Below are 60,536 nucleotides of genomic sequence, written 5' to 3' on the forward strand. Positions count from 1 at the left end.
TTATCTTTTAAAGAACCAAAACCGAAAGTCGAAATTCGTTCTAATTGGGACTTAATCGTTCTAATCGTAGACTTAACGATCGATCGCAAACAAACATGAAATTTTTGTGCTACAATAATTACAATTACAATTACAATTTATAATTACAATTACAATCTTAACACACACGTATTTATACAATATAGAGAGATAGGTATTCATATCATATATGGATAGATCTTAAGCACTTTAATATCCGTGCTAATAATTGTCAATATTGTAGTTGTATTTGTATTTGTTTTTCTTGCTTGCACCAAAAAAAAAAAAAAAAAAAAAAAATTATTGTAAAGAAATTTGTTTGCAAACAAAACAAACGCAGATTTCCCCATTTTTACGTTTTCTAATCAAAAAGTTATACATAAATTTCTATATACGCTCTTCCTGTAGTTTGTGCCTCTGTGTGTGTGTGTGTGGGTGTGTGGGTGTGTGTGTGTGTGTGGTAGGTGACTGCTACTGGTTCCTTATCTGCGTAGGAGCCGCCTCCTACGCGCCTCATCTCAGCGCGGCGCATTGTGGATGTGGGTGGTGAGATGCTTCGAGAGGTAGTCGGCCCGGGCGAAGCACTTGCCGCAGGACTCGCAGTGGTAGGGCCGCTCGCCGGTGTGGATGCGCAGGTGGCGGGTCAGGTCGGACTTGCCGCCAAAGGCCCGGCCACAGAAGAGGCACACGAACGGACGCTCGCCGGTGTGCTTGCGCACGTGCAGCTTGAGGTTCTCCTTGGAGCGAACACACTTGCCGCAGAAGGGGCATGCGAAGCGCGAGGTGGCTGGCCTGTGAATGGAATACGCAGCTCCATTTATTGATCTGTGATTAATCTGGTGCTGAAAAATGATAATCTCACCGCTTGTCCCGCTGTCGCTCGGCGGCATCGACGCGCAAGAAATTCAGTATCGAAGCCTCCTGGGGATTGAGTCCCAGGAACTGTTCGTTCGGTATCCGCTCGGCGTTGATCAGTGACGTGAGCGAGCTGAGTGAACTGATGCCGCTGCCGGCGGAACCAGCACCGCCTCCGGTAACACTTCCGGTGGCGCCCACGCCCAGAGAATTTGAGCTGGAATTGGCCGCCTGAGCGGCGGCAGTGGCAGCTGCAACGGCGGCAGCGGCTGCCGACGACGATGAGGAACCGGAAGCGGCCGCGGCCGCGGCCGCGGCATTGGCCGCCATTGGCAGTGAGACATGGTGACCCAGATGAGGTGGCAGCTGCCCCTGCTGTGACTGCGACTGTGATTGCTGCTGCTGCTGATGATGGTGGTGATGGTGGTGGTGGTGATGGTGGTGTGGGTAGGAGGGATCCGTTTCCAAGTGGTGCAGGCGCGACTGAAAGAGCCAGTGGCGGTAAGGTGAGGGCAGGTCGAGACGCAAGAGACTTACCCGCTTGTTTGTACTATGTATGCCATCGGAGCTGCTGATGTTCGGCTCTGTGGCACTGGTGGAGGCCGAGGCCGAGGAGTTGTTGTCCTGGTAGAGCATCGTGATGCCCGCCGAGTCGATGGTGTTGTCCTGCTCGTGTTCGTCACTGCCGCCGCCACCGCCGCCACCGCCGGCCTCTGGATGGGTGGAGGAGCCCTCGTCTGCGCCCTCGCGCTTTACATTCACCCGCAGATCCTCGCCCTCATCGGCCAGCATCGGTTCCTGGGAGCTGGTCACCACGTCCTGGTCCATTTGAGTGGACACCACGGGCCCCACCGAAGCGGATGCGGATGCGGATGCCGATGGCGGAGTCGATACCGACACGGACAGGGAGCCACCCAGGCGTCCGACGACTCCGATGGTCTTCTTGCCGTGCAGTCGCTCGAGGGCGTGGTTGAGGCGGTGCTTCTTGAAGCTCTTCAGGTAACGGAACTGCATGCCGCAGACGTCGCAGGTGAAGAGCTTGTCGGCGGGCAGGCGGGCCCGGTGGTTCTGCTCCTTGTGCTTGGCGTATGCGCTGCGGTAGCGGTACGACTGGCCGCACTGCTCACAGATGAAGGGCTTCTCCTCGCCGGGCCCCACGTGGGGGTGCTGGAGGGCGGCGTGCTGCTCGAGCAGCCACACATTGGGGAAGTGGGCGTTGCACACCACGCAGCGGGTCTCCTCCTCGATGGGCTCCGAGCCGCTGAACAGCGACGAGCAGGTATCCGAGGGGCTCTTCAGCATCTGGCTGAGCTGCTGATGCTGCGCCAGCAGCGAGGAGCTGGGCGGCGGCGTCGATGAGGTAGACGATGAGGAGCTCTTCTCCTTGCAGCTGCTCGACGTGTCCGTGCAGCTGGCCGGGGTCCCGGCCCCCGACAGCAGCAGCTGTGTGTACTGCCTCAGGCCGGTGGCATCGACAATCACCCCTCCGCCGCCAGTGGGCGGGCATCCGCTGACCACCGACCCCACTGGGGTGCCGCTGCTGTTGCTGGTGATCCGGCGCCGCTGCAGCAGCTGCTCCAGCGACTCCTTATAGAGCTGAGCGCTCCGCTCGCTGGGCAGCTCCACGATGGTCACCTCGTCGCTGTCCGCCGAGCTGCGCTTGCAGCTGTCGTCGCCGCCGCTGCCGGACTCAATGGAGATGGACATGCCCATGGAGGTGGAGGTGGAGGTGGAGCTGGTGGCCATTTGCTGGGGCGAGGGCGATGACTTGGCCGCCTTCGATTGCTGCTGCTGGTAGAAGGCTGTCGGTGTGGGGTAACGCATGTTGAAGGCTGCCGCCACTCCAGAGCCGCTGCCTGGAGCAACTGGTGCAGATCCTGCATGAGGTGGTTGCTGTTGTTGTTTGTACTGTACATCGCTGGAACGGTTCGTTGTGGTCTGCTTGGCATACGATGGGCTCGTTGTCGTTGTCGTGGCCGTGGACGTGGCCGTCGTTGGGGACTGGCCGACAACCGGCTGATAGTCCTTGGTCAGCAGATCGCTTAATGTGGTAAAACGGTGGGTGAAATCCTTGGGTGCTGCCAGCAGGCCCCGTGTCCTGTAAACATACAAGCATACAAGCATACAAACACATTGTGAACCATCAAGTAGAAGTTCTCGAATAGTTCTCAATAGTTGATCTCTGGGCAATACTCACCTCAGTGCCTCTTCGGCCAGCCAGGTCTGGTGGTGGAGCAGGCTAAGTATTCTGGACGGATCGATGTCGAAGAGGCTCAGGCCCAGCGGCGTGAAGGGGAAGGCGAATGGCGTGGGGCAGCGACTGGCGGCCATGGCGCTCATCGGAGAGGTGAAGTTGCGCAGAAGCTGTGGGGATTCAAAGGGTTCGGTTCACAGCTCATTAGTGTTGGTCAACGCTTGGCTAAACAAAACAGTGTTGGGCAGTTCTTCTTTCTGCTGCTCTCTGTTTTGCTCTGTTTCGTGGTCAGGGCTTTCTCTTTTCTTTTTGGGACCGCAGGTTTGGGCGGGCTTTGGGGGTAGCTATTTTATTTTAAGTGATATTTGCTTCTAAACTGCTTTTGGGGTATTCCTCAAGCTTATGCTGTATTTGTGTGGGTGTGTGTGTGTCGTGTGTGTGTGTGTGTGTGTGACTGTGGGTGTGTGTGTGTTTTTGTGTGTGTGTGTTTGTAGGGAGAGGGTCTATATCCTGTGAAGGGGCTACAGACACTTGTAAAACACATGCAAGGCTCTCTACACAACTAAAAGCAAAGCAAGCACACACTTAAGCACATCTATAAGTACATATAGAAAAACTATCTGGCAGATCTGGCAAACGAAAATATGGAAAGAATCGAAATGAAAAGAGGAAGATGGAGAGGGACAGGGTCAGGGAGCGGGGAAGAAAGAAAGGGGGAAAAAGAAGCGGTAGGAGTAGTAGAAATGCATACTTACGTTTCTCAAGTCGGCTGGGGACCAACTTATGCTTGAGTACAGTTGGGCACAAAAGTTTTCTTAGAACAAAAAGAGGGGACAAAATAATCCAGAAAAATCTCTAGACTATCAGACATACATACACAACGTTTCAGAACCATAAGACAATTGAATGCTTGAAAAGCTACTACTGTGGACTCCCTAGAGGTATCTCCAGTTTTTGCTCCAGTAAAATGTCAAATAGTTCCGATACGTACTGTGCGTTCATATATTATGGTATTGTATATCTATGTTTAGGCAGTACAGGGCAGTACAGTACGTTTCGAAACAATGAGAAAGCATTACACATACTATATCAATATTCTAGCATCATTATATGTGGGTCTCATTCAGGCCTTGCCTCATAATTTCTCAACGTTTGGGTGCCTGTACTTCCTTCCATGGCTTGGGCCATGTACAGTTTCGTTTGCATTTCAATAAAAACTCAAATTTTGGGCAAATATTTTTCAATATTTCTATTTATATAGAATTTTATTTCATCTTCTTTTTCATGTTTTTGTTTTCCCCCATTTTCAGCTTCTTCAGCTACATCGTCTTTATTCTTTCATTCTTTACTCTTTGTTTGTATTTGTATTTGTTCCGTATGTGTGTACGTGTGTGTGTGTGTGTGTTAGAGGGTCTTGTGCGTGTGTGTGTGTGTGTGTGTGTGTGTGTGTGTGTGTGTGGGTACAAATTTCGCTTTCTTTCTCCATCGCTTACGGCTCGATCTCGACTACTAGAAATGTTTTTGTTAGGCATAGACTATATAGCTAGCTATATATGACTGACTGATCCTGCTCTTGATCCTGCTGATCATATAGTTTCATTTGTTGTTTTTTCTTTTGTTTTTCCTATCATTTATGTTGTGTAGTATTTGTCTTCCCTTTTTGCTCGCTGTCTTGATTCCCTCTCGTTAGCCTTACTTTTTCCTTTCTGTCTTTGTGGGGGGACTCTGTAGGGGGGATTCAGAGGGATACAGGAGGGTTGTGGGATCTGCTCGGTAGGCGGTAGGTCTCTGGGAATCAGTTCAGAATCTTTTTCGCTTGCTCTCTTTTCATTTTCACTTTCCTTGTGTGTTTTCTCTTTTTTGTTTGTTATAAACTATGATATGCCTTGCTTTGCTTAAATAATTTTCATCTTAATTCTTGTTTCTTCTTTCATTTTTTTTTTTTCGTAATAGTTTTTATATAAATTTGTTGTGTGTTGGGCATGTGTGTGTTTATTTTCGGTTTTGGTTTTGCCTAAAATGTGTGTGTGTGTGTAAGTAATTGAATTTCATTTCATTCTAAAATATTCATCTTGATTGCTTCTATTTTGTTTTGTTTTGTTTTTTTGTTTTGTTTTTTTTTTTTTATTTTGGTGCCTGATAAGCTGCTCTCCTTAGTTCTTGTATAGTTAGTTTAAATGGTTCGTTATTCAGCATTGGGACAACTCCAAAAACGAGTTGAGTTGAATCGAATCGAATCGAGTTGAGTTTTGAGTTGAGTTTGAGTTGAGTTTGAGAGCTCTTTCTTAATTAATGTATTATTTTGCTCAGTGCTTTTGGTTTTTTTTTTTAATTCTCATTCCAACTACGAAAAAAATATATATAGTTAGCGTAATATTTTTAACCTTCCGTTTTTGCTTTCTTGTTGTTTTGTAGTAATAATTTTGTTGTTATTTCCCATACATTGTATATCTGTTGAGTTCCCGTCAAGCTCTTTTGCATTATAAAGTACACAGCGTACAAAGTACAGTTGTGTCTGCTGCGAACTAGTTCCAGTTTCAGTTCCAGTGTGACTGTAAGTGTGCGAGTGTGTGTGGAATGTACATGAGACTGAATGAATGAACGAAATGATGATCGAATGTATTTATTTATATATTTTGTTTATTTGTCTTTTTTGTTGGTTTCTTTCATTTTTTTTAGGTGTTTTTTATTAGCCACAAAATATCAAAATCTTATTTCGACTGTAATCAATAATAATAATAATAATAATAAAAAAATAAATGAAAACTAAAGTGTATCGATTGGAACTTAAATTGCCGTTTATAGTATTGTATATTGTATGTATGTATATGTAATCTTGAATTAATTTATGAATTAATTTTATTTATATACTTCAATAAATTATAGGGGAAATCGCTCAACTTAGTCTACGAATAATGAAAAATGGGTAATGGGTAAATGAAGCCTGAAACTGAAACAAAATGTGGGGGGCCTCCAATTCTAGAACTGAAAGCCAACGATACCTCGTTCGAATTCTGCCTATTTTCAAGATTTCGATTTAGTTAGTTAGTTGCTCTTGCTGAAGGCTCTCTCTTTGCGGAATGCCTTAAATTAATTATTGTATAACTCCTTCTTTTCTATCATTTTTCATTTTCCATTTTCCATTTGCTTTTTTTGTGGTTTTTTGCTTTGTTTTTTGTGTGGTGTTGTGTTTACAGTTAGTTAAGTATATATCTATTCATATAAATTATTTATGTATTCTTGTATGTCTATATTGTAGGAACATATTGACGTAATCATAACGTATTGCAGCTATTTATTCTTCTTCTTGCTCTTGTTCTTGTTCTGGTTCTGGTTCTTTTTCTGTTTCCGGTTCTTGATCTTGATCTGGTTGTTCTGCTCTAGTTTTACCTCTCAACGGATTTATGGTTTTCATATGGTTCATATGTTGCTTCTTTCAACCGCCTCTCGTTAGGCAGAAAACAGCTCGCCTTCTTGTCTGGGTCTCTGGGGGCTTCCCCCAATTAATCCTCATCAAATTTCTTGGAATGCTTCTGCCTAGAGCTGTTCTCTATTGGTTTTTATATTTATTTAGGTTTCAAAACTTAAAGAAAATAGTTAAAAAAATAAGTGTCTACAAACAAACAAATAATAATTGTTATAAAAAATATGTTAAATTATGTATGTGAATGAGCCTCAATAGGGAACTTAAAAAATTTTCTCAACCGTCGTTTACTAAACCTATTATTTTGCTATTCATTTGTTCTCATTTCTCAGCTGTTTCGTGTGTTTTTTGATTATATTTCATATAATTTTCAATTCAAACTCAATTGAAACAAAAACAACTACAGCTTTCTGGTTTCTGAGAGCTCTCTTTCGCTTGTGCGGGGTCTCCGTCTGTGTAAATTGTTTCGGTTTCGAAATGATTTCGGGAAGGTTAAAAATGTCTATTCATTCTTTTTTGCGCTTAAGTCGAAACATTTGTTTGTTCTTGTTGGGGGGTTGCTTGTTTTTGGGGTTCTTCTTTTTAAATTTATTAAATATGCTTTAGCTTTTAATTGTGAAAATACTTGTATTTTTTGTTTCGTTTTTCTTTCGCTAAAAACTAATTTTATTTCATTTAATTTCTTTGATAAATTTGTCTGTGTATCTGTGTGTGTGTGAGTGGGCTTTTGTTTCATTTTAGAGGGCTTTCCCTTCTACCTTTCTACCTTTCTCGTTTTCTTTATCGTTTCCTTTTCCTTTTCCGCTTTCGCTTCTTTCTCTCTCTCTCTCTCTTGTTTTTTTTGGGATATGCAAAACTACTTTGTTGTTGTTGTTTCTACTTTGTTTGTTGTTTGATTTGATTTGGTTGTTTGTGTGTGTGTGTGTGTGTGTGTGTGTGTGTGTGTGTGTGTGTGTGTAGTATTACTAACTGCCTAAAATTGCTCTCTCTGCAGTTTTCTGCTAGTAAATTCTCCTGTCTTTAATTCGTCAGAAACTAATTATTTTACATGCCATAAGTATGCCATATGTATTAATGTGTGTGAGAGTCTGTGTGTATACCATATACTAATGTATATATATATAATAGTTGTGTATGTATATTTAGTTATATATATGTATATATAGATCTCAATGCCTCCCATTGCTCTCGCTAAAAAAATAACTATCAAAAAAACTGCAATTTCCGTTTTTGACGCCTCTTTCCATGCCTTTTCCTCTTTCTTTTTCTTTTCTTTGTTTTTTTTTTTTTTAGTTTTTCCTTTCTGCGTTTTTATAAAATATTACTTTAGTATGTATAATGTATATATGTATTGTATATATATATTTTTTTTTAGTTTTTTTGTTGTTGTTTATTTTATTTTATTTTATTTTTATTTTCTTTTTCTTTTTTTTAAGGGGAGTAGGCACTACAGTGTTGTTTTTTTTATCTTTTCTTCTTTTACTTTTCTTACGTTTCTTTTTTTTTTTGGTTTTTTATTTTTGTTTTCGCTTGCATTTTACCAAAAAATTGTTCATCTGCCGCTTGTTTCTCAGATTCGACAGATATATATAAAATAAGCCGCGAAAGCCAGCTTTTTCCTTCCCGTTTTTCCTTTGGTATTAACAATTTTTCAGCTTTCTGCTTTCGCCTTCCTTTTTTCTTTTTCTTTTTCTTTTCTTCTCCTCTGTATATGTATGAGTTTCCGTGTGTCTGTGTGTGAGTGTGTGTATTGAGCTTATACCAAAACATTGTTTATAACTTTTGAAGCTTTTTTGTTTAGGTTACCAAATGTCCTGCTATCTGTTAACTATACCTATGCATATATGTATATATACTTATACATATCGTATGTAAGTGCGTATATATCGTATTCTTTAGCTTGATTTTAGCGTATCAAAAAGGGGGGTGTGTGAGTGTCTGCCTGTGTGAATGCGATTGGAAATGTACATTACAGTGTTTACAGTGGGGCTGGGCCTTTTGGGGCTGTGGCTGTGGCTGTGGCTTGGGTTTTGTTTTCTTCGAAAATTGGTTCTATTTTTGCCTCAGATGTCTCCAGATTCCTCCCTAAATAATGCACTTTGATGCAATCCTTCCCTGGAGATCGTATCATGTAACAGCAGATTTCGTTTCGATTCGGTTAGAGTTAAAAGTGTTCTCGGGATCGCCTATTTTTTTTTTTGTTTTGCCTATGTTTTCCCTCTAGAGTCATGCCAACTATTCAATATATACAATATATGCACTCTTTTATATCAGCATATAGTTTGGTTCATTCGCATTTCCAGCATTTTCCCAGCATTTTTCAAGTCGAAACAAAAAAATATACCTACTATATGTAGATCCTATAGATTAGATAGAGTATTCAGAGTGTCAGTGAGTCGGTGCGGATGTGCGTGTGTGCTTCAAGAGGCAGGAACACTTAATACAGTTTTCCGCCTAGAATTGTGCCTAGTATTTTTGGAACTAGTTCGCTCCACTGTAGGCACGGCACACGCCCAGCCGCACATCCACTCACGCAACACAGGTACTCTTTTGTGTGTGGTGTCTGTGGTGTGGTCTGTGTGGGGTTTTTGTCTCTTATAAGATTCATTTCTCTCAGTTCGTTTATCATTTATTGTATTGTATGTACAGGTTGTCCTCGAATTGTTAGCTTGGCACTCAAACATTCAGTTTATTGGTTATGGTTGTCGTTATTATTTTTATTTCGTTATTAACTCGAGTTTGCAATAGTGTGTTTTATGGTTTGTATTATTCTTATTGCTGCTGATTCAATACGCCGATGAAACCAATTGCTAGTTTATGTTCAGTTTATTGCGTTTCACTCTGCTGTGTGGAGGATCGATTGTGGATCGTCGACTATCGACTATCGTCTGTCGACTGTCTCGCTTGTCTTCTCTTACAAGTTTCGCTTAACAAACAGAAAAAGGCATATTCAAAGTAAGGATTTGTCAAACAGAAACACATGTGGTACTCGTAAATATATCTGTATATGTATCTACGTATCAATATACACAAAACGGGAACAAACAAACAATTTGTATATACTTTGCTTCTATCATCATTGACATAGACATAGACATAGACATAGACTACAACTCAAGTTGTGTTCTGGTCTATTTCCTTTAGTTATTTTCTCTTTTTTTGGGCTTTTATTTGATTTATGTTTGATGTAACACTGTAAAAAACGGGGCAAACATCTATGAGCTGTAATGTGTGGGTGTAAATATCAATTGTTCCTTGTCATTCGTGAACTTTACTTTAATCGGTTTCTCTTTTTATAATTGTTGCTATTAATTGTTATCGGTCGTTATCCATCGATGATCGATCATCGTTTCCTGCGGTCTCAGGGGTACTGTGGGGTACGATCTATCGTGGTCTTACTTTATTTGTATTGTAGGTGATTATGTAAAAATGAATTCATTCACTTAGAAGAAGGCAATTCGTCAACAGGGTACATTTGTGGCTGTGTGTGTGTGTGTGTGTGTCTTTAATCAATCAATCAATCAATAATATTTCATTTATCTGTTTTGCTACGTTGTAAGTATATGCTGCAATTCTGCTGTTGGGGTGGCAAGTTGTTTTTTCCTTGGAACTAGTTCTTTGAACTTGGTTCTGCAATTCTGTAATCTATTTATTGTATGTACATTCTGTGTGTAACAATTCTATATTCGGTGCTTGTTGGTTCGGTTCCCGGTTCCCGGCTCCTTGTTCCTGGAACTAGGTTCAGTTCATTGTTGATTGTTTAAAACATTGATTTAGGTTTGTGGTGTGGCTTGGTTCGGTTCGGTTTTGGTTCGTGAAACTAGTTCACGAACTAGTTACCGCTTCAGTTCACTGTTTGCTTTGGTTTATTGTCATTTGAGGAGAAGTTCTATTGGTAAATGCGTCTGCTTATATGGGTCTGGAACTAGTTCCAACTAGTTCTTGCCAGTCATCACATCAGAAATTGTAGCATATTTTTCTCAGTGTAAATTTGACTTATTTCATTTATTTATTTATCATTTTGCTAGGACTGTGTTAAAAAAAAAACAAGGCATATATGGGTAGGTCTTTTGGCGTAGGAGCTGGGGAAAAGCTTGGGAGAGGTCTGGGGGCTATTTACTTTATAAACAACATGAAACAAAAAGATTGAAGTGAATGGGAATGGGAATGGGGATGATTATATTTAAATGTTTAGTTTGCTTAAGCTTTAAAATATATTCATTTATATTTCGACTATTGTTTGATTGTGTATAAATAATCCTTTGTGGTTCCGCGCTATAGCCGTTTAGCATAGCCCATTCCTTCTTCTTATTTCTCTCTTTGTAGTTGTTGTTGCTGTTGTTTTATTGTGTAGTTGATTAGAGTTGATATTAAAAAAATACGCTTCAATTTAAAAAATATAAATCGCTTATAAACATTATATATTGTATGTTTCGTACTACGTAATGCGCTTATAAAGCCTTTCCTCAGCAGCCATTTTGTTGCCTGTTGTTTGTTGTTTGTTGTTTGTTGTTTGTCCTTTGTTTCATATTTCATACTCTAATTGTAGTACGAGTATATGTATGTAAGTACGTATTTATGTATACTTTTTCAACACTTTTTTGTAAATTAGATTCGTGTTTAAATATTGGTACTATTGTTGTTGCTGTCTGCTGTAATTGTTGTACATATATACTATTTGGTTGTATGTATATATATCGAGGGATATATGCATATATAAATATTGTTTGCCGTTCTGCTGTTCTGCGGTATTCCAGTTTTTTTTTCTGTTTTTCTGTTCATTTATTTCATTAGTTATATTGTATTGGAAGAATCTGTGTGTTTACCCTGAGCACTTTGTTCTGCTAGAATTGAATAGAATTATGTGTAGAATCGAAAATGGGAAATCAAATTAAAAAAGTTGTTGGTTGTCTATGCCGAAAATTAAAACCGAAACGAAGTTGTCGAAATTCTTTTTTGTTTTTCCTTTGCCGAAACTTGCAATTTTTGTTTTTTGTATTATAGTACGTTCCTGGTAGCCGTTTTTTGAGTTGAAATTTGGGTTTTGGAATTTTGGTTTAGTTTTTTTTTTTCTTTTGGTGGTGATTCCATTTTTATGTTTTTTTCATTGGTTATAAATTGGTTTTGTTGTGCCAAAGCTTTCGTCTGAGTTTTCTCGATAAATTTGTTTTGTTTTGTTTTTTTTTTGTCTTAGAATCGTGGGAAACGAACTCAAAATTGTTTTTGTATTACAGTAGGTTGAGTATGATAAAATTGCTAGTACAATATATATATATATATATATATATATATAGAGGTGTATATATGTATATAGTATGTATTGTATGTATATAGATTTATATAAATTCGACTTGTATGCAATTCTAGCGTAAATTGTTTATTCATTTATAATTCCGAATTCCTCCTGCTTCCTGTTCTTCCTCCACATTATTGCTGTACAAGTTGAAGCTTCGATCTACGTCTATATCCTATTTAGAGGGGACTGGTGGTGGTGGTGGTGGTGGAGGTGGTGGAGGTGGTGGTGGTGAGGGGATTGTGTCTGAGTGGCTGTGTGTGTGTGTGTCTGCGATTTATATATACGTTCATATATAAATATCCTTACTTTTGACTCTCCAAAATGTACTGTATATATAATTTGTTTGTTTTTTTTTGTCCTTTTTCTTGTTTCTTGTAGTGGTGTTTTTTGTTTTTTGTTGTATATATAATTTTAAATTCCTGTTTCCTTTAAAATGCATTTTTGCAGTTACGCCTAATGATATTTTGTTTCCTCTTTAATTATGTAGTTCCTATGTGTTTCCGTTTCCTGTGCTCAACTCAAAGGAGAACATGAACCCAAAGCAGAAATCGTACAACTGAAGCTGAATATCTATATAGATAATCATATATATAATCGCATATATAGTATATGTATGTACATATATATGCCTTTCGTATCTGAGTGTTAAGTGCATTTAAATATATATGTACGTATGTTCAAAATTTGGAATTTCCTTTTCCTTAATTTTGTTTCTTCATAATTCTTTCGTAATTCGCGTCTAAAGAATAATACAATTTAGAAAACGAAGCTAAATCAATTCAATTAAATTTTGGAGTCTCTCGTTTCTATTTAGGCCTAAAAGTTTTGTTACTCGTAAAATTTCCACTAAAAATTTGTATTAGCAATGATTTGATCCAAAAGTTCTTTTCTCTCTTTTCCTACACGAAACACGAAAAAACACTGGCAACAATCCCTAAAAAACCAAAATAAAAATCGATCAAAAAGTAAAAGAATATCAAAGAAATTATACAGATAAATTCATTAATTAAAAATATAAAAAAAAACAACAAACTGTGTGACTGTCTTTGTTTTGTCTTTTAGCTTTTTTTTATGGGGTCCATTGGCAATTTTGTAGTTTGTATATTTTGCTATATGTTTTCTATGTTTTATTTTAGCATCATTATTATATTTTATTCGCTTATTTTGTTTTTGTTTTGTTTTTTTTTTTTGTTTTTTGTTTTGCTGTTTGTCAAGGAACTTGTTAGAAATTTTTATTCTTGTTGCTGCTGCTGTTTGCTGAATGGCTTGTTGAAAATTAAAAATTAAACAAAAACTGAAACAAAAACTAATGTTTATGTTTATGGGGGAACCAAACTAAGGAACTTTTGATCACAACTTAGGCGCTAGCAAAATCAATTCTTAGCGACTAAACTTAGGACTAAAACCATACAAAATTAACACCATACAATAAATGAGGGCAAATGAAAATGTCTACACAATGAATTTTCCAATGATATATGAGAACTTCAGATGGGTAAAAATCGGATGATCAAAATGAAGGTTGAATGGAGAAAAAAGGCCAAAAGTATTTGCTTTTTTTTTTATTTTTATATTTGTTTTTTTTTTCCACTTAAACTGTTTTTTTAATTTTTATTTTGTTGCTTTCTGCTGTGGTCACAATATTTGACTTGAATTTAATTTGGATTTGGATTTGGATAAAAGTGCTGCGGTTGGGTTTCTTTTTCTCATATAGCTTACAAGAAGTTCATTGTGTTCGCTCCTGTGTGTTCGAAAATCATTTAACATCGTTGTAATCTGCTGTGTGAGTGTTGGGTTTTTGCGGATAATAATACATAGTACATTACAGAACAGAAGGAGTTTCAAAAACTTATCAAATGAACAAAAGAAATATTGTAATAGAAATTTGTTGCCACGTTTTTTGTTTTTTGTTTTGTTTTTTTGTTAAATCGTTTTGTTTTGTTGCTAAAGCTAAATAAATTTCATATAAGTTGGTATAATAATAATAACATTTTCGCTTAAACATTAAAATTAAATATACATATATATTCAGATATACATATATATGCATATATGTACGTGTGTGTTTATATATAGAAAAAAATTGTTTATAAGAGACACAGAGTGTAAGACATTGTGTTTGTGGTTTTTCATTTGTTGTCGTGTGAGAGTGTGTTTGTGGGGGTATATTCAGTGCATAAATTTATGTAAAAAAAAAAAAAAAAAAAAAAACACAAATATAGACAAAAAGCATGTGTGTTTGGGCCTGAAGTTTCCTTTCCCTATCCCTTGATTCCCTGTGCAAACCCTTTCCATCCTTCTTCGATTCTTCGTCTTCTGGAATGTTTCGTTTTCATTTCTCACATTACTTTCCCCAGTTGCTCTCCTGTGCGGTGGCTGTGCGAAGACTTTTTGGTCTGGCTGTGCCTAAAATAAAAAGTAACCTCCCTTTTGTGTTCTTTTATTTTCAGTTTATCATGTCTTCTATGGAAATGCAATTAAAATTATTGAGAAAGCTTTTGGTTTTTGTTTTTATCATTATTACTTAATTTTTAAGTATTATCGTTAATCGTTAATCGTTTATCGTTATTAATTGTTTATAATTTTGTTTCTAAAAGGCCGAAAATCACAATTTTGTTTTGCTCTCATTTTTTTTTTTGTTTTAATTTGTTCCTAAATGTTAAATTTTGTTTTCTTTACTCTCGTTTATGATTATGGTTCGATTATGTTTATAGTATAGTAATTGTTAATGCAGATATTCTGTGTTGGTTTTTTGTTTTACATCACAATTATTGAATTGATGCCTGTTGCTTCTACTCCTCTACTGCTCCAAAGTTCCCCGTCCCCCGTCCACCCGTCCCCAGTCCCCTGTCACCCCGTCTCCCTGTCTCGTCTAATACTGCATGAGAAAAGTAAGCCAACAACAAAAGTGAAAAATGGCAACGCGCTAATTTCCATCATTAATTTTTTCTTCTTCTTCACGCCTCCTCGCTTTTCCAAAATGCAAAGCAAATATATTTGGTTTTTTTTTGCGGTTAAATATTTTTTTTTATCCTTTAATTATTCACTATTCTTGTAATGCTATCACAGCCAAATTGTTTAATCCAAAAGTGTTTGTGTTTGTTTCTCCTCTTTTTTTCTTTGTCAGCCAAAAAGTTTGTTGCTTCTTCCTTTTTTTGTTTTGTTTTTGTTTTTTCTTTTCCTTTTTTGGTTTAAAATTTAGAATTTTGAATTTTGTCTAGCGTGTTTTCTCTTTGTTTTCTTGTTGCTTATTTTTCTTAATATTTATTACCATTTATTTGTTTTTGTTTTTTGTATTTTGTATTTTGCTGTTCCCAATCCGTTGCCAAAAATCGAATGTAAAAATCCCCGCACAAACCGCTGCTGCAACGAGCTTTTATTTCCCATTTCTTTTCTTTTCTTTTCTCTATCTCTGTTTAGCCCAAACCACAAAAGTTTTTACAAACTTTCTTTGTAATGTTTTTTTATAGATAATATTTTTGTTTTCGTTTGTTTTTATAATTTTGAGATCGATTTGCATTTTGTTGTTGGTGCTTGGTTTGCCGGTGCTTTTGTTGTTGCCGGGCTAATCACTCGAGTGGAAAGGGTGGAAAGGGTTTGTCCGCATTATCGATGGACTCTCCTGCAGGGAGACTGAAGGAACTTCGTTTCCCATTAAGCCATAGAAGGCGATTCCTGGCAAATTCATTTAGATAATTTATAATAACACAAAATCTAGGGGTTTTCTTAAATATTTTCATCATGAAGCCAAAAAAAAAGGGTTGAGTTTTATATATATATATATTTTTTTTCAAAGCAAAGTAAACTTGGTACGGAACAGAAAATGTATTGGATGATGTCTGGGAGGGGCGGGTAGGGTGCGTGTTTTGTGTGCGTCAAGAATTTGGGTCTTTTTGGTGATTTTTATATATATGTAAATTTTCAAGAGGTTCTTTCTATACCCCAAACGTTGAGCCTAAATATTGTTGCAATCATTTTTTGCATGCTTCCTCTACAGCTACCCTTAGATGGTATTTCTAGTGTGTGTTTCTTGTCCCTCTACTACTCATATACATATATATATATACATATATATATATGTTATATAGATATACATATATATGTATATATATATTTGTTGGTTTATGTATATAGATTTATATAAATATCGTTAAGATCACAGATATTCTATGTAATTCTGCTGCTGTTGCTTTCTGTTGCTTTCCTAGCAAATTGTTTTCTTAATTTTTTGTTTTCTCAAATTTTATCTGAATTCCAAAAATGTCTCCTCATTGTTGTTGCTGTTGCTGCATCTGGTTTATATGTATATATAAATATTGTATATAGATATATGTATATGTTACTGTATAATAAGTTCTGTATGTGTATATATATACGCGTGTGTGAGGGCCTTTTAAAAGGGTTTTAACAGGGGTTTGGTTTCACTAGGGCCTAAGCGGAGCATTAGCACAGCTGAAGTTGTTCACTAATTCGCCATCGAAACGCGTCTGTCCTCTATAGAGTCAGCCGTCCTCCATATAGCTGTGTCGTCTGTCCGATCAGATCTGTCTGGCTAGCAGTGGGTCTGGTCTGCCTGGGTGTGTTGGGATATGTATGTTTTACTACGTTCACTCGTTGCTCAATGCCAAATCAAAGACGCACAAATGAAGGCTACAGGTGCTGCATTGGTGATTGCTGTTGTGTAATGGTGTATTGATGTATGTGGTGTCGGGGTCACCAGTTCACTTTGCTTTTACTCTGGGGTTATGTATGGGTGTGGGTATGTGTGTGGGAGAGGGGGAGGGCTTTGTTTTAAGCTACTTTAACTCGTTATTATCATCGTCATCGCCATCATGCACACTCATAATGATCCTCCTACTATATCCTCGGCTGCGGCGGCTTCTGCTGCTGCGCTACTTAAAAAGTTACATCACGTGTTCACTGTTCTTTTCATTATGTTTATGTTTATCGTTAATCGCTATTTCTAGCATTACTAAATCATATATTCAATTAGATCAATGTTTTATCATGTATAGTTAGCAATTTTTTACGTTTTTCCTTTTTTTGTAAATTTATTTTCAATTTTTTTTGCGCTTTTTCTTTCTTGCCTATATGTCTTACGTTCTCTTATACATACTTTTGAAAAATATATATAGTTGTATATATATCATATATATATGTATGTATATATATATATATATATATATATATATATATAATATTTGTTTTATTAGATTCCTGCTACAACTCTTTCGCGCTGCAATTTTACTCTCCTTTCATTAGCTTTAATTGTTTTCCCGTTCAAGTTAATTGTATAGAAAAAACAGTTGCTCTGTTGCTATCCAAAATTCGGGGCATTCCCTGTGGATACCCTGGATACCCTCTTGCGGTCGCACTTAATTTAAGTTCTCTAACATTCTCCTCACTCCTCATTCAATCAATCATCAATCCTACGGCTGATCATTCACTCACATACTCATTGTATGTTCTCATTGGATTCGAAAAAAAAAAACAAGTTCGCTTCTTGGTATAAACTTCAACAATTCGACAATATGCTGCTATATAATTATTGTGTATAATATATATACTATATATTATATATAGATGTATGTTTTGTGTATGATTATAGCCTGCCTGCTCTATTGTGTGTGTGTGTGTGTGTGTGTGTGTGTGTTGCTGTCTCTTTCCTATTTGCTAGAGTTTCTCTTTGCTCAGAAGAACGAACGTTCTGTTCGGTTCCTCCTGATTTCACTTCTTCTGTTTCTGTTCTTTGCCTCGTTTACATAATTAATAAAATATATACATATGTATATACATAGATTTAACGGTATATACATATATTGGTGTTTGTGTGTGTGTGTATTAGTGTATTGTTGAATTTCTTCCATCATCATCATCATCATCATCATCATTATCAAGCCTCTCGCTTGATCTTCGCTTAAGTAAGTCAAAGTCCTTGTTGTTGCCTCCATCTTTCTTATAGAAAGTTACAACTCATTTCTTCGTGTTCTTCACATCAATTGTTGTTGTAGTTGAAATTGTTGGTGTTGCTGTTGTTGTTGTTGTTGTTGTTGTTATTGTTATTATTATAATAGTAATAGTAGTAATAATAATAATTTAATAACAAACTAAAATCGTTTCACTATTGCGGCAACTCATCCTTTGTATCGACCGGGCTGGGTGACAAAAACTTTCGCACATATTTGGGAAAATGCGTTTTCTCGTGCGCCTTGAGTATCGTTGACCGCGAGAAGGTTTTCCCGCACATATTACATCTGAAGGGTCGTTCGCCTGCAAATTGATTTCCATTTTGTTGTTTGTTTCAGTGGAATGGAAATCAAGGAATCAATGTATAGTATATGTAGTATATTTATCGGTTAAATTAGGGAGCAAAATGAAGGCATGATGAAGGGTGGCGAAGATGGTTAATCGATTTGGTGTATTGGTGCTGCAGTAAGACGACGAAGGGACTTGCAAGCTACTTAAAAGAGCTAATTCTAAAAGATTTTCGATATCTTTAAGGCTCTACACAGATCGATGATGAAGCATTTTGTAGAGCTTTAGGACTTTTGAGTTTCTCTGAAACTTTAAGGAATGAAAAGAAACGAATTCCTTAAAATACAACGTGATAAAAGGCAGGAACTTCAGAAAAGTAGATACAAGTAGCTCTGTCCAAATCTTGATGGAATAGATTCAATTGAGGCTTGAAAGTGGCATCATTAAGGGCACAGTTCAGTGGTATGGATATCAGGGATATCAACAGGAGCTCGTTCATGGCTGGGACAGAAATTCAATGATGAATGAGGGACATGGGCAATGGGCAAGCAATGTTATTGTAATCATATTTCAATTCAGATCAAGACTTACCGGTGTGGACGCGACAATGATCTTTCATGTGGTGGCGCAGCTTAAACGCTTTGCCACAAAACTCACATTTAAATGGTCGATCACCTGTATGTACCGACAAATGCGTGATCAGTGATGTAACATCGGGAAAACTTTTAGCACAGAACTTACACATGACAACACTATTCGGATCACTTGACGCGCCTAGCAGCGAGGCGGCGGACGAGCCGGCTGACTGCGCCGCTGCCGACGCTGCGGCCGACGTGGAGGGCGACGAGGAGCCACCGCCGCCGCCGCCGCTGCCGGCACCACCCGCACCCGCACCACCGCCAGATCCACCGCTGTTGCCCAGCAGGAGGCCGGCCTGCCCTCCGTTTCCAGATGTCGATGCCTGGGCTAGTGATAGCCGACCGCTCGACCCGCTGACCCCCGGCGCACCCGCCTCCAGGCAGCTGGCCGTCAGGCTCTGGAAGGTGCCGCTGGCCAGCGATAGGGCCTCCATGTCGATGCCGAAGGCGGCCGTAAAGGCGGCCACCTGCTCCTGGGTGTCGCTGCTGCCGCCGGCGCTGGCGGCCATCGCCGCGTTCATCTGGAAGGCGAACGAGGGCGGCAGCCCGGACATGTTGATGTCGCCCAGAAGGTGGGAGTGCAGCAGGGCGTTCGTCGCCGGTTCCCGGTACTCGAGCGTCTTCAGCGAGTGCGACAGCAGGTGGCGCGTGAGTTTTGACTGGTTGGGGAAAGCGGCGCCGCAGTAGATACACTGGAACATGGGCATGGGCGGCGGGGGTGGGGTGTGCGACGGATGGTGGTGCTCGTGTGCGGCAGCTGCTGCTGCTGCGGCGGCGGCTGCAGCGGCGGCGGCTGCGACAGAGCTGCTACTGCTGCCGATGCCGCTGCCGCCACTGCCGCTGGCCAGGCCCGCGCCAACGCCAACAGCGTGGTGTTGTTGGGGCGATTCGGACGTTTCCTGGAACAGACACCAAACAAAAATCCAACATCAACTTCTTTACTCTTTACTACGTTTAGCGTTTTAGTTCGCTATCTTTATTTTTTTTTCGGTATATTTTTTTGGTATTTTTGGTATTTCTTTTTGGTATTTTTCAGTTTCAGTTTTTGCTTGCAATCGATCGATTCGTTTATCTCTATTGGTATCTATATCGTATTCGCTTCTCTTCTGGACAATTTTTGCTTTTCTTCGGTTTCTTTGTCTTTGGCAAAACTATTTTCTATTATTTTTAGTATTTGTTTTTTTTTTTGGTATTTTAATAAAAATTGATTAAAAATCAAAAAAAAAAAACAATGATAAAATTATTGGTTTATACGTTTACTTTGGAGTGAGAGAGAGAGAGAGATAGAAAGAGAGAGAGAGAGAGAGAGATATATAGGATGTTCCAAAAACTAAGACAACGAAAATTATACATTTTTAAAAAGAGGGATCATAATTAAAAGTACTTTTCTTGCGGTTCAAGACCAAACAAAGTGGTACATATACAATATTCAAATAAGAGTATATTCAAAGAAAGTGTCCTTCTTTTCTTCTTCTCCATCCTCTATCCTCTTCTCGCTTTCGCAAAACCTCTCTTTAAAATTAAGAAACAAATATTAATCGCTTGAACTCTAGTATTTAGTTTTACATGAGAGAAAAGAGAGAGGCAGAAGGAAAATAGTACAACAAAAAAAATAAACAAGGTACAAATTGAATAATTGTCAAGAATAAAAGGAAAGAAAAAAAAAAATGGGTAAAAACTAAAACAGAAGTCAATGAATCATGTTATCAGAGAAGAAGAATGGAAAACTAACTGGCAAAGCCGTGGAACGCTCTCTTCCAGCTGCTCTGCGCCTCTCCCTACTACTCGTCGGGGTCAGGAGGCTCTGGCCCTGGATCCGCTTGGGGATCAGGATGCAGCCAGAACCAACTCCGACTCTGAGTGTTTCAAAAATGTCTCAAACCGTTGGATGGATGCCAAAAAACAAGAGGGGGTTTCAGCATTTGACTTTCGTTGTGTATTTCATTTGTTGTTTTTCATTTTATTGCTTTACAAGAATTTCGTTAACATTGTTCTTTTCTTTGTTTCTTTGGTATTTATATGGTTTTTGGTATTTTTCTGGTATTTGCTTTTCTTTTTGGGTTTTCAAGAAGTTGAATTTCGATTTTTGTTTGGGCGTTGTTCGAAAAACGTCGCATAATCGTACGTTAGATATTGTTTAAAGCTTTTTCTTTGATTTTCTTTTTCATTTTCATTTTTGTTTTACATTTTTCTTTTTGTTTGTCTTTGTTTTAATATATTTTTTGTTTAGTGTAAACTTATCATTAAAAATGTTTTGTTTTTGTTTTAAACTTAAATTTGACGCTTTGACCAAGGTTTTGATCAATTTGGAACGCGGTTCGCTCATTCGGTTCGTTTCGTTTCGGTTCGGTTCGGTTCTAAAGTTAAAATTTGGTTGAAAGGTTTGTAAACTTTTTCGTACTTCAACTAGATTGTCAAATCAAAAACAAAAACTTGGGGTTCGGTTGTAATTTTCTCTTGGCAACAAAAAGTTTTCGAAAATCGGAGAGCAAAAAAGTTGAACAAAACTTTACAAAAATGTATGAAAAAAGAGCTTCGCCACGCACACGCCTTGCATACTTCTTTTTCCTTTTTTCTTTTCTTTTCCTTTGCCAAATTTCGAAAAATGAAAAATAAACAGAAATCATAACGAACGAACAATTTTGTTGATTTGCCAATTTAGCGCACGAAAAAAAAAACCAGACAATTAAAATAATAATAATTCTGTACATAAATGCTTAACCAAAAAGAGTAAAATTTTGAATAAAAAACAAAACGAAAAAAAAAACATACAAAATTTTAGGTTCTTTGCAGAAAACAAACTCATAAAAGGGACCAAATCATGTTTCTTGATTTAAAAAATTTGCGCAGCACAAAAAAAAAAACTTTTGCCTAAAATAACTGAAGATCAAAGGTATTCTTCGCTTAAATAAATATTTTCAAGAAGTTTTTCCACTTTTGCCCGCAGACGCCGCACTCTTTTTTCGCACAAAGGATCATAACTCAAATGGTTGGATTCGGATGTCAAAAAAAAAAAAAAAGAAAAAAGAAAAACAAATATAAAAAAGAAAACGCACTAACGAAATGGTTATACAAGTCATTCAAATTCAGCACAGCCATGTTCAAAAAACGCAGATCAACTTCTTGACAATGTCAATAATATCAACACAAAATAGTTGTTAAATAAATCAATCAACAATTGTTTTCTTAACCTTTTTTTTAGCTTTCTTTCTTGTAATTTATTCTCATTCTTTTTTTTTTAGTGTTTGGTACAACGAAAAACAAAACAGTGCAACAAAAGGCAAGTAAGGAGGAGAAAAAAATACATGAGTAAAATTAAAGAGGGGAAACGAAAACTCAACGGAATTTCGGATCGTCATTTTGGATCCAGTTTAGCTTCAGAGCTAAGAAGTCTGCACATGGGCGCGGGCAATGGCAATGCCTCTAAGCTGGGCCATGATTTGGCTTGGCTTGGCAATGTCGTCAGCAGATGGCTGATCTGATGGCAATGCGGCTCGTGGGTTTCTGTGGGTTACTGTTGGGTTCTGAGGGTTGTAATGTATGGGGTAAAGGTGCGGCAGAGAATGATCAAGTATCCTTATCTTAAACATACGTGGTACAGAGGCAGAGCAAGGGGTTGTGGGTCGACGTAGGTATTCACTAGCCTATACGTATACGTACGCATATAAATATGGATATGTATATACCTATAGAAAAAGACAGAGCTTCAGTATACAGTACAGTATCATCATCATCGTCACCAGGAGTCACAACATTTAGTTCAAAAATATATTTGCGGTGGAGGAAAACCAAACATAATCTAACAACAGAACGAACAAACACTCACGCACACACAGACATACACACACATAATATATATCATATTTCAAGGATAGTTCTCCTCTCGATTTGAATAATTTTGATAGCTTTTTTCTTAACTTGGTTAGAGCACAACAACGATAAATGATATGGAATGGAACAGAGGCATATATTATGTATGCATACGAGTATGTTTTATATAGTAAACCAAAAAGAAAACACAGATAGAGAGAGAGAGAGAGAGATAGAGAGACAGACAGAGCGAGTTAGGTTATTTAATAGAAAGAGATAGACAGACAGATAGTTAAAGATAGAGAGAGAGAGAGAGAGAGAGAGAATCGAAGAAATAAAAAACAACAACACCAAAACGAAAGTACACAACGTTCTTGAACAACATCGATAATAAAGTAGAGAAAAATATAGCGATAGACAGATAGATTGATAAAGTACAGCATGTAACAAAAGGAAAAAAAAACACAGGGATGTATTGAGAAATAATTGGAATGCGACATACACAGAACTTAAATGTGGAATGGAATATATTTTATGAACAACCAGATAGCTTTGATTGGAACACCTCTCACGAGCCATAAACGGAAATTCAAATGGATATGAAAATGAAGGAAGTACCGACTGCAAGTTCATTCTTTCTTTTAGTTAATGGAATTTTTCAAGTTGAAAATCCGAATTTATTGAATAATTATGGTTATGGCTCCTCTTGTGTTTGAGTATAGCTTACAATGGAGCTATGAATGTAAATTGTAGCTCGTTGCTGAAACCAATGACCAATCACAACACACAATCCACTAGAAGAACTAGCAGATAGTCGAATGATTGAACCAATACTGAACTTACATAAATGATTGAGTGGTAGGACTCAGTGGCTTGAAATTCAAGAAATTCCTGATCAAAGATATTGAACCAGTTCAGTGAGTGAGTGATTGATTGAATGAACGAGGGAATGAAGTGAGCCCATGAGAAGCCATAGATGAGAACCTGTGATACTATATTTTTGTCTTTAGCATTCTAGTATTCCATCGCACCTTGCTGTTCGAAATTAAATTTAGATTATAGACAATTCAAAAAGTAAGTACACATGACTAAGTAAAAATCATACCACATACACGTAGTAATAAAAAAAAAATTATATAATAATATGTATAAAAAAACACACACATTTATCAACGTTAAATAATAATTGTATATAGAGAAAAATGAAAGACATTTAGCTTATGGAAAAATAGAACACACACATTTACCATATACATAAACGAACAACGAACGAACGATTTTATGGTAAAAGCGTTCCACATTTAGATAATACATATATATCGTTTGAAAAAAAAAATTATTATTATTTTTATATAGTATAATGTTTCTTGTATTTCTTTGTGTGTGAGTGAACTGTTTAAGTGTGTGTGTGTGAATGTGTGAATGTGTGTGTGTATCAATGATGTTAATTCGATTTAGTTTACTATAGTTTTTGTTTTTTTTTTTTGATTTAGCTTTTGTTATATCTATTTTTTTTTTTTTTGGTTGCATTTCTTGATTTTAATGTTTGGTTTTTTGTTTTATATAGTATTTTTGTTGTTATATTAGCTTAAAAAACACCAAAAGCGCTTTAGTACGATTCATTTTGTTTTTGTTTTTATAAATTGATGCATTTTTTCACATATACATATATCAATATATATATATGTATTTTTTGAGGTATATATAACTTTTGGTTATCAATTGCACAACGTTCAGATCTGGACCCCTCTCTTGTTTTCATTTGATGCAGAATTTTCTTTGTTTGTTTTTCTTTTCTTTCTATTTCTTTTTTTTTTTCTTTAGTTTTTAGCTGTTTCCGTTTTCGTATCGTATTGATTAATAATATTAAAAGCACAACACACAGTTTGACACATTTAATAATATTTATATGGATAGAGACAGATAGAGATCGAGTAAGAGAGAGAGAGACAGAGACACACAATAGAGCGACACAGAGAGATAGAGAGAGAGAGAGAGAGAGACAGAGAGCGAGAGAGAGAGAGAGCGGTAGAGTAGAGGCAAAGTTTAAGACAAAGACAACATTTTAATTAGCAAAATATTACATTTACATTTCGAGCTCGAGTTCAAAAAACAACATAAGGAAAATAGAATTTTCTTTTAAGCTATTTAAATGCAATAAAAAGAAGAAGATTTCTTGTTTCTTGTTTTCTTGGGGTATTTTTTCGGTTGTTTTGGCAGTGGGATTTATGGGATTAATATAGGGCTATACATATATACGGATATTTTCCAAATTTTTGTGCAGAAAATTTTGTTCTCATTTACAATTTTAATTTTTCCGATTTTCGATTCGTCTGGGTTTTCGGTTGCAGTTTTCTTTTCTTTTTTCTTTTGTATTTGATAAGCGCAAAATAAAATAGAAAATTGTTGTATTTTCTTTAATTAGTTTGATTCGGTTTTTCTTCGGTCTTTTGCTTGGCCAAAATGTTTGTCGGGTGTCTGGGTGGGGTGTCGTTTTCGATTTCTCCATTGATTATATTGAAACATGCGTTAGATAGTACAATTTTACGTCATCTACTAGATCTACCAAATGATGAGGGTGTGTGTGTGTGTATGGAAGAGTGTGTGTGTGTGTGTGTGTCCAACATGCTTGTGGGGAGGTGATCTTAAAGATAATTTAAAGCCTTTAAATATAAAATAGGTAAAATTAAAAGAAATAAATAATAAAAGAAATCAATCAGTTGGGTAATTAAAGGACTGCGCTGACTGAACGTGTAGAAGAGTCCGGGCCCAAAGATTTCAGGTTATTCTATACAGAAAGGCAGCCATTATGCCACTCAAGGCACAACCCTAGAGAACAGAATCCCCCAAGATTGATGTTCATCAACTCTGAAATCCTGTCATTGCAACAGCCTTTAGCCTTTGGCCTTTGGCCTTTGGCCTTTAAGCTTTAAGCAGCGATAAGTAGCCTAATGCACCAGTAACTTACATCCACAACGGGACCGACTGCCGACTGGATGTTGCGTGATTTCTGCTGCTTTTGAGGCACAACTCAACTGACAGACAAACCAGCCAACAAATAAACAAACTTTCCATTAGGCAAATTGCAGTTTTGGCCTCTCGGCTGGCTGGCAAATGCGGCAGCAGATTATTGAATAACCCCAAACAAGGTCCAGGCAACAGCCCAACAGCCCAACAGCCATCAGAAGAACAGATCTGGGTCAACAGCAAACAAAAATCCGCCAAAAAGAAAAAAGAATACCACAAAAATGTGAACAATGTGGAAGGGGTTCGGTGGCAGGGGAGCAGAACAGCAGTGGAGCAGAGGCTGCCATTGGCTTTCGGCAGGAGTATATTTCAAGACGCATCCTCGTGTGGGGCAGGCCACCGACTCGACTCGAGTCGACTCAACTCGACTCGACTCTCGACTCATGTCGATGAACCGATTCTGGCGACGGGTTCAACGAGCCTACGCCTAATGGAATGATTATCTGGCTTTCCCTCAGTCCACGCCAGACGCACTCCAGCTCTCTGGCTCCTGCCACATTGCATTTAATGTCCTGGCCGATGTCTGCGTCATAGCCATCGCCACATCGCAGTCTCGTGTCTCCGTCTCCGTCTCCGTCTGAGTCTCCATCTCCGACGTCGTCTTGTGCCCTGACTTCGTCGTCACCATCCTCCCATCGTCGCTGTTGCTGTCGTCGTCGCAATAATAATCAAATATCGATCGATGTGCGTCTGGTTTTGGTTTGGTTTTCGTTTTGCTTGGGAGTGGGAATGGGGTTGGGTTTGGGTTTGGGGCATTTTCTACGAAAAATTTTCGACGGTCGTCGGCCTTTTCTTGTACACTTTTTTGTAATGCCGTTTTGCCAGCTTAAAGCTTCGCTTTCCCTTTCCCTTGCCCGGCACTTAGCCCCATACTAGCCCTGGGCTGCATCCACGTCGACCCCTACACTCCTACACTTCCAGGACCAAGCTCCTCCCTCCACCCTCCACCTCCACCTCCACCTCTACTTCTACTCGTAGTGCGGCTGCTCTGCATCATTTTAATAAAAGCAAATTTTTAATGAAAACCCTCTTGGGTTTGCCTTGCCTTTTTACGTTGCACGAGTTTCTATATATATTTTATATATATTTTCGTTTGTTTGTTGGGGGTTCGTTTTTCCTTACTTTTTTTTTTTTTTTTTTTTTTTTGAAGTTCCCTTTCATTGCAATCAAAAAATAGACGCAATAGATGACGCATATAACGCATCTGGCAAATATTGCGGAAGCTCATAGAAGTCGTCCACAGAGCGGGGAAGGACTACGCCAGGAAGGGGCCGGTAGTGGGAGGTGGGAGGTGGGAGGTGGGAGGCGGTAGGTAGGAGAAGGCCTCTCTGTTGCAGCGGAAGCGACTATTTCAAATATTTCTCTTTTTCGCCTCGTTTTTTCGTAATATTTTTGCACAAATTATTATGTATTGTTATAATTCTTTTTTTTTGTTGCTATTTTTGTTCCTATTTTGTACGAGCTCTTTGCGACCTAAGAGCAGAAGAAAGGAGTGTTGGGGTGCATGGGCCATGGGGCATGGGGCATGGGGCATGGGGCAGGCATAGAGGGTAGAGTCCTGCACGTATGCATGGTATTTGTGGAACTTTTTGTGGACTCCGTGTGGTATCCTGCAGCATTCTGATACCCTACCCTTGCCAGTGGGGGCATTTTTGTTTTAATAAGAAATTTATTCATGAACTGGATATGGCCTATAGGGTATTTATAGCTTCGGCCCCCCATTATCCTTCGCTCTGTAAATACTCGCATATTTATTTGTACGCCCAGCATTTGATGTCTTTTTTGTTTTTCGAGTCAGACGGTGAGGCGAGGTGACGGCAATCTCTGCTCTTTTCGCTGATTTTTTTAATAAAAAATATATGTTTATTCGAGAGGGAGGGGCCACACAAAACAAACAGTCGAAGTAGTCGTCGAACAATCAGGATGGGCAGAAAAGTCAGTGCCAGTGCCAGTGCCAGGACCTTAAAACATTGAAGTTGGATGGAGCCAATGAGGATCCCTCATTTTTAAAGTGGGTAAAGGCAAGCAGATGAACTGCAAGATGAGCCATCGACAGTGACAGGGCAGTGACGGGGGAGATATCGAATTGGATTTCCAATAAACATCTGAAATTGAATACGTTCGACTGCATTTACAGATTTATCAAAAGGCTTGAAGGGACTTGGTAAATATTTTTATTTTTGGCGGCTTTTTGTCATCCATCATCCATCATCCTTCCATTCAAGGTTTCCCAAAGTTTATTCTTTAAACATTGAAAGGCTTTTACCTTTCGAAGGACCCCAATTGATTGAAATCATTTCAGGCTCTTGCATTTCCACAAAGGAAATACTCAATGGCCAGGGCTAGGGCTCTGTTGTGGATTATCTTTAAGAACTCTTTTGAATTTTTGCCAATGCTATTTTTAAGCCTGTTCTTTTAAAGCCAACCACCAAGGCAGCTCCACTACATTTTTCAGTGCGGGCTATTAGCAGTTTTGTAGCTTCATTCTCTCCGGTTTTTGTTTTTGGCCAAAAAACAAACATAAAAACCGAACGAAGGTCGGGGCAGGCGGATTTAGCGGAACATGGGGAGAGGGGGGGGGGGGGGGGGGGGGGGAAGGCAGGGTGGACTGAATAGTCCCACCGAAAAGCACTTGAAAAACTTTGCAATCAACGCAACGCGCGGCATCGAGTCCTGATTACAATGCCCAGGCAGAGGCAGAGGCAGAGGACGCCGAAGCCGAAGCCGACGCTGATGCCTGATGCTTGATGCTGGCGCTGACGTTGACGCAGCTGTAGCATAAAATGTGCAATGTGCGTGAGGGAAAGGGACAGGCAGACGGCGGGCGAGAGGAAAACCTCACTCATACAATGCAATATATTTTCGCTTTGGCATTTGTTGCGTTTTGGCAAACCCCAACCCAAAACCCTCCCCTCCTTCGTTCCTTGTTTTTTTTTTTTTGAGTTTATTTGTTTGTATTTCCGCTTGGTGCTGGCTAAAAAACAAAAATCTTTTTTGCGGTTTTTGTTGTTGTTGTTGTTGTGCGCACTGCATGATTGACAGTTGCCAGGGCATTGATGTGGAGGGGAGGGCTTAGAGAGGTGGGGGGACAGCTGGGTTTCAACCTAAATGCATTCAGTGAAAAGTTGTGCGAGTGAGCCTCCAAATAAAAATATTAAAAAATATGCATATGAACGAACGCTTTCTATATGCCTCCTCCTTCCAAGTGGGTTTTTTATACGAATACGAGTATATATATATATATATATACATATCTATATATATTACGCATACGCAATGTAGACAGCAAACAAATGCTGACAAGGGAAAGGGGAGGAGGACTGAGGAGATGCTAGGACTGAGATGGAGCCCTCGGATGGGACTGGGGGCCCTGGCAAGATGGGGTACTGATGGAGGGGCGAATGCTGCTGTGGGGAGACTCGACTCGTAAAATGCAAGCACAGCAGCAGCACGACATTTGAGGGCCAGCCTAAAGGTATGCTATGAAAAAATTGCACAAGAGCAGAATCAGACGAGAGAGAGAGAGAGCGAGATGGGAAAGCAGCAGCAGCCAGCAGAAGAAGCCCCCAAAGCAGGGGGGGGGGGGGGGGGAAGGCTCACACAAAAAAATGAAGGAAAAAAACGCATTTGTTTCAAAATTAAATACTCATGTGTATGTGTGCGCCGACTGTGTGTGTGTGTGAGGGAGAGCGAGAGGGAAAAGAAAGCAACAAGAAAAAGAAAGCAAAAGTTGTTGGTTTTGTGCGTTGATTTTTGTTTTCATTTTTTCTCGACTCTGCTGCCAGTGCCACTCTGCCACTGCCTGTGCCTCGTTATAATCATTTCCACACTGCAGACTGCTGGCCAGAAAGGAAGTTAGAGACAGGGGTAGAAAGAGAGCGCCAGAGAGAGAAAGGGATAGAAAGAAGGGGGAAAAAAAAAGAAAGTGTAAAAGCAAAAGTATTTATTATGCGGCAATGGCTTGGAGAGGCCTAGAAGAGGCTCCCCGGGAATACATCAGAGTCAGAGTCAACGAATTGCATTCCCCCCCACAAACACACACACACACACACACACACACGCACACACACACACCACTGCAGAGGTATGTGTGTGCTTACTGATGAGCAGCACAGCGCGTCAACGCCCGACCCCATACTCGAGGCGGCTGCCACTTTTTTTTTGTGTGTGTTGCCTGCTTTTGGGCTCTTCTCTTTTTTTAGATAAATTTTTATTTGAATTTATGCATGTGCGTCGCGGGTCGGTCTCGTTGGGTGCTAAGGGCTAAGGGCGGGACTGGGGAGAGAAAGAGAGAAAGCAACAGCTTCAGGATAGTGTCAGAGGAGCAGGCCGTTGCACCACACACAACACAGCAAACAATCGCTTTCGTTGCGATAAATATTCAAGCTGGAACATTAATAGTTATCCTTAAACAACATTTTCCTTCGATTCCGGAATTCCCAATCCAAAAACCGCTCTCAGAGCTCAATCAACAAGGTTTTTGCTTGTCTTCCATAAACAAAAGTCCGGCGAATACTCGCATTTCGAAATAGCTATGGAAATCAGAAGCCAATGCAAAAACAACCTCATGTTCGGATGGTAGATATTTGACTAGCTGCCAAAAATAAAAGTGATTGATGCCATGTAAATGGAGTATCCAGTATCCACAATCCAAAATGGAATAGTCTTTTGAAATTATATTCTTTTTCATATACGTTTTGCAGATACCTGTCTGCACACACTGCCACTCGCAGCCGATGGCAATTAACAAAATGAATTGGGAACTATTGAAATGGGAGAGAGCCTCTGTAAATAGAAGCTCGCTCTAACGATGTTTGTGTTTCTTTAATAGAATTAGTTATTTGCCATCGAAGTATTACAATATCCATTACAGATTATCCACGAATAATTTTAGGGGAAGTTTGTGAAGCTCATGGAACACCTGGCTTTCGGACACTATCAATGCTAGAGGAGCTATAGCTCGTCACTTCAGTTCGTTGTGCAACACTGACTTGCATCTCATGACTTGCATTATCTTTCTTGTTCGTTTTGTCTTTTTGGCTTTTCCCTCCGCGTTTTTTTGACAACATTTCCGTAGGCTTGGCCCATCTGGGGCCTGTCATACAGCCTCCTTCCTCTCTGGATCCATCCTCGTCATCGGGCGGGCCCCCACTTGTTGTTCAACTTCGTCAACCGTTGCACCATAGTGCGTTACATATACATACAAACGAATACATATATAAATGTGCTTTTATTTTGCTACTTTTTTCGCTGCGCAGGGCAGCTACTCGTATTCCCTTTTTGCTTTCTTTTTATTCTATTATTTTTTTCTTCATTCCTTTCTTTCTTTCTTTCTTTCTGTGTGTTTATCCCTGTTGACGAAAATTTTTCGTTTTAAAAAGAATGAGTAAAAGGACCTCTCTCGGTCTGAGGTGAGGGCTCTCTGAAGGGGGGAGGGGGGGGGGGTTGGCGGTGGAGCGTCAGCGACAAAAAATGTTATGTGAACATATATATTTGCCGGAAGCTAAATGTTTTCGCCAGTTTTTTTTTGTGTCGCTATGTCAGCGTTTACGTCCCACGTACGTCCCTCAAGCGAAAAGTACTGTTGCGCTCGCCGAAAAGTATGCATTACATTCTGAATTCGAGCCAAAATTAGTGCCACACATGGAGCGGGGTGGTGCAACCAACTCTGAGGAGAGTGTGTGTGTGGGAAGGGAGCATCAGTCGCAGTAGAAGTAGCAGTGAATAAATTGAATATCATATATCCCCCACATACGAGCCATTGACCAACACAATTCTTGTCTTCTTCTGTTGTCGGTAGGGACTTTTTCATTTTCTTTGGTTTTGTTGCGATTTGTTGCATTTCTCTCATCGTTTGATTTGAATATTTGATTTGGTTTGTATTTTATTTTTATTACAGTATCAAATAATAAAATGTACGCGACATGGACAGGGCGGCCGCGGACTATGGGAGGAAACAATTCGAGTGCTGGCGAAGCAAAAATACTCTCCATTTTGGGTAGCAAACACGCCTTTGAGGCGCTTTTCATTCAATTGAATTGAGAAATTCCTATTCCCTGTCCACCAGGGGGTAACACTGCTTGAGGCTAGACCGAGAGGGTCACACTGTTTGGCCATAGATCCATGGGGAAAACACATTTTACGGTTGGAAATATTTTACAATGGGCTCATTTTTTTAAAACTACGACTTTTTCATATATCAAGGCGGTAACATTGGAGGTCTTGGACTGTCATGGGGCAACACTGTTCAACCACATGTAACCACACCTTAGGAAACAACTCTGATCTAAATGTAGAGCATCCACTTATCGAACACGATGTACATTCCATTGACCAGGGAGAGGCGGGCGAGGGGCCTCTCCACCAGCCATATTGAAAATTATAGTGTCGTTAACATGCAACTGCAACAACAGCAACAGCAATGGCAGCAAATAAAAAATTAAATTAAAATAGAAAGGAAAGAAAAAGAGCAGAGAAGAGAAAGGACCTCAAAGAGAGAACATGGCCAGTAAATAAATAATACGAGCAGAAAAAATACATATAACAAGTTTGTGGAGTGGTTCGGGGGAACGGGTTGGGAATTGCGAACGGAAATTGACAGCAATGTGTGTGGCAAGTGGCAAGTGGCAAGTGGCTAGAGGCTAGTGGCAAGCGGCAAGCGGCAAGGTGTTTAGATGTGTCTGTGTGCCGCTGCTGCCCCACAAAACTGGGTGATAAAAAGAGAGTCAACTACAAACTACAATTGAAAAAAAAAAAAACAACAAAAAAGTACAAATAACAAAAATAATAATGAAAATAAACACAAAAGTTCTATCAACTGTGCGAAAACTTATTGCATAGAGTGTTTAGGTGTGTGTTTTGGGTGCGTAAGTGTTGGTGTTTTGTGTTGACTGTACTTGGCTATTGGATAGTATATAGACACATAGATTGAGATACATATATACACATATATACGACAGCAAAATATATATTACATACATATAGATTTGATACAAATAACAAAAATTACATAGAATAGACATTGATCGATAGACATTGAGAGATTGTGTGTGAAAGAGAGAGAGACAGACAGAGATATATATTGAAATATATTGAGAGAGAGAGAGAGAGAGAGCGCTACACATTTAACAAAATAGATATTTACTATATGTATATAGAGCTATGAAACTGAACAACTAACATTTGATATTTGATACTTTTTTGTTTTTTTTTTTAACTGAACAAAAAAAAAAGGTTTGACAAAAAAAATTGAATTATTTAATATATATATATATATATGGGGTATATAGATATAGATAGATATATATATATATATTTATAGGGGGGATATAGTATATGGTATGTATAAAAAATTCATAGACAAAGAACACGACGAAGAGCAAAAATATATGGTTGAGTTTTTTGATTTTGTTTTCTTTTTTTTTAAGATTTTGTATTTTGTTTTTTTTTTTAGTTTTTATATATATAAATATGGTATATAGTTATATATATATATATATATATAGAGAGAGAGAGAGAGTGGTATATATATATATATATATATAAGAACAGACAGAGAGAGAGATAGAGAGAGAGAGCAATACTTAGGTTGGTGGCAATAGAGATGTATAGAGACATGGGTTACATATAGGTACTATATAGAAATGGAGTTCAGATGTCGGCCAGATCGGATTCGAATATTCAGATATATATTGGGCACATATCTGGAGGTTTTTGAATTTGGAATTTCTTTACGGGTGTATTCGGTACTCGACTTGTACGTCCCGACCTATCGAAGCAGCAAAAGCATTCACTGTAGGGGTTCTTGGGTTCTTGGGTTCTTGGGTGGGGGACTGGGCCTCTTTTTGGTATTCTTGGGGTGTTCTCGAATTTGTGGGGGTGGGGAGGGATTGGTATTGTTCTCTTAGTAGTTCTGTGTGCAACACTTACCGATTCGTGGGAGGCGCGGTAGTCGAGGTCGCCGCCCAGGCCGCCGCCCAGGCCGCCGCCAGCTGATGCCGAACGCGGTTGCATGTGTCTACTGTGACTACTGTTATCGTCCTCGCTGCAATCGATTTCTTTCTTCAGGCTCTGCGAAGAAAACACACACAAAACGAGATTGGGATGAAGATCTCTATGAAGATCTTTGATCTGTCCACTCACCAATGGCACCGATTGCACTGGCAAGAGATTGGCCACAGTGCCGGGACTCAGGAGGCTGGAGGTGGCTCTGCCGTCGGGTCCGCCCCCATCGCGTGAACTCCGCGATGCCGGACGCCCGCCAGCCCCCAGACTCAGATCCGAGGCACAGGTCGCACTGCCTCCTCCTCCGCCACCGGCGGGCGTTGAGCGTTGCGATTCCACTGCTGCCACAGCGGCTGCTGCTGCCGCCGCCGCTGCTGCGGCCGAGGATGAGGGCAAGGATATTAGTGGCGAGGGAATCACAGTGGAGCCCGTGGAGAGATCTACACCACCGCCGCCGCCGCCGCCGCCGCCGGCGCCCATCTTCATGTTGAGGCCCATGTCATTGCTGCTGTTGTCCGCCTCATCGTCATCGTCGAGGTCCATCTCATCGTCGTAGTCGTCGTCGATGATCTCGGTCTTGGGTATGGTTGGCAGGGCCGTCTCGTCCTCGTCGTCATCATCCTCGTTGTGGTGGTGGTGCCGCTGGTGGTGGTGCGAATGCTGCTGCTGCTGTTGCTGCTGTTGCTGTTGTTGGTGGTGGTGGTGCGAGTGGTGCTGCGAATGTTGCTGCTGCTGGTGGTGATGGTGGTGGCTCAGCCGTATGCTCTGGTGGGCAATCCTTTGGGCAATATCTCGGGCCACTGCTGCCGCGGCCGATGCTGTGGTTGTGGCTGCTGCTGCTGCTGCTGCTGCTGCTGCCGATGTTGCTGAGGCGCTGCCTCCCACCACCACGACATCGTCGTCATCGAGATCATCGTCTTCGTGGTGACGGTGATGGGCAGATTTATGCCGGGTATTGTCGGTGTCCTCGGCATGGTGCAGGACATCATCGTCCTCATCGTCGTCGTCATCGTCGACGGCAACCACAGCCAGATCGATGCCTTCGCCATTGCTGGCAGCCGAGGCAGCCATTGAGGTAGCTTTGATACCGCTTGCGCTTCCGCTTCCACTTCCACTTCCGCTTCCACTCCCGCTGTTGTTGTTGTTGCTGCTGCTAAAGTTGTTGTTGTTGTTGTTGCTGAGGTTGTTGTTGTTGCTGGTGCTGGTGCCACTCTGCTGCTCTGGTGTCGCCGCACTAGCAACACTCTTTTGCTCCACGGCTCCAGAGGCTGAGGCAGAGCCGGGGCCGGAGGCGGAGGCGGAGGCGTCACGTCTTTGATAGAGATCTAGCGGCATGGGTGTGTCCTCCTCATCGTCCTCGTCATCATCCCCAACATCCTCAATGTCATCGACATCGTCGTCAACATCCTCGCCCACATGCAGGCCCCTCACCATCTGGTCCTCCAGCTCCTCCTCCTCGTCCTCCTCATCGTCCTCGTCATTGATCCTCACGGATCCAGAGACTGTGGAGCGCTTCGCTGGCGTTGGACTGCACCGATCGCTCGCCTCCCGCTTGTGGCTGGCTGTGGACGAGGATGTGGCTTCTTCGGCAGGCGTTGTGGCAGATGTTGTGGCAGATACCGCTGACGCTGCTGTTGATGATGCTGCTGCTGCTGTGGCAGATGTTGCTGTTGTACTACTACTGCCACTGCCACTGCCACTGCCACCGCCACCGCCTGTCGCTGTACTCTCCGCTGAAGCCGCTGCTGTTGCCGCTGTGGCAGATGCCGCTGCCGCTGCTGCTGCTGCTGCTGTCGCTGTTGCTGAGGTTGAGGTGGAGGAGCTGCCACTGCCACTGCCGCTGGTGCTGCTGCTGCTGCTGGTGGCCGCTGATGCCGCTGCTGCTGAGGTCGCCGCCGAAGCCGCATCGAGGGCTGCCGCCGGACTGTCGGCCGCTTTGTGGGCGCCACCGCCACTGCCGCCGCCGCTAGCCTGCGAGTGGGGACGCAGTCGGTCGGGTTCCCGTTCCGGTTCCCGCAGCGTTGTATTCTGGTTTGTCATCTCGGCAAGACCCTTGACCTGCGGAAGGAGTACGATTAGAGGGACATTCCAACGAGTGCCCTGCGTGGCATGTACTCACCTTGAGTGATTCGGCTGTCTTGAGCAGTGCGGACAACTGACAGTATTGCACGTTCACCTCGCCCTTGTACATGAATTCAACTAAGGTTTGCAGCTCGGCAAAACGGACGTCCTTCAATATCACAATTGGATGTCTTTCGGGGTGCTCCAGGAACAGGCTCTGGAAGTACGAGGAACAAGCCGAGAGGACCACCTGCACGGACAAAGAAGGCAATACAGAAATTAGAAATTGTTCCAAAAACTAGGAAAACTAAGAGCTACAACTATAGACAGAAGCGGCAGATAAATGGGGGGGGGGCTTTTGTGGGACAAAGCCACGCACTGGAGTGCTTTTTGCTGCCACAAAGAGCCCCATCCTTGGACAGATACACAGATTAACCAGATGAATAGATTGATTATGAAACGAATAACATTTCATGGGATATCTCCTGTGAAATTTGGATTTTTCTCCTACCCCCACTCCCAGAACAGAAAGAAATGTACATTTCCTCCATTCGCTCAGCGTTGTGGGGCACGATGCACGTTGCCCACTCCTGGGCTGTGGACCAGGCATTTATTAGATTTACGATCTGGCTCTCAAAATGCAGCCAAACGGCCGCCGCTTTGAAGATGCCCCAAACGAACGATGCCCCATGGGCAGCCAGCCAGTCAGCGAGGAAGAGGTGGCAGCGGCAGCGGCAGTGGCATCGGCGGCGGCGGCGGCGGCGACAGCGGCAGCGGCAGAGATGCAGTTCGATTCAGTTTGAGTTCAATTTGGAGTCCAGTTTTGCCAGTTGGCTGCGGGCGTCAAGGCGTGAACATGCCACGAATGACAATGCCGCCTGCCACAGCAGCAGCACCACCAACACCAAACAGGAGAAGACGAAGGAGAGGCATCCACATCCACATCCCGGTTACTGGTAAGGTAACTGGCAACCAGTTCGTTCGTTCGTTCGGTTCGGCATTTGCTGTCGATTTTTATGTGCGCATGCACGCCTTGGGGTATGCAATGATCGCGAGATATCCACGGACCACGGACCACGGACCACGGACTAGGTGCAGCCCCAGCCCCAGCCCCAGCCTCTCTCTCTCTCTCTCCAGCACTCTCGTACAAGCATCTGTGGGATGGGATGAGTTGAATGGTTGGGGCACAAGGGGCATGGCCACTGCATCGATGTTGTAAATTTTCATTGCTGGCAAATTGAAAAGGCGTCGGCCTCCATTTCGCATATAGATTTCGCTATAGCCTAATGAGGTTTTGGCCTCGAACGGGCCCTGGAGATGGCCACGTGAGAGGAGAGGCAAGACATCATCTCGGGAATCCTCTGAATGATCATTTTGGAAACGGGAATCCATCATAGAACCACTGGCAACAGTCCCCTGGTATCGCTAGCAAGTGACTAAACCATTTATGATCCCATCTCATATATGATCTCATTGATCTCAGGCTGCACAAAATGATTGCTCGAAGTGTGAATCAGTGAAGCTCGTGGCGGTTTAACGATACTCACGATCGCCAAAGCCAAAGCCCACATACATAAAAATCTCAAAATCATGATCTCTCTGTTGAATGGCTCTTCAAAACTACGATTTTCGTGATGTGGGGAGGCTCTTTTTCAATTTGTAAAGCAGTTCAAACGAGATTCAAGCATCGACATGACATGTATGTTGTTTTCGCAGCTTTCGTGAATTCTCTGCGTCCTGAGGCGAACATCAATTGGTGTCAAAGCCATCAAAACAGGAAAATGTTCTCTTGAATGTATCCTGTCGCTTATGGGCACATTTGTACCTCAAATCAACGTTCAGGGCAATTCCAGCGATGGTTTCTCTTCAGATAAATAAAGAAAGGGTCTGTGGAAAGGGGTTAGGTCTGGACAACACGAAATGACGCATGCCGCAGTGTACACACGCTGCCATCCCTAGGTAAATGTGCCACCAACTGCTCCTTGGACCGCTCCTTCCATCCCGACTCACTCATGCCGCAGCTGCCGCCGCCGCCGCCGCCGCCGCCTCCTTCCTCGCGGAGCAACTGCAACTGCATCTCGGCGTCTCCTGTCACGCGCCGTTTGCGCTAGAATTTATTTAAAAAAATGCAATCGGCCTGCACACGCCCCCGAATTGCAACAACAGCGTAAAATGAGCGTTAATAAATTCACGCGCATATTAGAAGTCAGAGACGTTGGTGCGGCCGGGTGGCGGGGAGTTGCTGCTGGAGCAGCTCCAGAGTCCAGTATTTGTTGCACTCCCTCTACCACTCCACTCTACTCTACTCCACTTCACTTCACTTCACTGCAGTCCACTTCGCTGCGTACCCCCCTCGCTTCCCCCCCCCTTCTCTCGTATGGTGGCATTAAGAAAATCGAATTTCCTGATTACAAGAAAAAGAGAGAAGGCCTCCTCCAAGCAGGCGGAGGAGCGGCGCAGGGAGAGCACTGGCGCAGGGTGGAGGAGGCGTCGCAAATTGGCAACACTTTTAATTGAACGCCGCTGTCGCGCCACTGCTGCTTCCACTGATGCTGCTGCCACTGCTGCTGCTCCTTCTGTTGGCAGCACGCCCCCAAAGCTAATGAACGCCAAAGGCTTTGATTCCCAACGCTTTCTCCCTGCTCCTGCTCCTGCTCCTGCTACTCCCAGCTGCTGCTCTCCTTGCAAAATGTTGCATGTAATTTGCGGCAAAATAGTCAACAACATAAATTTGCTGACATTCGGACAGGGATTGGGGGCGCGAGAGTCGCGTTAACCGATCGCATGTCCCGAGTGGGCGTCAACATTCCACCCAAAATTTAAGCAGCACCAAAACGACGATGAAGTGAAAAATTAAACTAAATGAACCGCTAGTACGTATACTAGCGACAGCCGCCCATCCCCCTCCCTCTCTCTCTCTCCCTCTCTCTCTCTATACAATCTTATGGGATATCTCCTTAGGCACTTGAAAATGGTATAATCCTACAGGTATATGTAGATCCTTCCATGGATCTATTTCCACATCAGTTGTAATGGAGAGAAATTTTCATTAAAAATCCTTCAACTTCCATTGAGATGATAGATTTTCTCTTTTAAACTCGATAAACTATAACGAAAACACTGTTTGGAAGTCCCGGCAGCCACTCCTCCTTGGCTCCTCGGCCTTTGCCTCTACTGTTGCCTCTTCCACGGCTGTTGCTAACATTTCTATTATGAGGGGGGAGGGTGCACCGGGCACTCCCTTTTATAGATATTTTGTGGCTTGACCACCATCAGAGAGGCACAACAATAACAACAAACCAAACACTGCGGCGAAATATGCAAATTATTATGTTTGCATATCGCCGCCTTTCGCCATAGGTTCTTCTTCTTTGGATACCCTACTTTACCCGAGGATGGCATTCGAAATTTGTTGAGATATTTGCCAGGCACGAAATTGGGAAAGTCTGGGAACTACAGAGCTCGTATCCATTGCGATTCCATATCGGAATAGTCCGTGATTTCTGCAGTAGTGCCTCTGAAGACCTCTCTCCCTTTCTCTCTCTCTCTCTCTCTCTCTCTCTCTCTCTGTGTCTCTCTGGAGAATCGCATCATATAATCTTTAGCAGACAGGGTACTTAGACTTCGGTGCATTTCAATATGAGATTTCTGCTGCATTCTTCTTCTGTTGTTCTTCTTGCTGCAAGCAACCATTCTGTTTGTGGCGCTTGCGGCTCTTTTTTTGTTGCAGTTCTTGTTGTTGCTTATTCTTCTTTCATTCTTCTTCGACTCACATTTATGTCTTAATACAATTTTAAGTCTTTGGCTAGAAATCATCATCATCCATGGACGATCGATCATTCGACGGGAGGATCTGCATCTGATCGATCTGCCTCCCACTCCACCACCACCGCAGCTCTCCAGCCCCCACTATTCTGGACAATTTGCAACAACTGTGCAAACATTGTGATTAGGTTCTATTTTTTGCTCAATTTGTTCGCCCGCATCTCGCATAATGTGAGTAAATTTATATAATTTTCCTTGATCGACTATCCGTCGGTCGATTGTTATGTAATTTAATTTTATTGATTTTTCCCCCAATGAAAGGATGGGTAGGGATCCACCATGTCTCTGATTTTTCATCCATTTGGATTGGGTGGGGGAGGGGGGGTCGATTAATTGTAGGGATATTAATTGGGAATTTAAGATGATCGATCGATATTGATTATGGGGCTAGAACATAGACAATATCCATACTCGTTTGTGGACATTATGTCTTTGGAAAGATGAAATGCACTTCAAAATTATTCTTGAATATTTCCTTAAACTTTCAAATATCTGAAATGAACATTCAAATATATGTACATCATGTTCCATTTTCGGATCCTTACATTAATAATAATATAATGCCGCATCATCTGCTTCCCATAACATTCTCTGAAGCTGATTAATGGCCAAGAAACTCGAAACTTGGTAGACAAATAATAATGTAGCGAAAAAAGGGGGGTTGGGGAATGGGTTAAAAAAAATGGGGAAAAATACAAATTTATTTCAAAATATGGCATTTCTAATTTAACAACTGCGCTTCAAAAGTTGCGTTTTTTTTCTATTTTCTGCTGCCTCTGTCTTTCATTCGCATGCGACGATGCGGACGCGAACGCAGACGTAATTTATATACCCTTGGCAGAGGGTACTATTAGTTTCTGATGACTTTTATACACTCTTCTGTATATGTCCAAAAATACCTCAAAAATGGGTACAACTTTATCGTATAGGTTTCTAAGATATAATCGATCTGTAGGGTATCAGCATCATCGACCCCCGAAAGCTTCCCATCCGCTCTTGTCTTCTCATGATTTCTTGGAGCTTATTTCTGTGTTTGAAGAAGGGCAGGTAGGGGGGCGAGAGAGAGAGAGAAGATACGATGAAGTGTAGAGCAGCGTAGACGTTGACGTTGGCGGGGGCAGCAGCAGCGGCAGCACACGTTGACCTTGATATTCGCATTCGCAGCGGAACCGAAACACACTCTCGATGTGCATGTGTGCATGTTTCTGCGTGTGTGTGAGGCGTGCAAAGCATTAAGCAGAAAAGCAGCGACGCACGCAACGCAGCGACAGCTTTGCTTTGAAAGCTTCTCTGCCGCCGCCGCCGCCGCCGCCGCCGCGACAGGCAGAGCAGACCTGGCGATTGCGGGTGTTTTAATGCCAGAAAACGAAAAAGAGCGAGAGAGAGGGGAGGGCTGGCTGGCTGGCAGACGATAAGCAGTGCAAAAAAACGCAAGGGAAAAAAAGTGCGGTTTGGACGGCGGGACGGGGGGACGGCGCGGTGCAAAATACTTATGAAAGTAAAAAAAATTTTGAAAAATTATCTCATCAAAAAGGTGGAATACTGCCGCCTGCTGTTGCTGCTGCTGTCTCCGGCTTCTTTCTGCTTAATTACCGCCCGCCGCCACGCTGTAGTTTTTTTCCGCTTTGTTTTGTTCGGTTTTTTGCAACAGGGTGCGTTTATCTCTTCTCGTTTTCACACTGGATTACCAGGGCCAATTAAATTTGTCTTAACATAAAATAAATTTAAATTATTATTTCAGCTTCTGTTTCTTCGTCTTCGTTGGCTTCGTTGACTGATTTCCGAGTTGAGTGTAGTGGACTGGAGTGAGAAGAAGAGAGGGAGACAAACAGGCAGACCGAAGTCGGCAGCAATGTTGCTAATGCGCCGGCGGATGACCTTGGAATTAAAGTCCAAACCACATTTTGCGAGAGCGAGACAGCAACACCAAAAAAACCGAATTTGAAACCAAAACGCAGCAAAGTGGAATACGGAGAACAAATCAAATTAAAATTTACTTGTACATAAATATGCCCACATGTACATACATATGTATGTATATATGCAATAGTATGTGTGTTCAAGTTCAACTTCATTCAAGGAGAATTCACTGTAATAAATTCCATATGTCCATTAGAGTCCGTTTAACAAGCTGTTCTACCTTCCAGTAGTGCCTTATCTACAATCCATACCGCTATTTCTGTACTTCATTGCATTGCCATCCAATACTCTCAATACCAACTTACACGCATTAAACGTGATGGCATATTTTTATTCAATTTATTTGGAAATTTTATTTTATCCTAAATCCATGTTTCACTCCCTACTATTTCGCTCATCGAAAACACATTTCACATTCTACATTTCCTACATACCCCGCCCCCTCTCAAATTCCTGCTCTCATAAGAAATCCATTCCATCCCACACCACCCCACACTTTCGAGAGCTTTCGTCATCAGCTGTTCGGCCACAACATGCCTGCAGAAACGTGACGTGCGTCGTCACGCACCGCACGCACTCATTTTTCAAGTTCGCCGAGACGCGCCCCCAAACAAGCAGCAAACAAAAAATGCGTAAAACGTGCGTAAGGCATACGCACCTCAAAAATGACGTCACACTATCAAAACCAGTTGAGCGTTCGTTCGGTTCATTTCGTTTCGTTTCGTTTCGCTCGTTCTCTACCTCTCTCTTTCAATCACCCACTTGTTGCGTCGTGCAGCGCGAAGTTCGAACGATAAAAACGAAACGAAATAAATACGAACGAACGCACAAAACGCATATGGTAAATGCTTTGCATGTGTGTATGTTGTTGCTATTTTTGTCTCTGCGCTGCCTGCTTGCTGCTCTACGCTCTCTTCACTCAGCATACTATATGGGTGCGTATGTGTGTGTGTGTGTTTGTGCTTTGATTGAACGAGTTTTGGCATACACACGCACGCACGCCTGACATTGAACTTGAACTTGAAGTGGAAGCGTTTTTGTTGCTGCGTTTTCAACCGCTTTGCTTTTACGCACTGCCTTCTCGCCCTCCCAGCCACCCTTCCCATTCCACCGTTCACTGTGTGAGCTTTTCATAAGCTTGTGGTGGTGTGGTGCCGTTATCTGTTGATAAACGAGTTCGTGTGTGTGTGCATATAGTGGGGTGGGGTGGGGTGCGGTGGGGTGGTGGGGGTATGGTGTTACGTAGCGGCATTCAGTCCAGTCGCCCAAGGTCGCCAATGCAAATTTATGCGCATTCTGAAAGATTTATGCGGTGTTTTTTTTCTTCTCTTTTTTTTATTTTGTTCTCTTACATTTTTGCATTGCATTGTTAACACAATTCGTAATTAATTTATGGCTGCATTGTGTGTGGAGACACACAAACACACATACCCATAGGTAGTAGATCCGATCAGATCGTTGGTTGCGGATCGCATTGGATCAGGTTGGAGCCAGCTGTGGCAAGCTAATTGCAGGTAGAGAAACGGCAGAGACGGCGCCACACAATAGCGGCTAAATAATATCCGCCCAATGGTCAGCGTACAGCAAAAGTGTGGTGTTCTCCCTCTCCCTGTGCCCTGTGATACCCTTGGGGGAAAGGGCATTTTGATTGTCACATCATCCAGAACTCTTGGTAGAACAAAATGTGGTTTTTGTTGAAGATATTTCAAGCAAAACTTTGTACGAATTTTTATAAGAATATTCATTAGAAACAGTGGTGTCTGTAGGGCATCTCAATATTCGGTCAGTGGTTTCTTGGAACATTTTCAAAGATGTTTGATTGCTCAGCACATTCCAATCCACAATCCTCAATCCTCAATCCGCAATCCGCAATCCCTGAGGATAGGGACAGCTTAAGTTGCCTGCGCACGCACAAAAGATGACGCCGTCTTCGAGAGAACGAACGCCCGGAAGGTCCGTCTGGCAGGTCCCTTTCTCACTCTCTCTTTGGAGTGGCGTGGCGTGGCGTGGCGTAGCGTGGTGTTGTGTGGTGTGGAGTAGCCAGGGTCCTGTCCTGTGGTCCGCTGGTCCTTTGCCATTGTCTAACAATTGCGTGAGAGACGAAAAGTTGGTCTGCGTTGGTCAGCCTTTGTGGTCACCTGAGTTTCTGTCTCTGGGGCCGGAAGCATTCAAGACCCACCGACCACAAGAAGGGCCAGGGACAAAGCAAGGAAGGACCACAAAGAAATCAAGAAGGAAAAGGAAGAGGACAAGACACAGAAGCCCAATCACTTGACCTGACAAAACACACACACACACACACACACACACACATATGCACGTCCTCAATGGAGATCATTTGTAGAGAGAGAGAGAGAGAGATCTTTGCTTAGAGATCAGATCGTTTTTCGAAGGCCATTTCTCCTTGATATTTTATCCCACGCTAAGCAACAATAGGATGGAATACAGGAACTCGAAACGCATTGTGCCACAACCCCCACTTCCTACCACCGCACCACCGCACCACCGCACCACCGCACCACCGCACCACTCCCTCTCGGTCAGCGTCCCGTCCAGCAATCAAAATCCAAAATCAAAGCCAGAGAGCCGACAGACAGTTTGTATTGATTTGTGTTTGTTGTTGCTGTTAACAATTTGCTGCAAATTGTAAAATGTTGCCAGCAACATAATTTAATTGACACCGTTATGGGCACGGCAGCAGCAGCAGCAGCAGCATACTGAATGATCGTGCAACAACAACGAGGAAGGGGCAGGGGCAGGGGCAGGGGCAGGTTGGCAGCATTAAATACGATATGATTCGATCAGTTAGCAACGAGTTCCTATGCAAAAAGCAGACCAGACACACAACAAACAACGAAAAGCGCAAAAGAGAAGGTTTCGCCAAAGCTTTTTGTGGGAGAAGAGTGGCAGAGCAGGAAGTGGGGGGCCGCTGGTGGACGGAGACAGAGAAAGAGAGATTCAACCAGAGAGTGGGTGCGGGCGATTCCTGAAGATAATGCTCTCAAAATTACCTTATTCTTATTCAGAATAGTCGATGAACTATGTACAAAGGAAAGCTTTCGACATGCAGCAGTGCCCCTCGGTTTACGTTTGCCACCTAGCTCTGGGACTTCCGTCCATCTTTCCGATTTCATTTTAGTTTTAATTCTTTGATTAATTCGATTCATTTGCCAAACATTTCATAAGAACAACCTTTCATTTGCGGTGGGGCTATTAATCTTATTCGGGGGCTAAACCAACACCCAGCCCAAAATAAAAGCATTACCCATATAAGCCGCAGAATGAATCTGAGTCCAGCAAGTGAGCGAGAGAGAGATAGAGAGAAGCAAGCCAGCTGAAATTCGCGCGAGTCAGTCAGCGCCAACGCATGCGCAACGCGCGATTATTTTTCAGTTCCTGTTTGCTGACGTCATTTGTGCATAGCTTAACGGCCGCTGCTGTTTGGAGACTGCCGTTTGCTGCTGCTGCTGCTGCTGGCCTGCTGTTTCTGTTGTGGCGGTAGCTGTGTGTCCGTGTGTCTGTGCGGCTGTGCGGCTGTCTATGTATTTTGTTGCCGGGCCACGCAGCTCGTGTCGCTGTTGACCTTCAAACTGCGTTTTAATTTAGCTTTTTGCCTGCGTTTCTCTCTTTTTGTATAAATGTTGCTAGAACAACGATGGCTGCTGGACTGGGGAGGAGATGGAGGAGCATGAAGGTGATGGAGAAGGTGGTTGGAGGTGGTATGGTTGGTAGAGGAGGGGTTTGTTGCTGCTTGCTGCTTGCTGCTTGTGCAACAATTACTAATTATATACTATACAGAGTTGGGTTTCTATATGTATCTACGAGTATCTATCTATAATAAAGCCCATACACACAGTACAACACAGCTGGCAATTCTAATGAGATACGCTATCTGTGTCTCTCTCTATCCCTCTCTGTCACTCCTCCTCCCTTTTTCGCAGTGAGAAAGAGAGAAAGAGAGATATAAATCTGTTGAAAATGCGCATAATTATAGCAGGCAACAAGTCCCGCATGGAGAGGGGCTTCAATCGGCGTCGGCGTCGTCGTTGCGGTAGTCGTGACATGAAAAGTTGTTAATTTTAATTATAAAAAAAATATATATATATATATATTTTTTTTTTTTTCTTTTTATAGATTTTGTTGCATGTTGGAGAGACACTGGTAGACGGCAGAGATGTGTACAATTAAAGCAAGTTTTATTCCAATGAATAAAACCAAAAACTAAAAAAAAAAAACTAGATCGAAAGGCGGTGGGAATACAGCCACAGAGTGCTCTTGCTTTCATCCAGATCCATGAAATGATGCAAATCCAATCAAAGTTCTCTTTGGTCACACTTTTTCGTAGTCCGAGCTGCAAGTAATTTTCTACAGCATTTTCAATCATCTCCTGCATTGAAATTGGCCATTTCGGTCCTGTCTCTGTCTTGTGGTTCCCCTGCTGCTATCAACATTTTTCAAATATTTTTGACCAACAATCGCAGCGCAAAAAAATAAATGTGGCAAAAAATGCTAATGGACATGCAGAAAATGCCGAAACAAGGCAAAAGTCAAATAACTCAAAACGAAACCAAAGATGCAGACAAAAACATGACTGTACGACGGGTCAGTGATACACTCACACAAGCAGCTGGTCACACTTTTTCGTGTACTCCAACCGGCAATGGGAACATGATAATGGAACATTATGCACAGGAGCAACGCACGGATGGCCTGAAATGGAGGGAAGCGAGGCAGAAATGGGTTTGGGAATGATGGAATGGACTGAAGAGAGATCACAACAAGAAGAAATGAAGAAAACACCCCGAAAGTGTAATACAAATTCGATGTTTGTTTCTGATTTTGCATTTTTTTTTGTTTTTCTTGCTGTTGTGGTATCAACCTTCCAACTGAGTGTGTGTGTGCGACTCCATGTGTGAGTTGTAAATTAACAATTATTGGTTATTAACATGACAATTTTATACGATTTTAATGCATGCCTCAGCAACAACGGGCAACAACTGCAATGCGAGCAACAGCACAGACAGACAGACAGACAGACCGACAGACATATACAGAGAAATGTCGGCAAGTCACATTTGAAGGCATTTAATTGAATGCGTGAATTGCTTTTGTTGATTGCAGCCTGCTGCCATTGGTCTGCTGCAACTGCAACAGCTTGTGGCAGCAGCAGCAGCAGCGTTGGCCGCGTGAAAACGTGACGTTTGAGAGTCGCTCAGATTAACAGCCAGAGATTTCGAATGTAAAAATCTTGTAGCAACAACAACAACAACAACAGTGAAACGCTTTGAATATTTTTGTATAATTTTCCAATTTAAATTAACAGTTTTTGTTGCTGCTACCGCTATTGAGATTTTTCCCAGGCCTGCTTCTGCTGCTGCTGCTGCTGCTGCAAAAACAAAAAAACACAGAAGGAAAATACTAGAGAAATAATAAATGTTGCCGGCAGCAGCAGTAAAAATACGAGTTATTGTTGCTGCTGCCGCTGTTGCTGTTGCTGTTGCTGTGGCTGTGGCTGTTGTTGCTGTGGCTGTTGATGTTGCTCATGTCGTTGTCGTTGTCGTTGTCGTTGTTGTCGGTTCTATGAAATTGATATGCAATTTCTGCTGCAGTTGCAGTGGCAGTGGCAGTTGCTATTTTCCGTTTGCCGTTTGCTTCTGGCCATTGTCTTGCCTCTCGATCCTATACGTTACGTTCCGATTCGTTCTATTATATCTTCTATCGCTTGTCGTAATATAATCAATTGATTGCTAATTGATAATTATGGCATACGTAATGGCGACGTCGTGCTTTAAGGCAATCATCGATGGGTAGGTATGACAATGATATATCACAGGAAATTTGGAACAAATCTAAGGCTTTCTCTGGTTTTCACTAGATCAGCGCTTCGAAAATCATCAAAAAGTATATATCTTTGCCTTTCTGCAATCCCACTCCCACCCGCCATTATATTTGACATTTTCCGAATGTGAATGTATCAGTTTTTTGTTGTTTTTTTTTTTGGGGCCATTCACCTGATTGCTGCATTCGCGGCATTCCCATTCGCATTCACAATTCCCAATCGCAGTTATTACATATTTTATGTGGTTAATTATCAAATTATATTGTAGTTTGGCCTGTCCAGATGCATTAGCGGTGTACGAATCGAGTACGTGACCAAGCAGCAGGCAACAGGCAACAGGCAACAGGCGTATGCGCAATATACAAGACATTACGCATACGCAGAGGACAGGAGAGGCACAGCCACAGCCACAGAGCGGGGTGAGGTACGGGCAAAAAAAAATATGAAATGATAATTGCTAAGCCCAGCCCACACCCACAATACGAACCACGAACCACGAACCACGAACCACCACATTATGTATGGAGCGATGAAAGATAAATTTGTGGCTCAGTTTTCCCGCAGAGTTTCCTCTGGGTTTTTCCTCTTGGCCTGCAATTTGTTCAATTCAAGTTGTTAACATAAAATCGCAATTAGTTGGCATTTTGTGTGTGGGGCAACCGTGCCACATTTTGCTGCCTTGTTTCCTTTTTTTTTATATATGTATATGTTTTTTTATTTTTTTTTATTAATAATCTCTTGTTACAAAATTATGCAAATCAATTTATCAAGAATTTTGTTGTTTTTTTTTTTTGTTCTTTGTTTTGGGGGGCGTGTTTCTGCATTTACATATTTTTGTTCTAGGAATTTATGGATAGCCATTAATTAATAAATGTTAAAGGCCTTAATCAGCGTTTAATCGGATTTTTTTTTGTTTAGCCAGAGAGAGAGAGAGGTTTTTTTTGAGGGCCACATTTTTCATTCGAAAATTTTGTATTTGAAAGAAACCGCGAAAATTGCAATTTATTGAACAATTGATTTGAATGTTTATTGGGCGAGCAATTTGTTGGCCCCTGCCCTGCCCTGTGCTGTCCTGGCCTGGCCTGCCCTGCCTGAGACATACATATGTTGCAAGTTGTTGCAGCTGTCAATAGAGGCGGTCACGTCATGTTGCAGTTGCAGTTGCAGTTGTGGCTCTGGCTCTGGCGCTGGCGCTGGCGCTGCATGTCAAAAATGTGTTGTGTTAAGTGTTTGGCTTTTGCATATTTTTGAGACAGCAGCAGCAGCAGCGGCAGCAACAACAACAATCATCGTTGTTGTGGTCGTGTGGCATGTCTGGCATGTTGTTCAACACCCTGTTATACCCGAATCGAAACCCTCTTACAAACCGACAACCGATAGCCCCTCCCCCCCCCCTAGTCACTCTTCAGTGAATGTCCGTGTTAATTTACACATTCATTCATTCGGCTGTGGAGGGGCGGTGGGGGTTCGGGGGGTTCACAGGATGGGAGGACCAGTTAGTGCGACTCAATCAGGCTCTTAGCCAGCCAACAAATCAGCTTAAGACAACAAAATTCTAGTCCCCCTTCCCCAACGCCCAAAGAACAGAGGCATTCGCTTTCGTTTCGTTTCGTTTCGTTTCGTTTTGTTTCCATTCTTTTCCTTTTTGGCGATGCAAATATTTGAACAGAAATTTGCCTTCTAGGGGAAAAAAGTCATTGAAAGTCATTTGCCAACAGTGGCAGCAGCAGCAGCAGCAGCCCAGGACACTGGTCATAAGCTCCCACTCCGCATATGCCACATCCTACATGCTACATGCTACATGCTACTACATCCTGTACATACGACTAGTGTTCCTCCTCTCTTGACCTGTCCGCAACGACATTTGTTACACTTTATTTGCCTTTCGGCTGCTTCGTTCGATGGCGAAAAAAAAACACACACACAGAAGAGATATCCTGAAGGCACGGGCACGGGCACGGGCATAGGCGGAGGTGGAGGTGGAGGCTGTGTAGAACGATTCTCAAATCGCATCAAATATCAACCGAGCATACGTTAAATGCCTCAAATTGAGTTAAAGTGCCGACGCCGTTTGCACGCCAGACCCCCAGGCCCCCCAGATCCCCAGACCTTCTCCTTTTCGATGGATAGAAGGACGACAACGGGGCAACAAAAGCCTGTGGCCTGCTGCAAGTATCGTAGCGAGTGGCAGCATCCACATCCACATCCACAGTGGCAGAGAAACTACTCTTAAAAAAACTGCTAAAATGGCTGGGGCAACAAAAAAATCACTTCCACACGAGGAGCGGCTGCCATACAGAAAAAAACGTGGGCTGCTGGAAGAGTTTTGAATGATGGAAATGAATATAATCGAAAATACTAGAATGTAATCGAAATACGCCGATACTTGTGTGTGTTCGACAAGTGCCATCGCTAAGAACAGCTGATGGCACGGCATTTAACGATATGACGCCTGAATAACAGAACCACTCACGTTATAGGCTGTTACGCGTCGACCGAGTGGCGCTGCCGCATGTCACGCGATAAACTCTTATAACAAGCCTCGCTACCCCCCCCACACCCCCTCGTAATAACACTCTTTTATCGCACGGACAGACACGAACATGAGAGCATATTTAGCTTGGGCTCCATTTCAGGAGGACGCATCCAGCCAGGATGCAGGACCATCACTTGGTTATCCTCTCATCCTGCCCTGGTCTCTGGTCTTCTGGTTTTCTTTTTTTTTTTTCTTCTGTTTTTGTTTTTGTGTGTGTGTGTGTGTGTGTGTGTGTGCTGTTGGATTGTGTTTTTCTTTTTTCATTGAATTGACTTTGGCCTGGTTGCATGTCCTGGGTCCTTTGTCCTGGCCACTGAGCCTGACTCCTGGCTGACTGGCTGACTGGATGACTGGCTGCCTGCCTGCTGTCATCATTGCCTCGTTCATCGACACTTTGCTTTTTAATCAATTTAACAATTTTTTGTTCTACTGCTGGCTGGATGCTCTGCAGCTCTACAGCTCCTTCTACTACGAGCACTCCTCTGCTGTCACACAGCCCATGGTAGTGCTACTGTTGCTGCCTACTCCTTTTTGGTGTCGCATGTTGCGGGCTACGTTTTCCAAGGCGCCTGCGGGTGCGGGTAGGGACGGGGAAGGCCTTGCTCCTGCTGAAGGATATATGCAAAAGTAATTGACAGTTCTGTTCCGGTCGGTTCTTTTCAGTTCGTTTGCGATTCGATTCGTTTCGTTTCGTTTCGATTCGATTCGGTTTTCGTTGGCAGGAGTCGAGGAGTGGAGCTGGGGCGTGTGTGTGTGTGTGTGTGTGTGTGTGTGTGTGTGTGATGACAGATCCTTAGTTTCCTTTCTTGACTTTCGCTGGTATGCTGGCCATTTCTTTGCTTTTGCTAACGCTTTCTAAACGTTGACAGACCTTGTCCTGCCTGCCGTCTGCCGTCTGGTAGCATTTGCTAATTAGTTTGCCCAAGCATCAGTACATCGGGACATCTGGGACATCTGGACATCAGGACATGTGTCCGTTCTTCTCTCCTTCTCTCAATAGCAAGGGGGGGTTTTTTTTTTTTTTTTGCAATGTCTAAAAAGGAAATGAACTCATCAGTTTGTTGTTTGTTTGCATTTTGTCTCCGTTTTTTGCATTTGGTTCACCCTCCCATTTAGATTGTAGTTGAATTCCTAATGAAGTTGATTTTCCCAGTAAACAGAAACGGCAGATGAGGTACACATGTAGGTAAGTACCAAGGGGTGAGCGGGATGTAGCTTTTTATTGAGCTGGAAATGGATGGACCTTGCTATTTTTCTAAGCTAATGAGAATAGCAAAAAAAAACATGTCGTGTGCATGATATATTTTTTTTTTTTTGTTTGATTGCTGGTGTTATTTTTTGCAATTTATTTGTATATAGAATGAAATACGAATCAAAGGGGCATACGAATATTCAGATCCTGCGCTTATGGGGTACTTCATTTGACTTTCTATCCAAACGAATGCACTTTTCTAATCGAATTGTTCAATATTCCTTTAAATTCCATTTGGTGCTCACTCAATGATTTCCAAATTATAAATACTTAACCCAAGTGTCAATTAGTGTGTGTGTTGAACATATCTCTCTACTTCAGTCTCTAACTGAATCTGTGGAAGGCAGGCAGGCAGGCCGGCAGGAGGAATGGGCCGTGGCCGCACGGCACTCCCTCTGCAGATATTTCAGAGAGCGTGTGGAGAGAGATGCACATTTATAATTGAACAATTTACCAGTTTTCCTGCAGATTTAAATAACTTTATCAAGTCGGGAGATGGAGCAAGATGCAAGCTGGTAGATGGAGGACGGAGGGGCTTGGAGAGCTTTAACCAAAGTCTTGTTTTCAGGCAACAGCAGCAGCAAGCGAGAGGCAGCAGCACCAGCACCGGCAGCAAACAGCAAACAGTAAACGCAGTTAAATATTTTCCTCTTAATTTAACAGGAATTTCAATTGACAGACGTGAGCACAATGTTGGCTGTTATACCCGCCATATACCCTGTTTTTGCAGTGTGCCGCAAGGGTAATATGATTTTGCAGCAGCAACAGAAAAATTCGAAAGCTGGGAGTCTGTTGTTGTATCTTTTTCGTTGGTTTACATAAATGTATCTGAATGAAATAGAATGTATCTTTGAAGGGTATCCACATCTTTGATCATTTGCAAAGCAAGACTTTTGCTTTCTTGCGGCTGTTGTTGTTGTTGCTGTTCTCTGGGCGAAACGCATGATTTATGCAGCTACAGCGAGCGACGAGTGCGAGGAAGTGGCAGCAGCAGCGGCAGGGAGCAGGCAGTGGGCAGGCGGCAGACAGCCAGGCAGGTCCATTGCAGTCAATTTCTATTAGAGGCTGACCTTGTCAACATGTTGCCAAGCAGCAGCAGCAGTGTTGCAGTAGCAACAAGGCAGAGGCTGAGGCTGAGGCTCGTTTAGAGTGTGTTGCGGCGTTAAGTTGACAATTTACTGACAAATGTGTAAATTGCATTTGATCTTGTTGGTGTTGTTGCTGCTGCTGCTGCGTTAATTTATGCGACTGGCATTTCACAGGCAAAGGAGGAGAGACAGAGGCAGAGCCAGTGGCAGCACCGCGTGACAGAGTGGAGGCGAAGACAGGGCCCCCAGCCATAACGACGGGGCAGCATTCGACCTTGATCGCCAGCTTCCGCAATATACAGTTGGAGTTTTCCGTTTTTCAGTTCCCCTTGGCGCGGAATAGTCGAATGGGTTGCATGAGATACACAAATATCTCGAGTTTGCATGCAAAAGATACATATTTGGTAGATATTCCATCTAACCCATACAAGACTTTGTATGTCAAGGATACAACAGTATCTTAAAGCTACTCTGGCGCAATAGATAGACATTTACCAGCAAAGATACAAATGGGGTATGAAAGGAAATGGAGGAATAAAAGTATCTATATCGAACCAGAGTATCTAAAATTTGCAATTGTTTTTTATCTGCTTGGAAAAAGTGTAACTGATGGTAGAAAAACGTTTACAAATCGTTTGGTAGGCTTTAATCAGCCTAAAAGTATTTGAAAGATGCAAGATCCTGTATCCGTTCGCTTATGGGAATTATTGTGCTATGAATCAATGACTTTTTCATTTGTATCTTTAAACATATGTATATATAACTAATGATAGACAGATAGATAAATAGATTGATAGATACATGTGTGTTTGATGTATGGACTCACCTTATGGGCTCTGATGGATGTGCCCTCTGAACAAACTAGTGTGACGTCCACCAGGCTCTCGTCGTGTAGTAATTGACTAAACACCCCTAACAGGTTGGATTGGTAATTGTTCCACCTCAAGCAGTAGTGCTCACTGCCCATGTCGGTGACAGCTTACGCTGCTGCAGAAATCCACATGGAAAGAACAAAGATAGACATTGGTGTTAGTTAGTGTGTTTGGTTTAGTGTGTTAGTTAGTAACACTCGTAGTAGTAGTAGTAGTGGTCGCAGCTTGAGAATGACTCTGAGCGAGTCGCGTTTAATTTCTTAATTTGGTGTTCTATTCGTACGCCTTTTTTGCTAATACAGAAATTGCGTAATCAATCGCATGCGGTTCGAAGTATCTTTGTATCTACATATGCATATATTGGTATGTATGTATCTTTATATGCAATTAATGCCGAAGCGATTGCACAAATGCCAAACAAATTGCGAAATCTTTTGCTTCAGGGTTCACAAATGTCACTGCCACCAAGGCGCTGGGAGGGGGCATGCGAGACACCGACCCCTCTGCTCTCTCTATCTGGGTGAGAGGTGTACAGGGGTAATTGGCGAGGTGGAAGAAGGCGCTGAAGTAGGAGGAGGAGGAGGAGGAGGAGGAGGAGGAGCAGTAGGAGGCAGGTGGACACAACGTGCAATTGAGGGCGTGACTAGGCGTGTCACTGGGTTTCTCCACACACTACAAAACGCTGACTTGGCAGAAATTCATCCAAAACTTTTGTACACCTACTTTTCTGTTTACTTAGCTTTTGTGCATGTGATGAAAAGTTACACGGGGCTGGGGCTGGGGCTGTGGACGGGGGGGGCGGAGATACACCTTGTAAATATTACATTACTTCGCAGCAAATCAATGGAGGGAGAGAGTATATTGAAAAAGTACTACACCGTCGACTGTAAACATATTAAAAATTTACTCAAACTTCAATTAATTTGTTAAAAGGAACGCTAAAAGCCCCAACAGACATTAAAAAACTGGAAAAAAAATAATTAAAAATACTTTATAAACATTTTTAACATATAATGAATATATAAGAGAATTATAAAATATAACAGACAAATGTGAACAAATTTATTTAGAATAAAATATTAGAAAAATACCCTAAAAATACTATTAATTACTTAGTTTAGCTGGGCTACAAAATACTGACATACATAAAGATACATAAAGATATAAATTGAAGATACACATTAGAAAATAAATCTATAATTATATTAAAATAAATCAGCTCGTAAACATTTTGAAATCGTAATTTCATTAGCAACCGGATTTAAATCGCAAGAATCTTACGATTTGCGATAACTGGAGCACGCACTTTTGCGATTTGATAGTCAAAGAATTCTACAAAGAATTCTACGAAGAATTCTACAAAGAATACTGAAAAGATATCGAAAATACCACATGCTCTAATTCTCAACTTTTCGAGAGACTTAAATACTGAAACTGGATGTAAGGGAGATCCCCGAAGAGTTTTCTCTGCAAAATAGCAAGTGATGATATGTTATATTCTTTGATTGATTTTGGTGCAAATATCGATATATAGAAGGAAGGCTTTAGTGATTCGTGATACTCGGCTTCACAACCGAGTATCTCCAATCAAAAGAATTTTATGCCCAAAGAAAGACTCTTTCCCATAAAATGGTGTAAAAATCAATCTTTCTTCGTTCGTCGTTCGTCGTTCTTCGTTCAACATGAAAACATTTTCATCCTCCGATTCTCTGTGGGACATTCAAGTTTTATTTTTTTGTATTTTTATAGGTTTGCCAGTAAAATGTCTCTTTCTCTCTCTCTGCATGTCTCTATGTGTGCTGTGTGCTGTGTGCCATCTATCTGTCTTTTTCTAGCCATCAGTTTTGCATTAAATTGATGGTTAAATAATTAATCGACGAGGCCAACATTCAGGCAATCAACGAAACGATCTGAAATTAGGTTAAGGCCCCGCGCGACCAGAAGAAATTGCAAACTGCGCTGCACAAACATCAACAGCCCCACAACAACATTTCCGGCCTTCGGGTGATTCGTTTCTCTCTCTCTCTGTCTCACTCTCTGTCTCTATGTCTCCTTCTCTTTTCTGGGGTGTTGGAAATCTCAGGCATCGAGGCACCGAAAAAAATAATAACGAAGCAATAAACTCTGAATTTATTTCAACAAATAAAACTTTGATTTATTGCACTACGCACCGGGCACACAGCATGCAACGGATCTCAGCCTCAGCCTCAGTCTCAGTCTCTGTCCCCAGCCACTCTGCCCCAGCGACTGACTGTGCCTCTGTGGCAGCCTCACACACCCCCTCTCTGTGCTCCTCTCTGGCATATTGCCTCCACCTTTGCGAGCCTTGATCTGAGACCTCGATAACGATATTATAGAGGAGTTAGAATCTGTATCTGAAGCTATTGCGATCGTAAAGCGTAAATTACGCATGCATTTTGTTATTTCCCTCTGTCTCTCAATCTCCTTCTCTCTCTCCCTCTCTTTCTCTCTCGCTCTCAATCTTTATTCAGCTCTCGGAAAAGTCGTGCGAACTTTTGGGGCTTACAGGGGCACAGTGAATGAAAGTCTAGGAAAAACTTATAGGAAAACTTATACAGGAAATTATACATTCTCGCATTTCGAAGGCATATATCCTTTCGCTTATGGGAACTTTGTGTAGCGAATGAAACGGCATTCAGTGAATGGAACGAATGGAATAGAATGGTATTTTTTTTGGCGGTGGTTTTCCAACGCTTTTCCACCACTGTAGGAGCCTCTTCTCATTTAGTTAAAGATCACAGCAGTAATTCAGGCAAAGAAAAAAAACCCAAATGTTCGGCTGGAAAATTATGGCCAAAGTGGCAGCCAACACGCAATGGCTAAAGGTCGCAGCCCAAGACGGGGGGCAGGCAGCCAGAGAGTGGCCGGATTTTTGTTCGGTTCATTTTTTTATTTTCCATGCAACATTTGCATGCAACAGCAGGTCGACACTTAATTAAGAGAAGTTGCTAGTGGCCATGTTGCGGCCAAGTTGTTGCCGCCGCTGTCGTTGCTGCTGCTGCTGCTGGTGCTGCTGGTGCTGGCGTGTTGCTGCTGCTGCTGCTGCTGCTGCTGCTGTTGCAAGTGCTGCCCACGCATGATTTTGAATTAGCGCTGTGTGTAGTAACAACAACTAATATAATTGACAGTTGTTGTTGTCGCTGCTGCTGCTGCTGCTGCTGTTGCCTGTTTGTTGCCTACGTGTTCTGTTGCAGACGTCAATGACTGCCTGCCTGAAATGCATGCTAAGTAGGCAACCAGAAAGCGACCAAAAGCTGGCCGAGAGGAAGGGTCGGAATAGTGGATACCCTCTTGCAGAGCCATCGACAGGCAGCAAAAAACAGAATGAGCCTTTCGCTTGTGGGTAATTTGTACAGCGAAAACTACGTCTTTCCTCCTCTATCCGATATGCAAACATCTTGTTCAAATCATTAATACCCTCTCCCCCCAAAGGGCATATGTATATATACAAATCTAGAGGGAAAACAAAGCCAAGAGAAAGCCGCTAAGGAAAACTTAGAGAAAAAAAATATACTACATAGAAGAAAAAAAGAAAAAAATACAGAACAAGCTTCTGCTGTGTTGCATGCAATTTGGGTCTGTTAATTGTTGTTGCTGCTGCGATTTATGCCGCTTGCATGCTAATTATGAGCCCCATGTTGAGCTCCACAAAAATACCAGGTGGGAGATAGGGAGCAGGCGGGCTGCGGCAGGTGGCAGGTGGCAGGCGGCAGCAAAAGGTAGCACCACAATGAGCGAGTGAGACAGGGCCACTTACTGACAACTAAATCAGTCAAAAACGATGATGATGGGGGCCCCAGCCGCTGTTCATTTGGGTCCCCAGTGCGCCCATTGAGTTTTTAGCCAAGTTAATGAGCGCAGGAGAGAGAGAGAGAGAGAGAGAGAGAGAGAGAGAGAGCGTAAGACAGGCAGCAAACAGCAGCATCAGCAGCAGCCTCTCAAATGAATGGGTGGATGGAGGGGTTTCTTTTCCTGCTGTACTGCTGCACTGCTGCATCTCCCACAGTGCACAAAGATGGTCAAGAACGATTGGTTACGACGGTATTTCCTAGACCTTCTTTTCAAATTAAAAACCCCCCGTCGCTATGGGCTTCTCAAAGTCTGGGCCTAAATGGTGATTGTAATTATTGTTCGTGTACACACTCTTCATTGGTGTTGTTGTCTAAATTGTTTGTGGTGTAGTTATTGGTGTTCTTGAAATCTATGCTGGAGTTGTTGTAATGTTTGCTAGAGTGGAATATTTATTGTTGCTTTTTGGAAATATATTTTTATATTGGTATTGGCGGTTTAAGCTGTTGAAGATTCATTGGGGTTATTGGAGCTGTTGGTTAAGTCTTTCGTGTTGTTGTTGTTATTGTTGGATTGTAATTTGACTGAAATGGAGAGTTTTTGTTGTTTTGCTTGGTCCTGTTGGTGTTTTTTCTAAAACCTGTTTGGTGTAACTGTTGTGGTGTTTTTTTTTTACATGCTTTTGGTTTTTTTCAAACAGTTTTTGTAATAGTTGGTTGAGTGGAATCTTTGCTGGTGTTGTTGAAATCTTTGTTCTTGCTTGTTGGCGCTTTAGAAGCTGTTGGTGTTGCTTTAAAAGTTAGTTTTGTTGGTGTTGTTCTTGTCTGCGTTGTTGAAATCTTTGTTGGAGTTCTAGTAACGGTTGTTGGTGTAGGGACTAGTGTTGTTGAAGTTGTTATACTAATTGTTGGTATTATTAATGTTGTTAAAAAACTTTTGGTGTGTGAGTTAAGCGCTTGTTGGTGTAGCTGTTACAGTTTTTGTATTTTTGTCTTGTTGTACCTTTTAGAGTTGTTAGAGTGGCGCCTTTCTGTTGCCTGTCGTTTGCCTTAAAACTCATTAATATTGAAATTTCGTTCGTGTGCATGAGTTATTAGCAATTTTCTAATTAAGACTCCCCTGCCGACGAGCCGCCAACGATTCTTCTTCTTCCCTCCTGCTGCTGCTGCAGTCTTTTTTTCCTCTGGAAAAGAAGCCACTGGCTGCCACCTACTGCAGTCGATTCCCCCTCTTTCTCTCTCCCCGGACTCTCATGCTTGGCCGCTCACCTGAGGCGCCGCCGCCAAGCCTCCTTCTGTGCACCCACCTCCCACCTGCATCTGTCAACACCCACAAAGAGGCGGCCGTTTTGCCTTTCATGTTTTGTTTTTTTTTTTTTTTTCTTTTTCTTTTCTTCAGGTCTTTCTTTTTTATAGTATTTTGTTTTTGTTGCTGGTGAAAATTTGCATTTGATTTATTTATTTATAAACTTAATTGCCAATGGGCCACAAGTGGGCGGGTCGGCGACTGACGGGAAGAAGAGTGTAAGAGAGGAGTCCATTGATTGGGCAGAGATTTGCATAGAGGAATCTTGGAGAGGAATCTCATGGGAGGGGGGTTCTTCGAGGGTGGCCAGAGGTAAGGTGCGATTCCGATCGCTTATGGGAAAGTTTTCGCAAGGAATGTCATTCCAATGTCATTCGAATGTGTCCTAGTGGGGGGGGCAGGAGAGATTAGTGTGGCTAGAGGGAGCTTTTTTGGTTTGTATTTCTTTAAAGTCCCAGTATTTCCGCTTACCCATGCTCTAACCTCCAGTGACCAGCTTTTAAAACAAATTTTGTGATTGATATCAAAGTCAAATCGCTGGTCAATGGTCAGAAGACACTGATCAATGATGATCTGCTGCTGGTGCTGCTGCTCTTCTCTCTCTGGAGCCCACGCAGATCCCCACAAATGGATGTGGCAGTGGCAGGGGCAATGGCAGTTACCGTTGCACGTTGCAGTGGCAGTTGCAGTAGCAGCGTGGCATCCTTCCACTGTTCTACCAGTTCTACCAGAAACCTTTTGTGAGACAGACATACACTTGACTGATGAAGGCAAGGCTCTGGCTTTGCGGCAAGGCGGCCACAGTCTAGTCGACGGTGTGGCCACTTGCTCCGCCAGAAGGGGGGGGGGGGGGGGGGGCACACACTGCGTGTGAGTACGCCTACGTGCGATGGCGGCACATTTTAAATCAAAAAGAAGGGCGCACGATGCAGTTCAGTTTTGGTTTGAGTTGAGTTTTTCAGTTTGAGCCGCGCCTCGTTTTTTGTGATACCCTCTAAAAAAAAAACGGCCCCGTCAGGGAGTACCCGCACAAAGGGTAAGGTGCGAGTGGCAGCCACACTTGTTGGGAGAGAACGATTGATGGCAGGATGGGGTATCTTTTGGTGCGTAATATTCCCACTGCTTTAGCGATTATTAATTGCAACATGAAGGGGCAGAGGCAGAGGCAGAGGCAGGACAGGGACAGGGGCAGATGGTCTAGGGGTGTTCAAGCTGCAAAACAGTTGCAATTTCGCTCTTGTTGTTGCTGTTGCTGTGGCTGTGGCATGCTGTTGCTGCTGCCTGCCTCTCTCGTTTGAACATTTGCCGACACACAGTTTTGCGATTATCATAATGCTGCCTGCGCAGCGGCGGTGCGGCGGCGGCTCCAGTGTTCATGTTGCAGTCTTGTCGATGTGAATGATGATTATTTTGATAAGTTGCGCAACATGTTGCAACAACAGCAGCAGCAGCGGCAGCGGCAGCCAGGCATTGCCTTAGATTTCTTTATATCTCCGCATAATTCTTGGTCATCTCTGGCCAGATCTTAATTGTTCCTCTCACTCGCTGGAGAGCTTCGCTCCTCGTGGGGAAGCTCCGCATTGTGTGGCAGGCCGGGCAGGCCGGGCAGGCCGAGGTGTTGCCAGCTCAAATTGCTGCTTGTCACTGTGCGGAAGTGCGGCAGTGCGGCAGTGCGGCAGTGCGGCAGGCAGCTTCACTGTGGCAACAACTATGATTATAAATGAATGCATTTTTTTTTTTTTTATGATTTATTAATCGCGTTTGCTGGTGAAAGGATTTCGCTCTGGGCTTTGGATCATAAATTTCCAAAGCGTTTAAAGCGGATCTTTCTTTCTCCCTCTCCCCCTCCCTCTTCCTCTCCCCCTGTCTCCGTCTCTGTCTCTCTGGAGCGCTGCTTCCTGCCACACAGCACAGCTTTCTATTGTGGCAAGTCCAGTTTCTGGCCGCCGCTGCTGCTGCTGCCACACATAAAGGGCACAGCCTCCGAAAAATACAAAAATATATTCCAAAAATTATTATGGCTCCGTGGGTGGGGGGTGTGGGGGGGGGGGGGGGGGGTGTTTGGGTTTTTTTTTGGGGGCTTCGTGCTACTTAAAGCCAGCGATTGCCTTTGTGCCACTGCCACCTACAATATGTATGGCTTGGGTGTCGCTTTTTGGCACGAACATGACTTTTGGCGGCGCATGCGTGTTGCCTGGCAGTTTGTTGCACAGTTGCAGTTGCAGCTGATTTACTGCAGCCACGAAAAACTACTGTTGCTGGTGCTGCTGTTGCTGCAGATAAGACACAACAATACGTTCGTTCTTGTGGCTCTGTGCAACACACAATTTGCAGTTATTTGTGGCAACGATAAGCAAGCAGCGGCAAGCACTTGTTGCTCTGTGGCTCTGTGGCTCTGTGGCAAGCAGCACATTTTGTGTGACAGTGGCAGGTCAACAGCAATTGAAAACGCAATTAAATTAGAGACCAACCGAAAGGCAACCAAAGCGAAAAATGAGAGCAAGAAG

At 42.3% G+C, this 60,536-nt stretch overlaps 1 protein-coding gene across 3 annotated transcripts; it reads right to left on the minus strand.

Annotated features, from left to right (window-relative positions):
* Nucleotides 1-358: 358 nt before the first annotated feature.
* Nucleotides 359-53,009, minus strand: LOC6599128 (sex determination protein fruitless). 3 transcript variants are annotated; one of them, XM_026993443.1, is made up of 8 exons: nucleotides 52,869-53,009; nucleotides 35,641-35,832; nucleotides 33,660-35,579; nucleotides 33,447-33,587; nucleotides 3,071-3,237; nucleotides 1,411-2,971; nucleotides 881-1,356; nucleotides 359-810 (listed from the first exon to the last, which is right to left on the minus strand). In XM_026993443.1, the coding sequence occupies exons 1-8, from the start codon at nucleotides 53,007-53,009 to the stop codon at nucleotides 537-539; spliced, it is 4,872 nt and encodes a 1,623-aa protein (XP_026849244.1). In that variant the 3' UTR covers nucleotides 359-536. The 3 variants fall into 3 exon arrangements, with proteins under 3 accessions (XP_026849244.1, XP_026849246.1, XP_026849245.1); XM_026993445.1 differs by lacking the exons at nucleotides 359-810; nucleotides 881-1,356; nucleotides 1,411-2,971; nucleotides 3,071-3,237 and adding exons at nucleotides 17,839-18,057; nucleotides 18,634-18,717; nucleotides 18,784-19,579; XM_026993444.1 differs by lacking the exons at nucleotides 359-810; nucleotides 881-1,356; nucleotides 1,411-2,971; nucleotides 3,071-3,237 and adding exons at nucleotides 17,839-18,057; nucleotides 18,634-19,579.
* Between the last annotated feature and the right edge of the window lie 7,527 nt (nucleotides 53,010-60,536).

Source organism: Drosophila persimilis, unplaced genomic scaffold (genome assembly GCF_003286085.1).
Source record: "Drosophila persimilis strain 14011-0111.01,24,50 unplaced genomic scaffold, DperRS2 tig00000838-arrow-arrow-pilon, whole genome shotgun sequence".
Taxonomy (NCBI): Eukaryota; Metazoa; Arthropoda; class Insecta; order Diptera; family Drosophilidae; genus Drosophila; species Drosophila persimilis.

Bases quoted from the DNA above. Each gene is read 5' to 3' on its own strand.
- LOC6599128 (XM_026993443.1), bottom strand. From the start codon at position 53,009: ATGGGCAGTGAGCACTACTGCTTGAGGTGGAACAATTACCAATCCAAC. The intron at 33,588-33,659 runs GTGAGTGGACAG...TTTTCTTCGCAG, and splicing joins CAGTGCAATCGGTGCCATTG to AGCCTGAAGAAAGAAATCGA. The intron at 3,238-33,446 runs GTAAGTGTTGCA...GAATCCCCACAG, and splicing joins ACCGCGCCTCCCACGAATCG to CTTCTGCGCAACTTCACCTC.